The sequence below is a fragment of the Mirounga angustirostris genome, unplaced genomic scaffold (genome assembly GCF_029215605.1).
Source record: "Mirounga angustirostris isolate CCGP_5_RB_7025 unplaced genomic scaffold, mMirAng1.0.hap1 SCAF_5, whole genome shotgun sequence".
NCBI classification, from domain to species: domain Eukaryota; kingdom Metazoa; phylum Chordata; class Mammalia; order Carnivora; family Phocidae; genus Mirounga; species Mirounga angustirostris.
The window spans coordinates 164418997-164487900 of NW_026991713.1; the positions used below are offsets into that span (position 1 = coordinate 164418997).

General features: G+C 37.6%; 1 protein-coding gene and 1 pseudogene across 1 annotated transcript; one reads left to right on the forward strand and one right to left on the reverse strand.

Annotated features, from left to right (window-relative positions):
• Positions 1-626: 626 nt before the first annotated feature.
• SEPTIN14 (septin 14) lies at positions 627-40507 on the reverse strand. The gene is made up of 8 exons (XM_064590380.1): positions 40402-40507; positions 39832-40027; positions 29013-29199; positions 25959-26120; positions 10405-10501; positions 8903-9071; positions 5809-5941; positions 627-806 (listed from the first exon to the last, which is right to left on the reverse strand). The coding sequence occupies exons 1-8, from the start codon at positions 40490-40492 to the stop codon at positions 627-629; spliced, it is 1215 nt and encodes a 404-aa protein (XP_064446450.1). The 5' UTR covers positions 40493-40507.
• Positions 31033-34221, forward strand: LOC123842793 (sec1 family domain-containing protein 1-like; annotated as a pseudogene).
• Positions 40508-68904: the final 28397 nt, after the last annotated feature.

The following is a 68904-nucleotide window of genomic DNA, read 5'->3' on the forward strand; positions in this document are numbered from 1 at the left end:
AATTCACTTCTATGTACCTCACACCTGCCTCCAACTATGGAGACCCTTCTTCCAATCCTCAGATCGATTTCCTGGGTGTTCCAAGTGACCTGACCTCAATACAGCTGTGTTTGGGGGACAAGGAAAGCCCAGAATCCCACTACTTCTTCACCATCTTAACTCCTCTCTCCTAAGATTAGCTTTTTATACCATATTTTATGCCTATGGCTCATGAATGAATCCCCTAGTTCTTTTTGTTTTTTTTTTTTTAAATAAATCCCCTACTTATATTTAGATATATTTAAAAATGTACACTGGAAGTGCATCCGGAGTTATGGTAAAAATAAAATCCCACAGCTAATGAACACTATTTACACTGTGCTATATATTCCTTTGACTTTTTTTTTCATTTTAGCAAATATTTATTGAGTGGAAACTCTGTGCTAGTCTTTATTATAAACACTGAGGATATAGAATCTAACAAGATGGTCAGGGTACCTGCTCTTGAGGAGTTAACATTCTAGTTGGGAAATATATACAATAAGAAAACAAATTTTAAAAATTAGTTCACTTAAGTACTATAAAGATCATCTCACAGGAAGATAGAAATGATAGGGTTCTACCATACACAGAAAGATAAAAGAAGGCTATTTCTTACGCTCTTTCTCCTTCTTTATATTGGTGCACACTTGAGTCTGTAAGGTTTCAGAAACAGCCTTCATTTTATAAAAATCTATTATTTCTTCTTCCAGTTGTCTTCTCTCCTCCTCAAGTTTCATGGTCTCCTCTTGTTGGGCTCTTTTAAGATGCTCAAACTTTTCCTGTAGCTGTGAAACAAATGTGCAGTTATGACTCAAAGTACCCTATGGTGGCACATTCCCAGGGACATGCTTGTCTTTTCTACTGGTTATCAAACATAGCCTACATCAAAGTAGAGCTTGATCTTAATGACAGTTTCAAAATTTCATATTTAAAGTAAAAAATCAGCTATAGAACTTCTTTCTTTTAATTTTAAATGTGTCCCCATTGAACCAAATGTAATAAAACACAAAGTTATGAAAAACACTTAATTGTAGAAATTTTTCCTAATGAGGTATATATTTTTAACTCTACATTTTCCCATAACTCTACATTTTCCCATAAATCTCTGAGTAAAATTTAATATATCCAAGTCCACTAAAATTACATACATTAAAATATGACATGGATTATAAAATATTTCCTGACATTTTAATTCATAAAAGCATTTTGAAAGAAAGTCTGATAATTTCCTTGTTAAGTAATATTAGCATAATTATAGGAAGAAACAAAAATCTCATTCAGTTACTTTTTATTTGCTTCTGAGATCTTATTTTATCTGTGGGACTTAAAATGAGCTTAACTAACCATAAAAAGGAAACAATATCACCTAGAGTTTCCATTAGAGAAAGGCCTGGGTCTTTAGCATGACTTTATTCAACATAAGCATTGCTTGTATGCATCAGAGGACATATGATTTTTAAAGCTATGTCTACTGTGGCATAAAAATACATAGGACCCTTATCTTCAGTTTAACATTTTGAAAAAAAAAAACAACAACTGGGTGCTTAAACTGCCACAATATTAATTAGCTGGCTTATATAGGGCTGTGAAGAACACAAGCACGTTGTCATACTAGTGGTTCTCAACTCTAGATGACCATTAGAATCATTCAGTAAGCTTGCAAGTCTCCCAATGCACAGGTTGCACACAGATCAGTTGCATCTGACTATCTGGAGTGGAAACCTGAGTATCACTGCTTTTAGAAATTCCTAGGTGAAGTTTTTCCCGAAAAAGATGGCGGAGGAGTAGGGGAACCTATTCCAACCGGTCCCAGGAATTAAGCTGGATATCTACCAGACCACTCTGAACACCCATGAAATCAGCCTGAGATGTAAGAAGATATATCAGGATCTCTACAAACAGAATATTGCAAGGAGTTGGTTTCGAGGTATGAAGCAGGGAGCCGTCATTCCGCAGGCACATATCCAAAGATAAACGGAAGGGGTAGGGAGCCGTGAGGATCATACACTGCCGGTGATTGATAACCTCCCAGGCTGGGGACAGGGCACAGACTCGCAGACCAGTAGGAGCACGGAAAAGACTTTAGGGCAGTCCCCTGGACTGAAACCTTGAGCAGCGGGGCCGTGTGTGCAAACGGGGCAGCTGGTGGTTTTAGGAGCACAAAGGGCAGAGACGTGCCCCCATGCCCCGATCTGGAGGCAAGGACTGGGAACCCTGCTGAAGGGCGCACAACCCAGGATGCTGCAGTTTATAGCAGCACAGACAGAAATGGAGATAGTGTGGCCTGGAGAGCTCACTGAAGAACAGACTGTGATCTCTGCTCTGAGGGAGAGGGTTGAAAATGGTCTTTTCTGCTCTGACTCTCAGAAGAGATGCAGAAAGCCACCAAGGAAAGCTGCCAGAGAACAAAAGCCCCCCCAAAACGGTTTTCACTGAGCCCATCCACCCCCACAAGGGGCAGGGCAACTTTACCTAAACAGGGTTGCCTGACTAACAGCACAGCAGGGCCCTCCCCCAGAACATAGGCTGGGAAAACAAGAGGCCAGCAACCCTAAGGTCCCTAGAAAACAGGTACATCTTGCTTTGATGGTGGTCAATAATTTGGACTCTGTATATTCCCTCAACCACCCATCAACAGAATGACTAGGAGGAGGAACCCCCAAAATAGAAAAGACTCAGAGATTATGATTTATGCCACAGATTTACAAGTGGTTACAGATATAACCAAGATGTCAGAGATGGAATTCAGGGTAGCAGTTGTGAACACAATATCTAGAATGGAGAAATTGATTAATGGCAACATAGAGTCTCTAAGGACAGAAATGAAAGCTGAACTGGCAGAACTTAAAAATGCTATCAGTGAGATCCAATCTAATCTAGATATTCTAACAGCTAGGGTAAGTGAGGCAGAAGAACGAATTAGTGACCTGGAAGACCATTTAATAGATAAAAAGGGAAAAGAGGAGGCCAGGGAAAAACAACTCAGAAACCATGAAAATGGAATCAGAGAAATAAGTGACACCAACAAACATTCCAATGTCAGAATTATTGGAATACCTGAGGGGTGGAGAGAGAGAGAGGGGACTAGAAGATATATTTGAGCAAATTGTAGCTGAGAACTTCCCTAATCTGGGGAATGAAACAAACATTCGCATCCTAGAGGCAGAGAGGACCCCACCCAAGATCAAGGAAAACAGGCCAACACCCCGGCATATAACAGTAAAACTCACAAATCTTAGAACCAAGGACCATCTTAAGGGCAGTTAGGGGGAAGAGATTCCTTATGTACAGAGAGAGGAACATCAGGATAACATCAGACCTATCCACAGAGACCTGGCAAGCCAGAAGGGGCTGGCAAGACATATTCAGGGTACTAAAGGAGAAGAACATGAAGCCAAGAATACATTATCTGGCAAGGTTGTCATTTATAATGGATGGAGAGACGCAGAGCTTCCAAGACCGGCAGAAACTGAAAGAATATGTGACCACTAAGCCAGCCCTGCAGAAATATTAAGGGGGGTTCTATAAAAGGAGAAAGACTCCAAGAGTGACACAGAACAGATATTTACAGGGTAAAAACAGGGTCTTCACAGGCAACATGATGACAATAAATTCATATCTTTCAATAATCACTCTCAATGTGAACAGCCTAAAGATACATCCAGACTGAAAGTGAAGGGATGGAGATCCATCTTCCATGCCAACGGACTTCAAAAGAAAGCTGGGGTAGCAATTCTCATATCAGACAAATTAGATTTTAAAGTAAAGACTGTAGTTAGAGACACAGAAGGACCCACTACATCATTCTTTTTTTTTTTTTTTAAGATTTTATTTATTTATTTGAGAGAGAGAGAATGAGAGACAGAGAGCATGAGAGGGAAGAGGGCAGAGGGAGAAGCAGACCCCCTGCTGAGCAGGGAGCCCAATGTGGGACTCGATCCCGGGACTGCAGGATCATGACCTGAGCCGAAGGCAGTCGCTTAACCAACTGAGCCACCCAGGCGCCCGACACTACATCATTCTTAAAGGGTCTATCTGACAAGAGGATCTAACAATTGTAAATATCTACGCCCCCAACATGAGAGCAGCCACCTACATAAGCCACCTGTTAACCAAAATAAAGAGTCATATTGATAACAATACGTTAATTGTAAGAGACCTCAATACTCCACTCTCAGCAATAGACAAATCATCTAAGCAGAAAATCTACAATGAAACAAGAGCTTTGAATGACACACTGGATCAGAAGGACCTCAAAGATATATACAGAACATTCCACCCTAAAACAACTGAATACGCATTCTTCTCAAGTGCACATGGAATTTTCTCCAGAATAGACCACACACTGGGACACAAATCAGGTCTCAACAGATACCAAAAGACTGAGCTTATTCCCTGCATATTTTCAGCCCATAATGTTTTAAAGCTGGAACTCAATCACAAGAAAAAATTTGGCAGAAATTCAAACACTTGGAAGCTAAAGAGCACTCTGCTCAAGAATGTTTGGGTCAACCAAGAAATCAAAGAAGAACTTAAACAATTCATGGACGGACACATGAAAAAGTGCTCAACATCGCTCCACATCAGGGAAATCCAAATCAAAACCTCAATGAGGGCGCCTGGGTGGCTCAGTTGGTTAAGCGACTGCCTTCGGCTCAGGTCATGATCCTGGAGTCCCTGGATCGAGTCCCACATCAGGCTCCCTGCTCGGCAGGGAGTCTGCTTCTCCCTCTGACCCTCCCCCATCTCATGTGCTCTCTCTGTCAAATAAATAAATAAAATCTTTAAAAAAAAACAAAAAAAAAACCTCAATGAGATACCACCTCACACCAGTCAGAATGGCTAAAATTAACAAGTCAGGAAACGACAGATATTAGCAGGGATGCGGAGAAAGGGAAACCCTCCTACACTGTTGGTGGGAATGCAAGCTGGTGCAGCCACTCTGGAAAACAGTATGGAGCTTCCTCAAAAAGTTGAAAATAGAGCTAGCATACAACCCAGCAATTGTACTACTGGGTATTTACCCCAAAGATACAAATGTAGGGATCTGAAGGGGTACATGTCCACAATAGTCAAACTGTGGAAAGAGCCAAGATGTCCATCAACAGATGAATGGATAAAGAAGATGTGATATATATATATATATATATATATATATATATATACACACAATGGAATATTATGCAGCCAACAAAGGAATGAAATCTTGCCATTTGCAAGGATGTGGATGGAACTGGAGGGTATTATGCTGAGTGAAATAAGTCAGTCAGAGAAGACATGTATTATATGACCTCACTGATAGGAGGAATTCTTAATCTCAGGAAACAAACTGAGGGTTGCTGGAGTGGTGGGGGGTGGGAGGGATGAGGTGGCTGGGTGATAGACACTGCGGAGGGTATGTGCTATGGTGAGCACTGTGAATTGTGTAAGACTGTTGAATCACAGACCTGTACCTCTGAAATAAATAATACATTATATGTTAAAAAGAAATAGAAGAAGATAGCAGGAAAGGAAGAATGAAGGGGGGGAAATCGGAAGGGGAGAAGAACCATGAGAAACTATGGACGCTGAGAAACAAACTGAGGGTTCTAGAGGGGATGGGGTGGGGGGTTGGGTTAGCCTGGTGATGGGTATTAAAGAGGGCACATACTGAATGGAGCACTGGGTGTTGAACACTACATCAAAAACCAATGATGTATGGTCATTAACATAACATAATAAAAAAACCCTTAAAATTAATAATACTCCTAAAAGTGAATACAAATTATACCAGACTACTATACTTGCCTCTTTTTCAGATTCTTTAAATGTTGTTTCTTTCTCTTTTACTCGCTGCATAAACTTTTGTTTCAGTTCTTCTTCTTCCCTCTGACATTGATCATAGAACTTTTGTCTTTTGGTTTCATAGATCTCTTGAAAACTATAAAAAAATATTTTAATACTCTCATATTAAAATGGTAATATAAATAAACCTGTAAAAATATATATTGTATGATAAGTCCCATGTAAGGGCATTTACCAACATTTTCCTCATGTATAGAAATAGAAATTTTTATATCATGAGATGTAAAAAAAGTAAGGTGTAGTATTGAAGAATATATAGACAGTATGCCTAAAAAGTACTAGAATTTTGAAACAATTATATTACTGATTTCTTGTTACCACCACTTTTCAATATATCACACTTCTTCACATCTTTTGATAATAAAATTTGGGGAAACCTCCACTTTATAAGGTTCTTATTTAAAATAAAGCCACGCAGGGATGCCTGGGTGGGTCAGTTGGTTAAGTGTCTGCCTTTGGCTCAGGTCATGATCCTAGAGCTCTGGGATTGAGTCCCACATCAGGCTCCTTGCTCAACAGGAAGCCTGCTTCTCCCTCGGCCTGCCACTCCCCCCTGCTTGTGCTCTCTCTCTCTCTCTGATAAATAAATAAATAAAATCTTTTAAAAATAAAAATAAAATAAAATAAAGCCAGGCATCCTAATAATAATAATAATAATAATAATAATAATAGTATAATACTGGCACAAAAATGGAACATAGTAGAGAGCCCAAAAACAAACCCAGGTTTATATGGTCAATTAATCTATGACAAAGGAGGCAAGAATATACAATGGGGGAAAGACAGTCTCTTCAATAATTGGTACTGGAAAACTGAACAGCTATATGCAAAAGTATGAAACTGGACCAGTTTCTTATACCATACATAAAAAGAACCTCAAAATTAATTAAATACCAAAATGTGAAACCTGAAACCATAAAACTCCCTGAAGAAAACATAAGCAGCAATCTCCTGGACATTGGTCAACATTTTCTACCAACATTTTTCTAGCTATGTCTCCTAAGGCAAAAGAAACGAAAGCAAACATAAATTATTATGACTACACCAAAATAAAAGCCTTTTGTACAGTGGAGGAAACCATCAACAAAATGGAAAGGTAACCTACTGAATGGGAAAAAAAAACATTTGCAGGGAAGCCTGGGTGGCTCAGATGGTTAAGCATCTGCCTTCGGCTCAAGTCATGATCCCAGGGTCCTGCGATCGAGCCCCACATCAGGCTCTCTGCTCAGCTGGGAGCCTACTTCTCCCTCTCCCTCTGCCTCTCCCCCTGCTTGTGATCGCTCTCTCTCTGTCAAATAAATAAATAAAATCTTTAAAGAAAAACATTTGCAAATGTTCTTTATGTATTTTGGTTATTAACCTTTTATCAGATATAAGAACTTATATGACTCAACACTAAAAAAAAAAACTGATAAAAAATGGGCAGAGAACATGAATAGAGATTTTTCCAATGAAAATATACAGATGGCCAAAAAACACATGAAAAAATGCTCAACATTACTATCATCAGGGAAATGCAAATCAAACCACAATGAGATATCATCTTACATCTGTCAGAATTGCTAGAATCAAAAAGACAAAAATAAAAAAATGTTGATGAGGATGTGGCAAAGAGGAACCTTCATGCACTGTTGGCTGGAATGTAAATTGGTGCAGCCACTGTAGAAAAAAGTATGGAGGTTCCTTAAAAAATTAAAAATAGAAATATCATAGGTTCTAGTAATTCCACTACTGTTTATTTACCCAAAGAAAATGAAAACACTAATTTGAAAAAAATATATGAATCTTTATGTTTATTTCAGCATTATTTACCATAGCCAAGATATGGAGGCAACCTAATTTTCCATCAATAGATGAATGGATAAATAAGATGTGGTGTGTGTGTGCGTGTGTGAAAAGAATCTCGCTATTTGTGACATGAATGGACCTAGACAGTACTATGCTAAGGGAAATGTTAGACATAGAAAGAAAAATACCATATAATTTCATTTATATGTGGAATCTAAAAAACAAAGCAAATGAATAAACAAACAAACAAGAAAAGGAGAAACAAGAATAAATACAGAGAACAAACTGGTGATTGCCAAAGGGAAAGGTAATGGGAGATTGGCAAAATGGGCAAAAGGGAGCAGGAAGTACAGGCTTCTGGTTATGGTATAAATAAGTCATGGGGATGAAAGGTACAGCGTAGGAAATATAGTCAGTGGTATTATAATAGTGTTCTATGGTGACAAATGGTAGCTACACTTGTAGTGAGCATAGCATAATGTATAAAGTTATCAAATAATTATGTGTACATCTGAGAGTAATGTAATATTGGGTATCAACTATACTTCATTTTTTTAAATTGACTTTGAGAGTAAAAAAAAAAATCTGGTTTCCACAACATTTTTATTAAAAAGCCCATCTCTTCTCCCAAAATAAAACTATAAAAATTAAGTCAGGCATCTTTCAAAATTTAATTCAGTTAAGATAGCCAGTTCAATTTTGGTTGTCTTCAACCTAAAAAATCAATATACCTGGATCATACTACACTATCATCCTTTGCAGTACAAATCCTATTCCTCTTAAATATATCTAAATACACCTGCTCTCTAACTATTTTCACTTGACTTCCACAATGTTACTGTTGCTTTTCCTCTTTCCTTCATCCAACATTCAATGTCCTTTGCCATCCTTCTCAATATCCTTTGCCAGCCTTTATCAGTCTTTGCCAATATTTGAAAATCTCCTCCATGAACATCTATTTCATATAAAATACAAAAATAAAAACAAAATAATATTTTTCTTTTGGATACACATTTCAGCATATACACATATTGAATACTCATATTTGAGTATATAAATGGGCCTTTGAATTACATTGCTGCTAATAACTCTATCCATCTAAGTCTGATGATTAAAAAACATCCAATTCTGGGATGACCCAGAATGTGAAATGTACAGTTATTCTCATTCCCAAATGATTGAATCTCATGGTTGTAAGGGATTTCTAAATCACCCATTAGCTTGTTCTGACAAGATCTCCTCCACTCACCTAAGTGGCTTGTTGTCTGGGCTGACATCAGTAAAGTCCATTTTCTTCAGTTTGCAGCACCTATAACGTTCATAGTGCTGAACGTGGGTTTGTTCTTTCAGGTCTTCTGTATTTATACAAAGAAGCATATCCCGGAGCTTGACAAAATCACAGTGATTTTCATTTTCCACTAGGCAGAAAAATAAGAAAGCAACGACACTCATTATCCATCCTTGGCACACAATAAGTATTCCTGAGTGAATGTATGCATGAAAAACACATTTAAAATAACAGCTAAGAGGTTGTCATAATTGATAGATCTAATTCTTTGTAATTGTAACTATGATTATATGGTACATATCTATTATAGACAGAGTTTATTTTTGGATCAGGAAATTTGCTTTAATTTATTGGCCAAAATATAAATAGGAAATGGTGAATTAACATGTTATATTAGTGTATGGCATAGTTTTTTGTTAATAATTGTTAGTATTTTACAAACTGCTCCCAAGGTATTTCACAGAGCACTAACAAAGAATGTAATATAATTTCACTAAAATAAATAATTTCATTAATCCTGCTACCATGAAGGCATTAAAATTATGCATGTTTTAGTTCTCAAATACTATTTATACCCAATATTTATGAAACCAAATTAGTTAATATTTAAAATCAATCAATAAATTTACATGGCTCTCTCCTGTGTTTGTCATATCCAGACTACTGAGAACTATATATATTTTATTGTGCATGATATTGTAACCAAATTTAGTATTCATTAAAATATATTATTTTGTGTTTCATAAATTTAATTTTTAATATATCAATTAATAAAACAACATTTTGGAAACTAGCACAAGTGGAAATAATCCAATCCCCAGTAATTTGTATTACAACTATATAAACCAGAGAATACATGATTGCCTGTTAGAGTATTTCAACTCATCACAATGTTAGATAACTAATATAGCATTGGTGGTATAGTGGTGAGCATAGCTGCCTTCCAATGTTAGATAACTAATATAAATATTTAAGCATAATTTTTCTAAAGGTAAATTACATTTCTTTAAATATAGTTAACCATTTTTTTGTCTAGTGAGCACTTAAAAATGCCTTATAAATTAAGTAGTAATTAATTTATGTAACAGGTTTTAACACTAGTATTTATGCTTTAATGTTGCTCAAAGTTCTTTTGTTCAAAGCACTTTCCAACATTCTGAATGTAATTATTTATGCATATAGAGATACTATGCATATGTCAGATTGGGGTAAATGAGGAGGTTCTACCAAACCTCTGTGAATTTTTGTCTAAAGCACCACCTAGCAAACTCTTAGGAGAATGAATTATAGTCAAAGTAAGAATTCGCTTAAATGGAAAATAATTTGTGCTCTTCATTAGTAACCCTTAATTTACTGTTTAGCAACAATTACCAACATTGACTCAAGTTAAAATATTTTAAGACTATAAGAATACACACACACACACTTTCCAAAGCAAGCCTGCTCACTTTCATCACATTTACCTTGTAAAACTCCCCAAGGGTACTGACGGCCTCTGACCATTCTTTTTCCAACTTTCACTTCATCCATACTCCCTACTACAGCAAAAGGTAATTGTCCCTAAAAGTAAGAACAACTTTAATTATGTTCCCTTATAACAACATGGCCTACTCTGTTCTTTCTTTCTTTCTTTTTTTTTTTTTAGGGAGAAAAACAAATTAGATTTTAATTTTTTTTTTATTATGTTACTTATTTCTGTTATGGGAATCGATAGAGAGAAGAATATCATAATAAGTTTATTCAAACAAGGCATCTACCCTGTCTCAGATTTTAAGACTTAGTAGTAAATATGTTCAAATTAATTTTTGCAAGCATTATCATCAGGCCATGCACACAACTGAAAACTATTTACTGAGTAGAGCCTAAAGCAAGGGGTTCTGCTGTGGGGAATACAAATAAAAAATATTTTTACTAGATACAAATTTTTTCACATTATCTTTACCCTGAAATACAAACATGTTGAGGAAATATGTAAACCACTTTTAACTCCAGTATACAAGTTAAAATGGAAAATACTAAGAAAAAATTATAGGGGCGCCTGGGTGGCTCAGTCGTTAAGCTTCTTCCTTCCGCTCAGGTCATGATCCCATGGTCCTGGGATTGAGTCCCACATGGGGCTCCCTGCTCCGTGGGAAGCCTGTTTCTCTCTCTCCCACTCTCCCTGCTTGTGTTCCCTCTCTCACTGTGTCTCTCTCTGCCAAATAAATAAAAAAAAAAAAGAAAAAAACTATAGTAATTAGTTAATGGGTATACAATTAGAGTATACTAATAAATATACTCTATACATCTCAATGAATTCTAAATAAAATTAAAGGGTCACTCTGGGAGGTGAGAGTCAGAGGGATCTGAAAATTAATGTGTAACCCAAGGGAGATTGGGGAAGATGATAAGAAGAATAATCATAGGTAAAATAAGGTTTTGAGCAGGATGTAAAGACAGCAGAAATATGCAAGATAAATTCATGATCTGTCAGAAGTTACATAGACTGAATAGAAGGGTTGATATACAAGAAATGTCAATGATAAAAATTATTAAGCATCATTTTAAATATTTAATAATTAACAGTATTTAATTTATTAATTTTGGTTAAAAAATATTCCCTATGAATCCCTAGAGGTAAAATTAGAGAGGTCAAAATCTTTAAGACAAAATCTAAAGAAAATATAACACAGAAGAATAAATAAAAATCTTACATTACTCAGCTTTTCAATTCAGAAAACTAGTTTGTGAAATCTTAAAATAAATGGTGTATGAAAAATAACAAAAGAAAATGGAAGAAACAGAATTAGTACTTATTTGTTATATCTAGACACCGTGTATCAGGGACTTTGCAAGAAGTTTTACAAGAAGCCTCAATAGTCGAATCAGTGATCCCATAGTATATATAAGTTAACAGGCTCAGGGAAGATAGGAATTGTATAAGATCCTGTGGATTTTTTGAATAGTTTTACTCTTTTTTAAAGTTTTTATTTAAGTTTCAGTTAGTTAACATATAGTGTAATATTAATTTCAGGTGTACAATGTAGTGATTCAACACCTCCATACAACACTTGGTGCTCATCACAATGCACTCCCTAATCCCCATCACCTATTTAACCCATCCTCCAACCCATCTCCCCTCTGATAACCATCAGTTTGTTATCAAATAGTTAAGAGTCTGTTTCTTGGCTTCTCTCTCTCTCTCTTTCTTTTTCCTTTACTCATTTGTCTTGTTTCTTAAATTCCACATATGAGTGAAATCATATGGTATATGTCTTTTTCTGGCTAACTTACTTCCCTTGGCATTATACTCTCTAGCTCTATCCATGTCATGGCAAATAGCAAGATTTCATTCTTCTTATGGCTGAATAACATTCCATTGTATATATGAACCACATCTTCTTTATCCATTCATCTATTGATGGACAAGTGGGCTGCTTCCATAATTTGGCTATTGTAAATAACGCTGCTATAAACATACAGGTGCATGTATCCCTTTGAATTAGGGTGTGTTTTTTTTTTTTTTAATGTTGGGGGTAAATACCAAATAGTGCAACTACTGGATCATAGGATAGCTCTATTTTTAACTTTCTGAGGAATTTACATACTGTTTTCCCTATTTTGCTTCTTATATTCCAGTTTTCTTTTTGTTTCCTTTACATCTTTTATTAAAGATTTTATTTAATTATTTGACAGAGAGAGACACAAGCAGGGAGAGTGGGAGAGGGAGAAGCAGGCTTCCTGTGGAGCAGGGAGCTCGATGTGGAGCTTGGTCGCAGGATCCTGGGATCATGACCTGAGCCGAAGGCAGATACTTAACAGCTGAGCCACCCAGGCACCCCTCCATTTACAACTTAAATGTTTTTTCATACCTTCACTTTTAATCTGTGTGTGTCTTTAGGTCTGAAGTGAATCTCTTATAGACAATACATGGGTCTTGCTTTTTTTTTTTTTTTTGCCATTTTAACCATTTTATTATTTTTTAAATTTAATTTAATTTTATTATGTTATGTTAGTCACCATACAATACATCATTAGTTTTTGATGTAGTGATCCACGATTCATTGTTTTCGTATAACACCCAGTGCTCCATGCAGTACATGCCCTCCTTAATACCCATCACCTGACTAACCCATCCCCCCAACCCCTCCCCTCTAAAACCCTCAGTTTGTTTCTCGTGTCCATGGTCTCTCATGGTTCCTCTCTCCCTCCGATTCCCCCTCTTCATTTTTCCCTTCCTTCTCCTAATGTCCTCCATGCTATTCCTTATGTTCCACATATAAGTGAAACCATATGATAATTGACTTTCTTAGCTTGACTTATTTCACTTAGCATAATCTCCTCCAGTCCCCTCCATGTTGATGTAAAATTTGGGTATTCCTCCTTTCTGATGGCTGAGTAATATTCCATTGTATATATGGACCACAGCTTCTTTATCCATTCATCTGGTCTTGCTTTTTTATACGTCCAGTAATTCTGTCTTTGGATTATTTAAAACATTTACCTTTAGAGTGATTAATGATAATAAGTACTTATTACCAGTTATTGTTTTACAGTTGTTTTTATAGTTCTCTCATCCTTCCTCCTTCTGTTGCATTCTTCCCTTATGGTTTAATGTTTTTCTCTAGTGTTATTCTTCTATTTCTTTTTCTTTTTACTATCTATTTTAGATTTTTTATTTTTTTTACCATTAGTTTTATATATAATATCTTATGTGTATAGTAGCTTATATTAAGTTGATGGTCATTTAAGTTTGAACCCATCTTAAAAGAACCAAATTTCTATTCCCCCTCACCACGTTTTAAATATATGGTGTCATACTTTACATCCTTTTATCTTATGAATTCTTGACTCATATTTGTGGATAGGATGATATGGGTTTTTTTGGTTTGTTCTGTTTTGTTTAAATTCAAGTTAGTTAACATATAATGTATTATTAGTTTCAGGGAGAGAATTCGGTGATTCATCAGTTGCATGTAACACTCAGTGCTCATTATATCAAGTGCCCTCCCTAATGCCCATCACCAAATTGCCCCATCACCCAAATTAACCCATCCCCCAACCCATCTCCCATCTGATAACCATCAGTTTGTTATCAAATAGTTAAGAGTCTGTTTCTTGGGGCGCCTGGGTGGCTCAGTTGTTAAGCGTCTGCCTTCGGCTCAGGTCATGATCCCAGAGTCCTGGGATCGAGCCGCGCATGGGGCTCCCTGCTCAGCGGGAAGCCTGCTTCTCCCTCTCCCACTCCCCCTGCTTGTGTTCCCTCTCTCACTGTGTCTCTATCTGTCAAATAAATAAATTTAAAAAAAAAAAGAGTCTGTTTCTTGGCTCCAGCAACCCTCAGTTCATTCCATATAGTTGAGTCACATCTGTTGTTTCCTGACTTGTTAATTTTATCCATTCTGACCAGTGTGAGGTGGTATCTCATTGTGGTTTTGATTTGTATTTCCCTGATGCCGAGTGATGTTCAGCATTTTTTCATGTGCCTGTTGGACATTTGTATATCTTCTCTGGAGAAATGTCTGTTCATGTCTTCTGCCCATTTCATGACTGGATTATTTGGTTTTTGGCTGTTGCATTTGATAAGTTCTTTATAGATTTTTGATACTAGCCCTTTATCTGATATGTCATTTGCAAATATCTTCTCCCATTCCATAGGTTGCCTTTTAGTTTTGTTGTTTCCTTTGCTGTACAGAAGCTTTTTATCCTGATGAAGTCCCAAAAGTTCATTTTTGCTTTTGTTTCCTTTGCCTTTGGAGGCATGTCTAGGAAGAAGTTCCTGGGGACAAGGTGAAAGAGGTTGCTACTTGTGTTCTCCTCTAGGATTTTGATGGATTCCTGTGTCACATTTAGGTCTTTCACCCATTTTGAATTTTTTTTTAAAGATTTTATTTTATTTATTTGACAGAGAGAGACACAGTGAGAGAGGGAACACAAGCAGGGGTAGTGAGAGAGGGAGAAGCAGGCTTCCCGCCGAGCAGGGAGCCCGATGTGGGGCTCGATCCCAGGACCCCGGGATCATGACCTGAGCTGAAGGCAGATGCTTAATGACTGAGCCACCCAGGTGCCCCTCCATTTTGAATTTTTAAAAAGATTTTACTTACTTATTTGACATAAAGAGAGAGAGACAGAGCACAAGCAAGGGGAGTAGGAGAGGGAGAGGCAGACTCCCCGCCGAGTCAGGAGCTTGATGCAGGGCTCAATCCCAAGACTCTGGGATCACGACCTGAGCCAAAGGCAGATGCTCAACAGACTGAGCCATACAGGCACTCCTGAATTTATTTTTGTGTATGGTGTAAGTAGTCCAGTTTCATTCTCCTGCATGTAGCTGTCCAACTTTCCCAACACCATTTGTTGAAAGATTGTCTTTTTTCTATTAGATATTCTTTCCTGCTTTGTCAAAGGTTAGTTGGCCATAGAGTTGAGAGTACTTTTCTGGGTTCTCTATTCTGTTCCATTGATCTATGTGTTTGTTTATGTGCCAGCACCATCATGTCTTGATGATTACAGTTTTGTAATATAGCTTGAAGTCTGGAAATGCGATGCCTCCAGCTTTGCATTTCTTTTCAACATTATTTTGACTATTTGGGGTCTTTTGTGGTTCCATACAAATTTTAGAATAGTTTGTTCTAAGCATGCTATCACTTTTAAATACAGAAGATAGAATTGAAATTTAAGTCTAACTACAGGGTTTACCTTTCAAATATGATTTGAGGAGGAGTTAAGATGACAGAGGAATAGGGGGATCCTAAGCTTGCCTCATCCCTTGGACACAGCTAGATAATTATCAAAACAGTCTGAACACCCAAGAAATCAGAGGCCTGAAAGAACAAAACTGCAAGTCTACAAGTAGAAAAGCAAGCACCTCTGGAAGGTAGGAGGTGTGGAGTGGATTTAGGGGAAATAAGAACTTTGAGGACTGTGGAGGGGAGGGAGCCCTGCTTACAGAGACTCCACATGGTAGTATAAGCAACAGAGCATTACCCCGCTGTGTCCACCCTGAGAGATTATAATCTCTTTCCCCACCTCCCCCTCTTTTTTTTCTCTCTCTTCTTTTTTCTTTCATCTTATTGATTTGGATCATCTTGGCTTTAGTGGTGTATCTGTGGTAGCGTTCGACCACTTCAGATTTTTTCTACGGAGCATTTTGCTTGGGGCGTGGTTGATATTTTGGACTGTGTCCATTCCCTCAATGATCCCTCAACATAATGAGGAGGAGGAGGAACTCCCAACAAAGAAAAGAACCAGAGACAATGTCCTCTGCCACAGAACTAATGGATATAGATATAAGCACAATGGCAGAGACAGACTTCAGGATAGCAATCATGAAGTCAATAGCTAGGCTGAAGAAAAGCATTAGTGACAATATAGAATCTCTAAGGGCAGAAATGAGATCTAATCAGGCCGAAATTAAAAATGTTATGAACGAGATGCAGTCTAAACTGGATACTCTAACAGCCAGGGTGAGGCAGAAGAACAGATTAGAGATCTAGAAGATAAGCTGATAGAAAGGAAAGAAGCTGAGGAAGATAGGGATAGGCACTAGTAGCCTATGGAAATAGACTTAGAGAGATCAATGACACAATGAACATTCCAATGTCAGAATTATTAGTATCCCTAAGAGGGTGGAGAGAGAGAGGGCCAGAGGTGTAACTGAGCAAATCATAGCTGAGAACTTCCCTAATCTGGAAACAAGCATTTGTGTCTAAGAGGCAGAGAGGACCCCTCCAAAACCAATAAAAATATATCATATATATTATGTATATATATGATATATGACATATAATAGTGAAGCTTATAAATCTTAGAGCCAAGGAAGCCTATCCTGAGAGCAGCTAGGGGGAAGAGATTTCTTGCGTAGAGAGGGAGGAACATCAGAATAACATCAGACCTATCCACAGAGACCTGGCAAGCCAGAAATGGCTAGCAAGACATATTCAGATGCTAAATGAGAAGAACATGCAGCCAAGAATACTTTATCCAGCAAGGCTGTCATTCAGAATGGACAGAGAGACAAAGAGCTTCCAGGACCAGCAGAAACTGAAAGAATATGTGACCACCAAGCCAGCCCTGCAAGAAACATTAAGGGGGGTTCTATAAAAGAAGAAAGATCCCAAGGGTAATATGCACCAAAAATTAACACAGACAATCTATAGAAACAGGGACTTTACAGGCAATACCATGGCACTAAATTCATATCTTTCAAAAGTTACTCTCAAAGTGAACAGCCTAAATGCACCCATGAAATGGCACAGGGTTTCAGATTGGAGAAAAAAGCAGGACCCATCCATATGCTGTCTACAAGAGACTCATTTTGAACCTAAAGACACATCCAGACCGAAAGTGAGGGGATGGAGAACCATTTATCATGGTAATGGCATTCAAAAAAGCTGGGGTAGCAATTCTCATAACAGACTAATTAGATTTTAAACCAAAACTGTAGTAAGAGATGTAGGGGGACACTATATCATACTTAAAGGGCCTATCCAACAAGAAAGTCTAACAATTGTAAATATCTATGCCCCCAATGGGAGCAGCAACTACATAAGCCAACTAATAACAAAAATAAAGAATCATATTGATAATAATACATTAATAGTAAGAGACATCATCATAGATATATACAGAACATTCCACCCTAAAACAACAGAATACTCATTCTTCTCTAATGCACATGGAACTTTCTCCAGAATAGATCATATACCGGCTCACAAATCAGTACCAAAAGATGGGGGTTATTCCCTGCATATTTTCAGACCAAAGTGCTTTGAAACTGGAACTCAACCACAAGGAAAAATTTGGAAGGAATGCAAACGCTTGGAGGTTAAAAAGCATCCTGCTAAAGAATGGATGGGTCAACCAGGAAATTAAAGAGGAACTTAAACAATTCATGCAAACCAATGAAAATGAAAACACATTGGCTCAGAACCTAGGGTATACTGCAAAGGCAGTCCTTAGAGGGAAGTACATAGCCATCCATGCCTCTCTCAAAAAAGTAGAAATATCCCAAATGCACAAGCTAATCTTACAACTAAAGGATCTGGAGAAAGAACAGCAAATAAAGCCTAAACCAAGCAGGAAAAGAGAAATAATAAAGATTAGAGCAGAAATCAATGAAATAGAAACTAGAAGAACAGTAGAAGTGATCAATGAAACTAGAAATTCGTTTGTTGAAAGAATGAATAAGATCAATAAACATCTGTCCAGACTTACCCAAAAGAAAAGAGAATGGACCCAGATTAATAAAATCGTGAATGAAAGGGGAGAAATTACAACCAGTACCAAGGAAATAGAGACAATTATTAGAACTTATTACCATCAGGTATATGCCAAAAGCTATGCAATCTGGAAAAAATGGATGCTTTCCTGGAAACTTATAAACTACCAAGACTGAAACAGGAAGAGGTAGAACATCTGAACAGACAAGCAACCAGCAAGGAAATTGAAGCAGAAATCAGAAATCTCCCAAAAAACAAGAGTCCAGGGCCAGATGGCTTCCCAGGGGAATTCATTTAAAGAATGAAACATTTAAAGAAGAAATCATACCTATTCTACTGAAGCTGTTCCAAAAAATAGAAATGGAAGGAAAACTTCCAAACTAGTTCTATGAGGCCAGCATTAACTTGATTCCCAAACAAGACAAAGATCCCATCAAAAAGGAGAATTACAACCAATATCTCTGATGAGCATGGAGCCAAAATACTCACCAAGACACTAGCCAATAGGATCCAACAGTATATTGAAAGGATTATTCAGCATGACCAAGTGGGATTTATTCCTGGGATGCAAGAGTGGTTCAACATTCAGAAATCAATCAATGTGATAGAGCACATTAATAAAAGAAAAGACAAGAACCATACAATCCTCTCAATTGATGCAGAAAAAGCATTTGACAAAATACAGCATCCTTTATTGATGAAAACTCTTCAAAGTATAGGGATAGAGGGAACATACCTTAATATCATAAATCCATCTATGAAAAGCCCACAGTGAATATCATTCTCAATAGGGAAAAAATGAGAGCTTTTCTCTTAAGGTCAGGAACATGACAGGGATGCCCACTCTCACCTCTATTATTCAACATAGTACTAGAAGTCCTAGCAACAGCAATAAAACAACAAAAATAAATAAAAGGCATTCAAATTGGCAAAGAAGAAGTCAAACTCTCTCTTTTCACAGATGACATGATACTTTATGTGAAAAACCCAAAAGACTCCACCCCCAAATTACTAGAACTCGTACAGCAATTCAGCAACATGGCAGGATACAAAATCAATGCACAGAAATTAGTTGCATTTCTATGCACTAATAATGAGACTGAAGAAACAGAAATTTTAAAAAATCGACCCCATTTACAATAGCACCAAAAACCATAAGATACCTAGGAATAAACCTAACCAAAGAGGTAAAGGATCTATATTCTAGAAATCACAGAACACTTATGAAAGAAACTGAGGAAGACACAAAGAGATGGAAAAACATTCCATGCTCATGGATTGGAAGAATAAACATTGTGAAAATACCTATGCTGCCAGAGTAATCTACACTTTCAGTGCCATCCCCATCAAAATACCATTGGCATTTTTCACGGAGTTGGAACAAACAATCCTATAATTTGTATGGAATCAGAAAAACCCCGAATTGCCAGGGGATTGTTGAAAAAGAAAACCAAAGCTGGGGGTATCACAATGCTTGACTTAAAGCTATATTACAAAGCTGAGATCAAGGCAGCATGGTATTGGCACAAAAACAGACACATAGATCAATGGAACAGAGTAGAGTCTCCAGAAATGGACCCTCAACTCTGTGGTCAACTAATCTTCAACAAATCAGGAATGAAAATCCAATGGAAAAAAAGTTCCTTCAACAAATGGTGTTGGGAAAGTTGGACAGCCACATGCAGAAGAATGAAACTAGACCATTCTCTTACACCATACACAAAGATAAATTAAAAATGGCTGAAAGACCTCAAAGTGAGACAGGAATCCATCAAAATCCTAGTGGAGAACATAGGCAGCAACCCCTTTAACATTGACCACAGCAACTTCTTTCAAAACATGTCTCTAAAGGCAAGGGAAACAAAAGCAAAAATGAACTATTGGGATTTCATCAAGATAAAAGGCCTTTGCACAGCAAAGGAAACAGTCAACAAAACTAAGAGGCAACCCACAGAATGGGAGAAGATATTTGCAAATGACATATCAGATAAAGGGCTGGTATCCAAGATCTATAAAGAACTTCTCAAACTCAACACCCAAAAAGCAAATAATCCAGTCAAAAAATGGGCAGAAGACATGAACAGACACTTCTCCAAAGAAGACATACAAATGGCTAACAGACACATGAAAAAATGTTCAACAACACTAGCCATCAGGGAAATACAAACCAAAACCACAATGAGATACCACCTTACACCAGTTAGAATCACAAAAATTAACAAGACAGCAAACAAGTGTTGGCCAGGATATGGAGAAAGGGGAACCCTCTCGCACTGTTGGTGTAAGCTGGTACAGCTACTCTGGAAAACAGTATGGAGGTGACTCTAGACATTAAAAATAGAGCTACCCTACTACTCAGCAATTGCACGACTAGTTATTTACCCCAAAAATACAGATGTAGTGAAAAGAAGGGCACATGCTCCCCAATGTTCATAGCAGCAATGTCTACAATGGCCAAACTGTGGAAGGAGCCAAGATGCCCTTCAACAGATGAATGGATAAAGAAGATGCAGTTCATATATACAATGGAATATTACTCAGCCATCAGAAAGGATGAATACCTACCATTTGCATCGACATAGATAGAACTGAAGGGTATTATGTTAAGTGAAATAAGTCAAGCAGAGAAAGACAATTATCATATGGTTTCATCATATGTGGAATATAAGGAATAGCATGGAGGACCACAGGGGAAGGGAGGGAATACTGAATGGAAAGAAATCAGAGAGGGAGACAAACCATGAGAGACTCTGGACCCTGGGAACCAAACTGAGGGTTACAGAAGGGAGGGAGGTGGGGGATCAGGTAACTGGGTGATAGATATTAGGCACGTGTGTGATGAGCACTGGGTGTTATACCCAACTCTTGAATCACTGAACACTACATCAATATTTTTGATGTACTATATGTTTGATAATTGAACATAATAAAAAATTTTAAATAATAAAAATAACAATATATTTTTTTCAATAAAAAAAACAAAAAATAAAAAAAAACACTTGGTATTAGGATGTTCCTGCTGATCTTCTGGTGGAGGGTTCTGTTGTGCTGATTCTCAGGTGTCTTTGCCCTGTCCGAATCGCACCACCCTTGCCAGGAGGCCAGGCTCGTTGTGAATGCCTTCAGATTGCTCTACGTGGCTTTTGTTCCCTGAAAGCTTTCTCCACCACTTTAGAGGATGAAAATCAAAATTGCAATCTCCCAATCTCCAGCTGGGGATCTGAAATATTGCACCCCCCACCTCTTCAGTGAGTCTTCACAGAAAAGCAGTCAATCACTCTTGTCTCCCTGGTTTCCATCTACACTCTGTTCACCCAACCTGTGACCAAGTTATTTTTATCTCAGGCTCCTGACCCCATTTTGAGTCTCCAAACTTTACAGACTCCTGTGGCATGCACTTTCACCACTCCCCCTGGGGGATAGAGAGGAGTCTTGCCACGGTTCTGCCTCTTGTTGGGCCCCTGCTTGGAGAGTGGTTGCCTGACCGGCCAAGGTTCATGGTTTATGGCAACACAGCTGAAAGCCCATTCCTGGGCTCTGTTTGTAGTCGGCTTCCCTACTCCAATGTTTGGGAACTCTGCAGCACTCAGGCACCCCCATTCTTTTTGTGACCCCAGGAATCCTGAGACCACACTGTTCCACCTAGGATTCTGCCCACTTTGCCACCTGAGTGCCTCAGACAGGAACATCCCTCACTGGAGCAGACCTCTAAAAGTTTTGATTTTGCACTCTACTGCTATATCACTTTCCAGTAGCCGGCTTATGGAGGTTCCCTCCCTCTGCCCCCATGGTTTATCTTGATATTCAGCCTGGGATTCCTTGCAAAAAGTAGTTGGTTCTCTATTTGTAGAATTGCAGCAATTCTTTTCTTAGATCTCCAGTTGAGTTCACAGATGTTCAGAAAGATTTGATAGCTATGTAGATGAATTCCAGAGGCCAGACAAAATTAGGGCCCCCTACTCCTCTGCCATCTTCCTCTTAAATCTGTTACATTTGTATACACCATTAATGAAGCAGCAGATAAAGAAACCAAGGAATCAATCCCATTTGCAATTGCACCAAAAATGGTAAGATACCGAGGAATATATCTAACTAAAGAAGTAAAAAATCTATACTCTGAAAACAATAGGACACTTATGAAAGAAGTGAAAGAGGACACAAATAAATGGAAAAACATTCTGTGCTCATGGTTTTGTAGAACAAACATTGCTAAAATTTCGATACTACCCAAAGCAATCTACACATTTAATGCAATCTCTATCAAAATACTACCAGCGTTTTTCACAGAACTAGAACAACCAATCCTATAATTTGTACGGAACAAGAAAAGACCCCAAATAGCCAAACAATTGTGAAAAAGAAAAACAAAACTGAAGGCATCACGATTCTGGATTTTAAGCTACATTACAAAGCTGTAGCCATCAAGACAGTAAGGTACTGGGGTGCCTGGGTTGCTCAGTCAGTTAAGCATCTGCCTTCAGCTTAGGTCATGATGCCAGGGTCCTGGGTTCAAGCCTTGCATTGGGCTCCATGCTCAGTGGGGAGCCTGTTTCACCCTCTCTCTCTGCAGCTCCCCTTGCTGGTGTTCTCGCTCTGTCAAATAAATAAGTACAATCTTCAAAAAAAAGACAATATGGTACTGAAACAAAAACAGACATATAGATCAATGGAACAGAACAGAGAACCCAGAAATGGACCCTCAAATCTATGGTCAACTAATCTTCAATAAAGCAGGAAAGAATATCCAAAGGGAAAAAGACAGTCTCTTCAACAATGGTGCCAGGAAAACTGGGAAGCAACATGCAAAAGGATGAAACCAGACCACTTTCTTACACCATAAAACAAAAATAAATTAAAAATGGATGAAAGACTTAAATGTGAGACAGGAATCCATCAAAATCCTAGAGGAGAACACAGGCAGAAACCTCTTTGACCTCAGCCTTGCAACTTCTTATTAGATACATCGCCTGAGGCAAGGGAAACAAAAGCAGAAGTGAATTATTGAGACTTTATCAAGATAAAAAGCTTCTGCACAGCAAAGGAAACCATCAACAAAACTAAAAGGCAAACAACGGAATGGGAGAAGATATTTGCAAATGACATATCTGATAAAGGGTTAGTATCCAAAACCTATAAAGTACTTATTAAATTCAACAACCAAAAAACAAATAATCCAGTTAAGAACTGGACAGAAGACAAAAATAGACACTTTTCCAAAGAACATACAAATGACTAACAGGCACATGAAAAGATGCTCAATGTAAGTTATCATCAGGGAAATGCAAATCAAAACCATGATGATATACCACCTCACACCTGCCAGAATGGCTAAAATTAACAACACAAGAAACAAGAGGTGTTGACAAGATGTGGAGAAAGGGGAACCTTCTTGCACCATTGATAGAAATGCGAACTGGTGCAGTCATTCTGGAGAACTGTATGGAGGTTCCCTCAAAAAGTTAAAAATAGAACTGCCCTAAGATCCAGTAATTACACTACTAGGTATGTACCCAAAGGATACAGAAATACTGATTTGAAGGGGTACATACACCCCAATGTTTTGTAGCAGCATTATCAACAATAGCCAAACTATGAAGAGAGCCCAAATGTCCATTGAATGTCCACTGAATGATGAATGGATAGAGAAGGTGTGATATATATATATAATGGAATGTTACTCAGCCATCAAAAAATGAAATCTTAACATTTGCAATGACGTGGAAAGAAATAGAGGGTATTATGCTAAGCAAAATAAGTCAGCCAGAGAAAGACAAATAGCATATGATTTCACTCATGTAGAATTCAAGAAACAAAACAGATAAACAGAGGGGAAGGGAAGGAAAAATAAAATAAGACAAAATCAGAGATGGAAACAAACCATGAGACTCTTAACTATAGGAAACAAACAGGGTTGCTGGAGGGGAGGTGGGTGGAGGGATGGGGTAACTGGGGGATGGGCATTAAAAAGGGCACATGATGTAATGAGCATTGGGTGTTACATGCAACTGAACTCACTAAACTCTACCTCTGAAACTAATAATACATTATATGTTATTTAATTGATTTTAAATTTTAAAAAAAGAAAAAAGAAAAATTTCAAATCTGCAACCTAACCATTAATTTTAAGACATTAAAAAAAAAGAAGAAAGATCTAAACCTAAAGCAGGCAGAAGGAAGGAAATAATACTGGGTAAAGTGTGAATTAATGAAATAAGGAACAGTAAAATATAGAAAAATCAAAGATATTAAAAGTGGGTTCTTTGAATAGATCAACAAAATTGACCAACCTTTAGCCAGATCAACCAAGATAAAAAGAAGAGACTCAAGTTACTAGAATCAGAAATGAGACACATTACCACCAACATTGCAGAAATAAAAATAATCATAAATGAATACTATGAACAACAGCACACCAACAAATCAGAAAACTAAATAAAATGGGTATTTACTCATTTCTCCACTGATGGTATACAAACTTAAAAAACACATATAAAGATGCTCAACTTCAGTAATCATTAGGAAAATTCAAATCAAAAGTACAGTGAGATACCAGCTCACATCCATTAAGACTAGCTATTATTTAAGGAAAAAAAAAAAAAGCAGCAGCATTGGCTAGGATGTAGATAAACTGTAGTTGATAATGAAACAGTGTGACAGTTCTCCAAAAAATTAAACAGAATTCCATAAAATCTAACAATTCCACTTCTTGGAAGGTACTCAAAGTAATTAAAAGCAGGACTCAAAGAGATATCTGTACAGACATTAAAGGACAAATATTGTATAATTCTGTTTTCAGGAACTACCTCGAATAGTCAAATTTATAGACAGAAAGTACAATGGTGGTTTCCATGGGCTGAGGGGAGGGGTGATGTAGAGTTACTGTTTCTCAGATAAAGGCTTTTAGTTTTGCAAGGTGGGAAAACAGTTCTGTGGATAGATGGTGATGATGGGAGCACAAAAATGTGAATGATGAATACCACTCCACTGTACACTGTAGAATATTTAAGATGGTAAATTTCATGTTATGTGTATTTTCCATAATTTTTTAAACTCTTAGAAGAAAACATAAATATTTATTACTTTGGATTTGACAAAATATTCTTAGATATGACACCAAAAATATAAACAACAACAACAAATAGATAAATTGGACTTCATCAAAATTAAATCTTCTGTGTTTCAAATGATAGCAAAAAGAAAGGAAATGACCAACAGCTTGGGAGAAAATATTTCCAAGTTATATGTCTCATTGGGAACTTATATCCAGAATACATAAAGAATTTACAATTCAATGATAAAAAGACAAAAGCTCACTTAAAATGGATCTTTTTTTCCATTTTCCAGATCCTTATAAAATGGATATAAGCAAACATTTCTCCTGGGAAGATATGCTAATAGCCAATAAGTACATAAAGAGACTAAATATCATTAATTCTATTCATATGATATGTCCAGAACAGAGAAATCATCTACAGAGAGGGAAGTTGATTAGTGGTTGCCTCTGGTTGGTGAGGAGATCTGACAGGGAGGAGAGGAGAGGAAAGGAGAGGAGAGGAGAGGAAAGGAGAGGAGAGGTGAGGAGAGGAGAGGGCAGGGGAGGGGAGGGGAGAAGAAGAGAGAAAGAAAGAAAGGTGGGTGGGAAGGAGGGAGGGAAGGGGTGAAGGGGAGGGGAGGGGAGGAGAGAAAAGAGATTTCCCACAATAGATTTTAAAGTCTCTTTGTCAGATACAAGTTACAATTTATTACTAATATTGTTACTTACAAATTGTATTTTTATTCCCACACAAAATAGAATTGATATTCAATAGTTAAAAGCTTACATTCATTGAGGAGTTCATCTTAGCAATAGTTTCATCATCTGTTGGAAACTGATATATCTGGATGCCATTACTAACCAATTCACTCATTATTTTACACTTGAATTTCTGTAAATCATTTTTAGAAATTGTATCTGCTTTGGCAATCAATGGTACAATGTTCACCTGTAAATAAAGAAGCAAACAAAATCTCACCATTGAGGATTTGTTGTTAATCCTGGAATTTTTATGTCAAAACCTCACAAGCTCTGACAATAAATTTTTACAACTAGATAATCACTGGCTACTACCATACCTTCTTCACAAAATGGCTTTCCAAAATAATCATTACTTTTGAAGATTAATCTTTTATCAGAAATCAGGTTTAGAAGTTTCAAATTTCTTTTCTCAAACTTTCTTACACTTTCAACACATTTGGAGTTAGTAAAATGTAAGTAGTAGAATAAGATAGTCAAATTAATTCATTATCAATTTAATTTCTTAAACTGAGTACTAAAAGTCAGAAGAGTCTTTCGTCAATATTGTACACTAAATTAATTTTGTCCTTCTACATATCATTCATTTTCATCACCTTCTCCATAAATCCATCTTTGTAGATATATTTGCTTGTGTTTTCCAAAGGTCACCTAAAATCATAGACCCTTTTTTGTACCATACTCTGAAGACTGAGTCTATGTGTATGTGTGTATAATACCTTGCTCACAAATATCTTCATTTGTAATTTGTAAAAAGGTACTATTTCCGTATTGCATATTTGAGGTTGAAATTTTATTCATAAACTTTTCTTCCTAGTTCTACAATATGATCACTCCTGTCTCCATGCATTTACATTTTAATAATTAAACTTTGTAGAAATTAAAAATGTGCAAAATTATAAAATATTTTATTACTGTTAAAGTACCTTATTAAATCATAGCTACATAATGTCAAGTTCTGTGATATAGTAAGAGTGCATAAAAGTCAGTTCTAGGTATATTGTTTTTGTTTTAGATTTTTCAAAGTACATTTAAAAAAATCCTTGTACAAATCTAGGGCCTCAATATAACACTGATGTTCAAATTTTTATCTAATTTTAGAATCTTAAATAATACCTTCCACAGTAAAAAGCACACAACTACTAAGGTAGGTTCAAGTCTAACATAAATATCTTGGATTGTATTGCTGAGAAAGCTATCTTCTAATGATAGTAAAACCTTAACACATAACAAAAGGAAATTTTCCATGTTAATAATTCTTTAGGTGTTCAGATTTGAGGAATGAAAGTCACTTATTGCAGAAGGGAACTAGGCAACCTAGAGGAGAAGACAACAGACATACACACACCACTGCTCACCCCTTTATGTAATGTTCCTGTAAAAAAAAATAGTAATTTTCTATATCTGGAAATTGTTTAATGATAAGAGCTACCCATAAAATTAAAAATAAAACTGTGTGTCCCTGGCAATTAAATATAGTAATACTCAAGAAATTGAGGCAGCTCTTGATTTTAACTAGAAATCTAACTTCTTTCAACAACTTGGTGACATATAAGATTAGGTACAATTTTTTTTTCCAGTTTGAACAATACATAGCAAAGGTCGGGCCTTCTTTGATAAAAACAAACCAAATTTTAGAACTTTTTCTCTCTTCAACTTAAGAAAGTGTAGAAAAGAACACATGACATAAAAGTTTCTTTCACATGTATATTTACCCTCCATTGGAAAAAATATATACATACATATTACATTCTGAATACTCTGTGATAGGACCACTAGCCAGGATCATGAAAACTTCATGATAGTCAGATTAATTCATTATCAATTTAATTTCTTGAACTGAGTACTAAAAGTCAGAAGAGACTTTCATCAATACTGTACACTAAATTAATTTAGTCGTACCACACAATCAGTGGTAACAGGTAATGTTAATGGGATTGTTTTATACTACTGTAGAATGAATTCAATTTTAAAAATACAGCCAAATTACCACAACTCTGTGACTTTAATCACAAAAAACCCATAAATTTTTATTTTAATATTTTTTAACCTTTATCTTATTTTCCTAATACATACCTAATTAAATTTTTCTGGAAAGCAAACTAAGGTTGAAATTTATCAAATGCTATTATGTGCTGAATGTATCATCCCTCCCCAGTGCATATGTTGAGACCCTAACCCCCAGTATCTCAGAACAAGACTCTTTAAAGAGGCGATTAAGTGAAAATAAAGTCATTAGAATAGGCCCTAATCCAATGAGACTGGTGTGCTTATAAGAAGAGGAAACACAGACATATAGAAACATCAGATATGGGGCGCCTGGGTGGCTCAGTTGGTAAAGCGGCTGCCTTTGGCTCGGGTCATGATCCTGGAGTCCTGGGATCGAGTCCCGCGTCAGGCTCCCTGCTCGGCAGGGAGTCTGCTTCTCCCTCTGACCCTCCTCCCTCTCATGCTCTCTGTCTCTCATTCTCTCTCTCGCAAATAAATAAAATCTTAAAAAAAAAAAAAAGAAACATCAGATATGTGCAGAGGAAAGACCATGTGAGGACATGGTGAGAAGGCAGCCATCTATCACTCAAAAAAAGAGGTTTTAGAAGAAAAAAAACCTTGGTGGCATCTTCATCTTGGACTTCTACTTCCCATAACTGTGAGAAAATTAATTTCTGTTGTTTGAACTACTAAGTTTGTGGTATGTTGCAGTTGCAATGTCATCCCTTGGAAACTAAGAGCAGTGCTTTAAAGATTAACAGAAAAAATTATGTTTGGGGGTGCCTGGATGGCTCAGTTGGCTAAGTGTCTGCCTTCAGCTCAGGTCGTGATCCCAGGGTCCTGGGATCAAGCCCTGAGTTGGGCTTCCCGTTCAGAGGGAAGCCTGCATCTCCCTCTCTCCTGCCTGCTGCTCCCCCTGCTTGCACTATCTCCCTCTCTCTGTCAAATAAATAAATAAAATCTTCTTAAAAAAGAAAAATTATATTTTAACATATTAAAATTAACAAGTTCTTGTATGCAAATACCTTCAAATTATATATTATCACAAAATAATTATCAAATCTTGATAGACTGATGGATTTATCTAACACACCTTACTGTCAATGTTCTTCATAGTTAATAGATCAAGGGCCTTCAGAGAATGTCCTGTAGGTGAAATGAAGTAAAGGCACACATGTATACGGGAATCATGGTAGTCAATGAAGGAACGTTTAATTTTCAATTCTTCTTGAAAATAGGCCTCAAATTGAGCATCTACATAGTCAACTACAGGCTGATAGCTGAAAAAAAAAAAAAGATTATTTCAACAGATTAGCATGACGGATTAATAACACCTATAGTCTGTCTTTTCACCATTTAATAAATAGTTAATATGGGGGAGCTTGGGATGATGGTGGAGTAGAAAGACACTGGGCTCACCACATCCCATGTTTACAAATAAATATCATCCACATCCAAGTCAATAAATCAGAGATCCAAAGACTGGCAAAACAAATTTCACAACTAAATATAGAGAAGAAGTTGCATCTAGGGCACGTAGGTGGCTCAGTAGGTTAAGCATCTGCCTTCAGCTTGGGTCATGATCCCAGGGTCCTGGGATCAAGCTCCGCATTGGGCTCCCTGCTCAGCAGGAAGACTGCTTGTCCCTCTCTCTCCCCCTCTGCCCCTCCCTCTGCTTGTGCTCTCTCTCTTAAATGAATAAATAAAATCTTAAAAAAAAAAAAAAGAAGAAGAAGAAGAAGCTGCATCTGAACGTTTAGGAAGGTCAGAAAGGTAGAGGAAGACTGGGAGGGAGCTGCATGTGCAGAGAGGGGAGAGAAATAGGTCCTTGCACCACGGAGCTCGCAGAGGGAAGACAAATCCCCATATCTTTTGGTTTTAAAAACCAGAGGAGCTGAATTCCATGAGTTTGTATAACCACTGGGATTTGGAACCTGGAGCTTTAAATGCCAGCTGACTCAGCACTGGGCAAGCCCAGAGGGCTGGTAATAGCTGTAACAGCTGTGTCACTACCCTTAAGAGACAGCAGCCTGTGCATTGAGGTAATATAAAAAAAAAGGCAGTCTACAAAATGCTGAGGGCAAACAGGAGACACATCTGTTTTTACTGATTTCAGAGCATGTTGGAGATTTCCCTGAAAATGAGGGAGCTGGCAGGTGCCACTTTCCATCATAAACACAGGGCCATCTGCAGGACCCTGGGCTGCACAGACACTAGCTAACTAACTTATTAGCAATGTGCCATGCCCACAAGTTCTCCTGAGGACTCCCACACTCCAATGCTGCTAGCCTCAGCCCTGGGCTCAGGGAAAATTTCATTAAGTTGCATACGGGCCCTGCCCAGCTGCTGGGTTCCCAGTCACCATTGCACACCTGACTCAGCTATGCCCACCTATCACCACACACAGTGCCCAGCAACCCACAGCCTCTCACACTGAAGTCCAGCCCCCAGCTGCCCCTGCACTTCAAGGGATCCAGCATAAGACTATTGCATAAAGAAAATTTTGCTAAAGCTGCTGCCCCCTCCCCAAGTTCTTCAGCAGGTGTAACCCCTAAGAGCTGCCTTGCCTAGGTCTCACTAACATCACAGAGAACAAGCACAGCCCACAATAGGCAGAGAGTCAGTGCAGGAGACTGAACTGAAAGGAAAAGTGACTCAGACACAAAAGCAGGATGTAAGCAACACACATAGGATACTCTACTGAAGTGTCAGTTTCCAGTACACAGGGGACACTGCACAGGGCCTTTTCATAAAGTCACTACTTTCAAGAAGAGAAGACATAGCTGACATTCTTAACACACACAAACAGACACCAAGAGGTAGGCAAAATGAGGAGACAGAGGAACTTACGCAAATTGAAAGAATAGGACAAGGCCACAGCCCATTCAAAGCAAAACAAATAAACATGCCTGATAGAGAATTTAAAGCAATGATTATGAGGATTCACTGGAATTGAGAAAAGAGTGCAAGACGTGAGTAAGAACCTTAACAAAGAGATAAGGAACAAACAACAGAGCCAAAGGGCACAATAAACTAAAAGAGAAACATGCTTGATGGAATGAACGGAAGAAAGGAAGAAGCAGAGGAATGAATTAGTGACCCAAAAGACAGTAATGGAAGAAAGTAACCAAGCTGAACAAAAGAGAAAAAAAAAAGAATTATGCAAAAGGAAAATAGACTTATGGAACTCAGTGACTCCATCAAACATAGTATCATCCATAGTATAGAACTCCCAGAAGAAAAAGAGAGAAAGGGGGCAGAAAATTTATTTCAAGAAATAATACCTGAAAACTTCCCTAACCTGGGGGAAAAAACAGACATATTCAGATCCAGGAGGCATGGAAAACTGCCATCAAAATCAACAAAAGTGGGGGGGAGGACAAAGATGGCAGAGGAGTAGGAGACCTAAATTACCTCTGGTCCCAGGAATTCAGCTAGATAGGGATCAAACCACACTGAACACCTACGAACTCAAGAGGAGATCGAAGAAAAGAATAGCAGCAACTCTCTAATCAGAAAAGCAACCACTTTCTGGGAGGTAGGACGTGCGGAGAAGTGAATCCGAGGCGATATTCAGGAGGATAGACGGCAGGGGAGGGGCCTCCATCAGCCGCTTCTGGCAAGTGACAGAGCAGTGGAGCACAAATTTGGAACTTTTAGAAGCTGAGGGACGTCCCTCCAGTGGCTAAGCAGGGGGTGGAACCCTCGCGGGGCCAGTGTGGTCTCAGGACCCTTGGGGTCACAGGAAGACCGGGGGTGCCTGAGTGCAGCAGAGCTCCCGGGTATCGGAGTGGGGAAGCCGGCTGCAGAGACGGAGCCCAGGCGCGGGCACTCAGCTCAGGGTTGCCTTAAACCGTGATCCACAGCACAGTCGGGCCCACTGCTCCTCCAGCAGGGACCCAACAAGCGGCAGATCCGGGGAGACTCTCCTTCCTCCCCCGGGAGGAGCAGTGCGGGAGTGCACCGCAGGTATCTGCTGGGTTTGGAGACTCCACATGGGGTCTGGTGCCAGAGATAGAAACGCTCGGTCACAGGCCGGGTGAACACGGAGTGTGACCAGAGACCAGGGAGATGGGAGTGACTGCTTTTCTCTGGGGGGCACTGAGGAGCAGGGCCCCGAGTTCTCGGCTCCTCTGGGGCGGAGATAGGGAGGCCACCATTTTCACTCTCTGCCTCCAAAGCTGTACAGAAAGATTGCAGGGAACAAAAGCTCCCAAGAGCAAAGCCCAGCAGATTACTTAGCCCTACCGGGCCAGAGTGGGGCAATTCCGCCTCCCGCAAAGACATTTGGGAACCACGGCAACAGGCCCCTCCCCCAGAAGATCAGCAAGAACAGCTAGCCAAGACCAAGTTTACCAATCAATGAGAACGGCAGAACTCCAGCGCTAGGGTAATACTGCACATAGAATTCATGGCTTTTCCCCCATGATTCTTTAGTCTTTCAAAGTTAATTTTTTTTTAACTTTCTTTATCCTTTTTTTTTTTTGAATTTTTCTTTTTCCCTTTTTCAACCAAAATCTTACCAATCCCTTTTTTAAAAAATCTTTTATTTTTCATTTTTAGAATCATATTCTATCCCTTCATAGTAGTTAACCTTATTTTTGGTTTATATATATAAGTTGTTCTCTCTTTAAAATTATGGGATACAGTTTCTTCTAACAGACCAAAATATACCCTAAATCTTTAGTGTATGGCTTTGTTCTAGTCTCCTGCCTGATCACATTCTCTCCCTTTTTTTTTTTAAATCCTCTTCTTTCTTTTTTCAACCAACTTCTTATCTTATCAATTCCTTTTATAAAATCTTCTATAATTTTCATCTTTCCAATCATAGTCTATCCCTTCATCGTATTTACCCTTATTTTTGTACATATATAAGTTTTTTTTTCTTTAAAGTTTTGGGAGACACTTTTTTCTAACAGAACAAAATATGCCCAAAATCTAATGTGTGGCACTGATCTATGCACCAGCCTGATAATATTTGATCATATTCTGTTTTTATTTTTTGTTTGTTTGTTAGTGGTTTTTTTTTTTAATCTTTTTCTTTTTCTTTTTTTTTTCTTTCTCTTTTCTTTCTTTCCCTTTCTTTTTCCCCGGTTTCAGGTCTCTTCTGATTTGTTTAGTGTATATTTTTCTGGGGTCGTTGTTACCCTGTTAGCATTTTATTCTCTCATTCATCTATTCTCCTCTGGACAAAATCACAAGGCGGAAAAAACATCTCAAAAAAAAGAACAAGAGGCAGTACCGACTGCCAGGGACCTAATCAATACAGACATTAGTAATGTCAGAACTAGAGTTCAGAATGATGATTTTAAAGATACTAGCTGGGCTTGAAAAAAGCATGGAAGATATTAGAGAAACCCTTTCTAGAGAAATAAAAGGACTAAAATCTAATCAAGTTGAAATTAAAAAGGCTATTAATGAGGTCCAATAAAAAATGGAGGCTCTAATATAAAGGCAAGAAAACTAGATGTATATTTTGAATATGAAGAAAAAATAATGAGCAAAACTACTCTGGATAAATCTCTTCTAGATATAATATCAGACCCTGATGCAGGAACTCCAGAAGATAAAATGAAGCTGTTTCTTATTTATTATATAAATGCACAGCAAGCACCCCCTGAGGCTGATTTGGAGCAATACAAAAAAGCTTTAATTGATGCAGGATGCAACCTTAATCCCTTACAATATATCAAACAGTGGAAGGCTTTCGCCAAGATGGCTTCAGCTCCTGCCAGCTATGGTAACACTACCACTAAACCAATGGGTCTCTTATCACGAGTCATGAATACAGGATCACAGTTTGTTATGGAAGGAGTGAAGAACCTGATATTGAAATAGCAAAATCTACCTGTTACTCGTATTTTAGACAATCTCATGGAGATGAAGTCAAACCCTGAAACTGATGATTATAGATACTTTGATCCCAAAATGCTGTGGGGCAATGACAGCTCAGTTCCAAGGAACAAAATCCATTCCAGGAGGCAATTGTTTTTGTGGTAGGAGGAGGCAACTACATTGAATACCAAAATCTTGTTGACTATATAAAGGGGAAACAAAGCAAACACATTTTATATGGCTGCAGTGAACTTTTTAATGCTACACAGTTCATAAAACAGCTGTCACAACTTGGACAGAAATAACACAGAAGAACCTTAATATGAGTCTACTCAGATAAATGTAAAAAGACAAGTCAAAAGAGCCATATGTTTTCTTCTTCATATCAGTGTCCTAACAGTGAAACTTAGAGTTAATTTTTAAGGAAATTCTATACTTAATATAATGTGTACTAATTAAAAGAATAAAGTATTTCAGAAATAAATTTTTAAAATTGTAAAAAAAAAAAATGGAGGCTCTAACTGCTAGGATAATGAGGCAGAAGAGAGAATTAGTGATATAGAAGACCAAATGATGGAAAATAAGCTGAGAAAAAGAGAGATAAACAACTACTGGATCACGAGGGCAGAATTTGAGAGGTAAGTGATACCATAAGATGAAAAAATATTAGAATAATTGGGATCCCAGAAGAAGAAGAAACAGAGAGAGGGACAGAAGGTATATTGGAGCAAATTATAGCAGAGAACTTCCCTAATTTGGGGAAGGAAACAGGCATCAAAATCCAGGAAGCACAGAGAACCCCCTCAAAATCAATAAAAATGGGTCAACACCCTGACATCTAATAGTAAAACTTACAAGTCTCAGAGACAAAGAGAAAATCCTGAAAGCAGCTCGGGAGAAGAGATCTGTAACCTACAATGGTAGAAACATTAGATTGGCAACAAACCTATCCACAGAGACCTGGCAGGCCAGAAAGGACTGGCATGATATATTCAGGACACTAAACGAGAAAAATATGCAGCCAAGAATACTATATCCAGCTAGGCTGTCATTGAAAATAGCAGGAGAGATAAAAAGCTTCCAGGACAAACAAAAACTAAAAGAATTTGCAAACGCCAAACCAGCCCTACAAGAAATATTGAAAGGGGTCCTCTAAGCAAAGAGAGAGCCCAAAAGTAACATAGACCAGAAAGGAACATGGGCAATATACAGTAACACTCACCTTACAGACAGTACAATGGCACTAAATTCCTATCTTTCAATAGTTACCCTGAATATACATGGGCTAAATGCCCCAATCAAAAGACACAGGCTATCAGATTGGATTAAAAAACAAGACCCATAGATATGCTGTCTGCAAGAGACTCATTTTAGACTCAAAGACACCCCCACATTGAAAGTGAAGGGGTGGAAAACCATTTACCATGCTAATGGACACCAAAAAGAAAGCTGGGGTGGCAATCCTTATATCAGACAAATTAGATTTTAAACCAAAGACTATAATAAGAGATGAGGAAGGACACTATATCCTACTTAAAGGGTCTATCCAAAAAGAAGATCTAACAATTGTAAATATCTATGCCCCTAACATGGCAACAGCCAATTATATAAACCAATTAATAACAAAAGCAAAAAAACACATCGACAACAATACAATAATAGTGGAGGACTTTAACACCCCCCTCACTGAAATGGACAGATCATCTAAGCAAAATATCAACAAGGAAGTAAAGACTTCAAATGACACACTGGACCAAATGGACTTGACAGATATATTCAGAACTTTCCATCCCAAAGCAACAGAATACACATTCTTCTCTAGTGCCCATGGAACATTCGCCAGAATAGATCACATCCTAGGTCACAAATCAGGTCTCAACCGGTACCAAAAGATTGGGATCATTCCCTGCGTATTTTCAGACCACAATGCTTTGAAACTAGAACTCAATCACAAAAGGAAAGTCGGAAAGAACTCAAATATATGGAGGCTAAAGAGCGTCCTACTAAAGAATGAATGGGTGAACCAGAAAATTAAAGAAGAATTTAAAAAATTCATGGAAACCAATGAAAATGAAAACACAACTGTTCAAAATCTTTGGGATACAGCAAAGGCAGTCCTAAGAGGAAAGTATATAGCAATACAAGCCTTTCTCAAAAACAAGAAAGGTCTCAAATACACAACCTAACCCTACACCTGGGCTTTCAATGAAATAGAAACAAAAAGAACAGTAGAACAGATCAACGAAATGATAAAATCCTGGCTAGACTTATCAAAAAGAAAAGAGAAATGACCGAAATAAATAAAATCATGAATGAAAGAGGAGAGATCACAACCAACACCAAAGAAATACAAACAATTATAAGAACATATTATGAGCAACTATATGAAACAAACTGAGGGTTTTAGAGGGGAGGAAGTGGGGGGATGGGTTAGCCCAGATTTTGAACAGTTGTGTTTTCTTTTCATTGGTTTCCATGAATTTTGTAAATTCTTCTTTAATTTCCTGGTTGACCCATTCATTCTTTAGTAGGACGCTCTTTAGCCTCCATGTATTTGAGTTCTTTCCGACTTTCCTTTTGTGAGTGAGTTCTAGTTTCAAAGCATTGTGGTCTGAAAATACGCAGGGAATGATCCCAATCTTTTGGTACCGGTTGAGACCTGATCTGTGACCTAGGATGTGATCTATTCTGGAGAATGTTGCATGGGCACTGGGTGTTATACAAAAACAATGAATCGTGGATCACCACATCAAAAACTAATGATGTATTGTATGGTGACTAACATAACATATTAAAATAAAATTTAAAAAAAATTAAAAAAAACTTAAAAGCACACACAAATTTTTGAATTAAATTAACTGTCTTTTGTGGGCCCAGGTCATTGGGCCACAAAACAATTACAATAGTAACGTCAAAAATCCCTGATCATAAATCACCATAACAAATACAATAATGAAAATTTTTGAAATATTGCCAAAATTACCAAATGTGACACAGTCACAAAATCACCAAATGCTGTCGGAAAAACCATATAGACTTGCTTCACAGAGATTTGCCAAAAACCTTCAATTTTTCAAACAAACAAACAAAAACATATCTGACAAGAACACTTAAGTGAAGAGTAATAAAATGAGGTATTCTTGTACAAATAATGAGGTTAAATAAGTAATCAAAAATCTACCAACATATGGATTGTAGAAATGTTCCTCTCATGGATATGTGTAAATACAATAGGATGTCATTGTAAAATGACTCATTGCCATAGAACTTGATAAATGTTCTAAATCACATCCTTCCCCCTAAAACAGAATGCAGGCTAACGGACATTTCAGGTCCTATTTGTTTATGAGGTGGTTGTTAGTTCTCACCCCTGTTCCCAGAGTTAATCCAAGTAGGTTCATTTACATATTCTAAAGGAAGAAGTGCATTAGCACAGTGTGTGTGCATACAAATTCCATTATGTTTGTACAGTAAAATCCAATGAATCATTGATTCTCTTGAGAAAAAAAAGAGTATATTATGTCTGATGAGCACATTTGGTGACTTCAGAGTATTCTGTTTAGAATCTGTCTCTGATTTCAAGGAAAGGACTGTTTGAAAGTGATCAGAGGAGGAGCACCTGGGTGGCTCAGTCGTTAAACATCTGCCTTCAGCTCAGGTCATGATCCCAGGGTTCTGGGATCGAGGCCCGCATCGGGCTCCCTTCTCATCGGGAAGCCTGCTTCTCCCTCTCCCACTCCCCCTGTTTGTGTTCCTGCTCTAGCTATCTCTTTCTCTGTCGAATAAATAAATAAAATCTTAAAAAAAAAAAAATCTACCAACATAGAGAAACTCAGGACCATATGGCTTCAGTATTGAATTCTAAGAAACATTAAAGGAAGAATTAACACCAATACTTAAACTCTTCCAGAAAATTAAAGGGAAAACTTCTAAACTCATTTGAATGCTCAGAATTATCCCGATACAAATAATAACAATAATAATAATAATAATAAAGAAAAGAAATGACAGGCAATATCCCTAATGAACACAGATCAACAAAATACGTAACAAAGTGAATTAAATAGCAAATTAAAAGGATCATACACGATGACAAAGAAGGATTTATCTTCAGAATGCAAGTATTATTCAACATAAGGAAATTGATTTACAAACCCCACATTGATTGAAAAATAAAAATCATATGAGCATTTCAATAGTTGCAGAAAACGTAATTTGACAAAATTCAACATCCTTTCATGATTTAAAAAAAATAACTCATGAAACTAGGTATAAAAGGAATTTATGTCAGCACAATAAAGGCCATATATTAAAAGCATCTAAATTGTTGACTTTACTATAAGCTGATTAACTGAACATAATAAAAAAAATTACATTCAAATGCAAGCAGCTTACACCCTAAAAAAATAAAAATAAAAAATAAGTTGTTGAATTTATAGGCATTGACTTATTTGTTGTATTCTTATTTTTTAATTTTTATAAAATCAGTAATAATGTCTGCTTTTTTATTCCTGATATTGGTGATACTTGATTTCTCATTTCTTTTGCTTGCTCAGTCTGGTTAAAGGTTTTCAATTTTATTGACTTTTGTAAATAACCAGCAAAATTAATTTGCTGATTTAATTGATTTTCTGTCCTTTTTTCTGTTTTCATCCATTTCTACTGTAGTATAATTTTTCCTTTCTTTTTCTTGCTTTAGAGTAAATTCGTTTTTATTTGTCTAGTTTCTTAACATGGAAATTTACAATACTTGGGATTGTACTTTTTTTCTTCTTTCCCCCTTTTTTCCCTAACATATGTACTTTATGCTATAAATTTCCCTCTAAGCAATACTTTTGCAGCATCCCATAGGGTTTTTTTAATTGTGGTAAGAACACTTAACAGGAGATCTACTCTCATAACAAATTTTTGAATGTACAATCAAGTACTGTTAAATATACTGTTAAATCTTCTTTCATACAGAAGACCTGAAGAACTTGTTCATCTTGCATAATTAAAATGTTATATCCATTGAACAGTAACTCTTAATTCTTCCTTCTCCCCAGCCACTGGCAAACATTTTACATTCTTCTGAGTTTGATGAGAGGCGGTGATCAAGGAAGGTAATGCCTGAGGCCCATGGGCATCAGTCATAATTTGAATAGAAATATATTTACATAGGATGTTTCTTTCCGAATTATCTATTAATCTGTTCATAAAGGTTTTATGCATTTTTAATTATACACAATATAGTTTAAATAAGTTTGTTCTGTATGATTTCAAACATATTTTAATTACTACAAAAGTTCAGTAGTGGAATGACAACATAAGGTCTGAGAGGACACTTATTAAACTTATAATAGTGGCTATTTTTGGAAAAAGAAAAGGCTCAAAATACTTATGTTTGGCTAAGTGGGTTTTTATATCATCTGGTACATTTAAATTTTTACAGAAATAAATTTATTTATTACTTGAATAAGTGATAGAAAACAAGTAATCCAGCAAGTAAATAAAGATCTTATTTATTTATTTATTTATTTATTTATTTATTTGAGATAGAGTGAAAGAGAGGAGAGAGCACGAGTGGGAGGAGGGAGGGGCGGAGGGAGAGGGAGAAGCAGGCTCTCTACTGAGCAGGGAGCCCAACTCAAGGCTTGATCCCAGGACTCTGGGATCATGACTTGAGCTGAAGGCAGTCGCTTAACCGACTGAGCCACCCAGGCGCCCCAAGCAACAAGTAAATAAGTGGGAAAATCTATTTTAAAAATTATTTAAGAATTCAATCTTATCTTATAAAGTAGGAACAGTGGATTCAATGGTGAGACCCAAAAAGATATGTCTGCATTCTAATCCATAAAACCAGTAAATTTAATCTTACTGACAATAAAGAGTGTTTATATAAATAAGATCATCCTGGATTATCTAGGTACATCTTATATCAAACAACAAATGTCCTTAAAAGAGACACAAGGAGAGCAGAAAAGGCTATGTGAAGATAGAGGCAGATGGGAGAGATATAGCCAGAGGAAATATCAACAAAGAAACTAAATTCCTTGAAATAAGAAAATCTTTTATAAATAAAATACGAAAACACTAACCTGGCTTCTTTGTTTATTTGATCACCATATCCCACTGTCTTCACAACAGTTAATTTCAATTGAACATTTCTTTCTTGAAGTTCATATGTCTGAATTTTAAGTCCAACATTTGAGTAAAAATGTGAGGATTTTTTGTCTTTCAAATTAGCATTGAATAATGTGTCAATGAGTGTTGATTTTCCAATCCCAGTTTCCCCTGTAATAAACATAGATACATTATCTAGGGGCATGAGATGGCTGGGAATAAGTAACACACTTAACCCCTAAGTGTTATAAAGGAACTCAAATACATCAATGACTATAATATCCATTAAAGTATACATGCTTCTCTTGACTCTCTCAGTCATTAATATAATATAGAAAATATAAACACAAAGATAATCAGATTTTGAAGAGCACTGAAACCTTTAAAGAACAAAAGTCTAAGTGGTAGGACTAACATGATGGAAACAAATACAGATCAACAGCCATGGTCTTGAACTAACAACACCAGTGTTATACTACTTAAGATAAGTTGAATGAGCATTTCAAAAATTAATTAATAATTGAGATGAGAAATCAGGCACTTACCCACACAGAGAATATTAAAAGAGAATCCTTGTTGGATAGATCGGTGCACCAACTGATGAGGCAAACATTCAAAACCAAAATGACCAAGCATTTTTAAACAACGGACACTATCTCCTTTGGGCTTAAAAAAATAAAAATAAAATATTTAATTAGAATTAGTAATATCATTTAAAAATATAATTTTATATATGTTAAAGAAACTAGAATTGTCATTTGAATATTGTAACTCAGACAACATTCAAATGAAGTAAATTTGTGAGCAAATAAGTCTTTGTACAAACACATAGATTTTTATTTCAATTAAAACAATAGTAAATCTGGAGGAGGAAGTGGAAGATGGTGGTGGAATAGGAGGACCCTAGGCTCATCCTGTATCACCAACACAAATAGATAACTATAAAATCATCCTAAATACCCCAGAAATCAATCTGAAGAAGGACAGAACAAACTCCAAAACTAGTAGTGTGAGTGGGGCAGGACGTGTGCCACCCACCCAAATGGAGACCCACAAGAAATTTTTATTGATGTTTTAAGAAGCTATGGCTCCTTTAAAAAAAAGGGGGGGGGGCACCTGGGTGGCTCAGTTGGTTAAGCGACTGCCTTCGGCTCAGGTCATGATCCTGGAGTCCTGGGATCGAGTCCCGCATCGGGCTCCCTGCTCGGCAGGGAGTCTGCTTCTCCCTCTGACCCTCCTCCCTCTCATGCTGTCTCTCATTCTCTCTCTCTCAAATAAATAAATAAAATCTTTAAAAAAAAAAAAAAAAGAAGCTATGGCTCAGCAAGATGGCGGAGGAGTAGGAGACCTGGATTTCGTCTGGTCCCAGGAATTCAGCTGGATAGAGATCAAACCATTCTGAACACCTACGAACTCAACAGGAGATAGAAGAAAAGAATAGCAACAACCCTCTGAACAGAAAAGTGACCACTTTCTGGAAGGTAGGACGTGCGGAGAAGTGAATCCGAGGTGATATTTGGGAGGATAGACGGCGGGGGAGGGGCTTCCGTCGGCCGCTTCTGGCAAGTGATAGAGCCGCGGAGCACAAAATCGGAACTTTTAGAAGTCGGCTCCACTGAGGGACGTTGCTCCAGTGGCTAAGCAGGGGGTGGAACCCTCGTGGGCACAGTGTGGTCTCAGGACCCTCGGGGTCACAGGAAGACTGGGGGTGCCTGAGTGCAGCAGAGCTCCCAGGTATTGGAGCAGGGAAGCCGGCTGCAGAGACGGAGCCAAGGAGCAGGCTCTCAGCTCAGGGTGGCCATAAACCATGATCCGCAGCACAGTCGGGCCCCTGCTCCTCCAGCAGGGACCCAACAAGTGGCAGATCCAGGGAGACTCACCTTCCTTCCCCGGGAGGAGCCGCGCGGGAGCGCACCGCAGGGATCTGCTGGGTTTGGAGACTCCACACGGGGTCGGGTGCCAAAGATAGAAACGCGCAGTCACAGGCCGGGTGAGCACGGAGTGAGGCCGGAGACTGGGGAGCCGGGAGTGACTGGCGGCTTTTCTCTGGGGGCTCACTGAGGAGAGGGGCCCCGAGTTCTTGGCTCCTCCGGGGCGGAGCTAGGGAGGCCGCCATTTTCACTCTCCGCCTCCAAAGCTGTACGGAAAGCTCGCAGGGAACAAAAGCTCCCGAGAGCAAACCATAGCAGATGACTTAGCCTGGACCGGGCAAGGACAGGGCAATTCCGCCTCCGGCAAAGACATTTGGGAACCACGGCAACAGGCCCCTCCCCCAGAAGGTCAGCAAGAACAGGCAGCCAAGACCAAGTTTACCAATCAATGAGAATGGCAGAACTCCAGCGCTAAAGGAATACAGCACATAGAATTCATGGCTTTTTCCCCATTATTCTTTAGTCTTTCAAAGTTAATTTTTTAACTGTTTTTTTTTCTTTTTCCCTTTTCAACCAACATCTTATCAACCCTTTTTTTTAAAATCTTTTTTATTTTTCATTTTTAGAGTCATATTCTATCCCTTCATAGTAGTTACCCTTATTTTTGGTATATATATATATATAAGTTGTTCTCTCTTTAAAATTTTGAGATACACTTTCTTCTAACAGATCAAAATATACCCTAAATCTCTAGTGTATTGCTTTGTTCTAGTCTCCTGCCTGATCACATTCTCTCCCCCTTTTTTTTTTAATCCTCTTCTTTCATTTTTCAACCAACTTCTTATCTTATCAATTCCTTTTATATAATCTTTTATACTTTTCATCTTTACAGTCATATTTCATTCCTTCATCGTATTAACCCTTATTTTTGTACATATATAAGTTTATCTTTCTTTAAAATTTTGGGAGACACTTTCTTCTAACAGACCAAAAAACGCCAAAAATCTAGTGTGTGGCACTGATCTATGCACCAGCCTGATAATATTTTATCATATTCTGTGTTTTGTTTTGTTTTGTTTTGTTTTTGTTTGTTTTTATCTTTTATTTATTTATTTTTCTTTCACTCCCTTTCTTTTCCCCCAGTTTCAGGTCTCTTCTGATTTGTTTAGTGTATATTTTTCTGGGGTCGTTGTTACCCTGTTAGCATTTTATTCTCTCATTCATCTATTCTCCTCTGGACAAAATGACAAGATGGAAAAAAATCACCTCGATAAAAAGAACAAGAGGCAGTACCGACTGCCAGGGACCTAATCAATACAGACATTAGTACGATGTCAGAACTAGAGTTCAGAATGATGATTTTAAAGATACTAGCTGGCCTTGAAAAAAGCATGGAAGATATTAGAGAAACGCTTTCTGGAGAAATAAAAGAACTAAAATCTAACCAAGCTGAAATCAAAAAGGCTATTAATGAGGTGTAATAAAAAATGGAGGCTCTAACTGCTAGGATAAATGAGGCAGAAGAGAGAATTAGTGATAAAGAAGACCAAATGATGGAAAATAAAGAAGCTGAGAAAAGGAGAGATAAACAACTACTGGATCACGAGGGCAGAATTCGAGAGATAAGTGACACCATAAGATGAAACAACATTAGAATAATTAGAATCCCAGAAGAAGAAGAAAGAGAGAGAGGGGCAGAAGGTATATTGAAGAAAATTATAGCAGAGAACTTCCCTAATTTGGGGAAGGAAACAGGCATCAAAATCCAGGAGGCACAGAGAACCCCCTCAAAATCAATAAAAATAGGTCAACACCCCAACATCTAATAGTAAAACTTACAAGTCTCAGAGACAAGAGAAAATCCTGAAAGCAGCTCGGGAGAAGAGATCTGTAACCTACAATGGTAGAAACATTAAATTGGCAACAGACCTATCCACAGAGACCTGGCAGACCAGAAAGGACTGGCATGATATATTCAGGACACTAAACGAGAAAAATATGCAGCCAAGAATACTATATCCAGCTAGGCTGTCATGGAAAATAGAAGGAGAGATAAAAAACTTCCAGGACAAACAAAAACTAAAGGAATTTGCAAACACAAAACCAGCCCTACAAGAAATATTGAAAGGGGTCCTCTAAGCAAAGAGAGAGCCCAAAAGTAACATAGACCAGAAAGGAACATGGGCAATATACAGTAACAGTCACCTTACAGGCAATACAATGGCACTAAATTCCTATCTTTCAATAGTTACCCTGAATGTAAATGGGCTACATGCCCCAAGCAAAAGACACAGGCTATCAGACTGGATTAAAAAAAATCAGACCTATAGATATGCTGTCTGCAAGAGACTCATTTTAGACCCAAAGACACCCCCAGATTGAAAGTGAGGGGGTAGAAAACCATTTACCATGCTAATGGACACCAAAAAGAAAGATGGGGTGGCAATCCTTATATCAGACAAAATAGATTTTAAACCAAAGATTATAATAAGAGATGAGAAAGGACACTATATCGTACTTAAAGGGTCTATCCAACAAGGAGATCGAACAATTGTAAATATCTATGCCCCTAACATGACAGCAGCCATTATATAAGCCAATTAATAACAAAAGCAAAGAAACACACAACAACAATACAATAATAGTGGAGGATTTTAACACCCCCCTCACTGAAATGGACAGATCATCTAAGCAAAAGATCAACAAGGAAATAAAGACTTTAAATGACACACTGGACCAAACGGACTTGACAGATACATTCAGAACATTCCATCCCAAAGCAACAGAATACACATTCTTCCCTAGTGCCCATGCAACCTTATCCAGAATAGATCACATCCTAGGTCACAAATCAGGTCTCAACCAGTACCAAAGGATTGGGATCATTCCCTGCGTATTTTCAGACCCCAATGCTTTGAAACTAGAACTCAATCACAAGAGGAATGTAGGAAAGAACTCAAATACATGGAGGCTAAAGAGCGTCCTACTAAAGAATGAATGGGTCAACCAGGAAATTAAAGAAAAATTTAAAAAATTCATGGAAACCAATGAAAATGAAAACACAACTGTTCAAAATCTTTGGGATACAGCAAAGGCAGTCCTAAGAGGAAAGTATATAGCAATACGAGCCTTTCTCAAGAAACAAGAAAGGTCCCAAATACACAACCTAACCCTACACCTAAAGGAGCTGGAGAGAGAACAGCAAATAAAGCCTAAACCCAGCAGGAGAAGAGAAATAATAAAGATCAGAGCAGAAATCAATGAAATAGAAACCAAAAGAACAGTAGAACAGATTAACAAAACTAGGAGCTTGTTCTTTGAAAGAATTAACAAGATTGATAAACCCCTGGCCAGACTTATCAAAAAGAAAAGAGAAATGACCCAAAGAAATCAAATCATGAATGAAAGAGGGGAGATCACAACCAACACCAAAGAAATACAAACAATTACAAGAACATATTATGAGCAACTCTATGCCAGCAAATTAGATAATCTGGAAGAAATGGATGCATTCCTAGAGATGTAACAACTACCAAAACTGAACCAGGACGAAATAGAAAACCTGAACAGACCTATAACCACTAAGGAAATTGAAGCAGTCATCAAAAATCTCCCAACAAACAAAATCCCAGGGCCAGATGGCTTCCCAGGGGAATTCTACCAAACATTTCAAGAAGAATTAATACCTATTCTTCTGAAACTCTTCCAAAAAATAGAAATGGAAAGAAAACTTCCAAACTCATTTTATGAGGCCACCATTACCTTGATCCCCAAACCAGACAAAGACCCCATCAAAAAGGAGAATTACAGACTAATATCCTTGATGAACATGGATGCAAAAATTCTCACCAAAATTCTAGCCAATAAGATCCAACAGTACATTAAAAGGATTATTCACCACGACCAAGTGGGAGTTTTCTCTGGGCTGCAAGATTGTTTCAACATCCTCAAATTAATCAATGTGATACAATGCATTAATAAAAGAAAGAATAAGAAACATACGATCCCCTAAATAGATGCAGAAAAAGCATTTGACAAAGTACAGCATCCTTTCTTGATCAAAACTCTTCAGGGTATAGGGATAGAGGTCGCATACCTCTATATCATGAAAGCCATCTATGAAAAACCCACAGCAAATATCATTCTGAATGGGGAAAAACTGAGAGCTTTCCCCCTAAGGTCAGGAACACGGCAGGGATGTCCACTATCACCACTGCTATTCAACATAGTATTAGAAGTCCTAGCAACAGCAATCAGACAACAGAAAGAAATAAAAGGCATCCGAATCTGCAAAGAGGAAGTCAAACTCTCACTCTTTGCAGATGATATGATACTTTATGTGGAAAACCCAAAAGAGTCCACCCTAAAACTGCTAGAACTCATACAGGAATTCAGTCAAGTGGCAGGATATAAAACCAATGCGCAGAAATCAGTGGCATTCCTATACACCAACTACAAGACTGAAGAAAGAGAAATTAAGGAGTCGATCCCATTTACAATTGTACCCAAAACAATAAGATACCTAGGAATAAATCTAACCAAAAAGACAAAGAATCTGTACTCAGAAAACTGTAAAATACTCATGAAAGAAATTGAGGAAGACACAAAGAAATGGAAAAATATTCCATGCTCATGGATTGGAAGAACAAATATTGTGAAGATGTCAAAGCTACCTAGAATAATCTACACATTCAATGCAATCCCAATCAAAATATCATCAACTTTTTTCAAAGAAATGGAACAAATAATCCTAAAATTTGTATGGAACCAGAAAAGACCCTCAATAGCCAGAGGAAGGTTGAAAAAGAACAGCAAAGCTGATGGCATCACAATTCTAGACTTCAAGCTCTATTACAAAGCTGTCATCATCAAGACAGTATGGTACTAGCACAAAAACAGACACATAGATCAATAGAACAGAATAGAGAGCCCAAAATGAACCCTCAACTCTATGGTCAACTAATCTTCAACAAATCAGGAAAGAATGTCCAGTGGAAAAAAGACAGTCTCTTCAACAAATGGTGTTGGCAAAATTGGACAGCCACATGCAGAAGAATGAAACTGGACCATTTCCTTACACCACACACAAAATAGACTCAAAATGGTTGAAAGACCTAAATGTGAGACAGGAGTGCATCAACATCCTAAAGGAGAACACAGGCAGCAACCTCTTCGACCTCAGCTGCAGCAGCTTCTTCCTAGAAACATCTCCAAAGGCAAGAGAAGTAAGGGCAAAAATGAACTATTGGGATTTCATCAAGAGAAAAAGCTTTCGCACAGCAAAAGAAACAGTCAACAAAACCAAAAGACAACTGACAGAATGGGAGAAGATATTTGCAAATGACATATCAGATAAAGGGTTAGTATCCAAAATCTATAAAGAACTTCTTAAACTCAACACCCAAAGAACAAATGATCCAATCAAGAAATGGGCAGAAGACATGAACAGACATTTTTCCAAAGAAGACATACAAATGGCCAACAGACACATGAAAAAGCACTCAACATCGCTTGGCATCAGGGGAATCCAAATCAAAACCTCAATGAGATACCACCTCACACCAGTCAGAATGGCTAAAATTAACCAGTCAGGAAATGACAGATGTTGGCGGGGATGAGGAGAAAGGGGAACCCTCCTACACTGTTGGTGGGAATGCAAGCTGGTGCAGCCACTCTGGAAAACAGTATGGAGGTTCCTCAAAAAGTTGAAAATAGAGCTACCATATGATCCAGCAATTGCACTACTGGGTATTTACCCCAAAGATACAAATGTAGGGATCTGAAGGGGTACGTGCACCCTGATGTTTATAGCAGCAATGTCCACAATAGCCAAACTATGGAAAGAGCCAAGATGTCCATCGACAGATGAATGGATAAAGAAGAAGTGGTATATATATACAATGGAATATTATGCAGCCATCAAAAGGAATGAAATCTTGCCATTTGCAACGACATGGATGGAACTGGAGAGTGTTATGCTGAGCGAAATAAGTCAATCAGAGAAAGACATGTATCATATGATCTCACTGATATGAGGAATTCTTAATCTCGGGAAGCAAACTGAGGGTTGCTGGAGTGGGGGTGGGGTGGAGGGATGGGGTGGCTGGGTGATAGACACTGGGGAGGGTATGTGCTATGGTGAGCGCTGTGAATTGTGCAAGATTGTTGAATCACAGATCTGTACCTCTGAAACAAATAATACATTATATGTTAAAAAATAAAAAAAGAAGAAGATAGCAGGAGGGGAAGAATGAAGGGGGGGAATCGGAGGGAGAGATGAACCATGAGAGACGATGGACTCTGAAACACAAACTGAGGGTTCTAGAGGGGAGGGGGGTGGGGGGATGGGTTAGCCTGGTGATGGATATTAAATAGGGCATGTTCTGCATGGAGCACTGGGTGTTATATGCAAACAATGAATCATGGAACCCTACATCAAAAACTAATGATGTAATGTATGGTGATTAACATAACATAATAATTTTTAAAAAAATAAAAAGAGCTTCCAGGACTGGCAGACTGAAAGAATATGAGACCACCAATTCAGTCCTGCAAGAAATATTAAGGGGGATTCTATAAAAGAAGATATACCCCAAGAATAATGTAGACAATCTATAGAAACAGGCACTTTACAGGCAATATGATGGCACTAAATTCATATCTTTCAAAAGTTACTCTCAGAGTGAATGGCCTAAATGCGCCCATGAAATGGCACAGGGTTTCAGATCGTATAAAAAGACAGGATCCATCCATATGCTGTTCACAAGAGGCTTTTTTTGGACCTAAAGACACCTCCAGATTGAACGTGAGGGGATGGAGAAGCATTTATCATGCCAATAAACCTCAAAAGAAAGCTGGGGTGGCAATTCTCATATCAGACAAAATAGTTTTTAAACCAAATACTGTAGTAAGAGATGTAGAGGAACTCTATATCATACTTAAAGGGGCTATCCAACAAGAAAATCTAACAATTGTAAATATCTATGCCCCCAACATGGGAGCAGCCAACTACATAAGCTACCTATTTACCAAAATAAAGAATCATATTGATAATAATACATTAATAGTAGGAGACCTCAACACTCCACTCACAGCAATGGACAGATCATCTAAGCAGAGATCAACAAAGAAGCAAGAGCTTTGAATGACACATTGTACCAGATGGACTTCATAGGTATATACAGAACATTTCACCCTAAAACAAAAGAAAACTCATTCTTCTTGAGTGTACATGGAACTTTCTCCAGAATAGACCACATACTGGGTCAGGTCTCAACTGATACCAAAAGACTGAGATTATTCCCTGCATATTTTCAGACCACCATGCATTGAAACTAGAACTCAACCACAGGGAAAAATTTGGAAGGAATGCAAATACCTGGAGGTTAAAAAGCATCCTGTTAAAGAATGGATGGGTCAACCATGAAATTAAAGAAGAACTTAAACAATTCATGGAAACTAATGAGAATGAAAACATATCAGTCCAAAACCTATGGGATACTGCAAAAGTGATCCTAAGGGGGAAATACATAGCCATCAAAGCCTCTCTCAAAAAAGTAGAAAAATCCCAAATACATAAGCTTACCTAAGAATCCTAAAGAATCTGGAGAAAGAACAGCAAATAAAACCTAAACCAAGCAGGAGAAGAGAAATAATAAAGATTAGAGCAGAAATCAATGAAATAAAAACTAGAACAGTAGAAGATATCAATGAAACTAGAAGTTGGTTCTTTGAAAGAATTAATAAGATAGATAAACCACTGGCCAGATTTATCCAAAAGAAAAGAAAAAGGACCCAAATTAATAAAATTATGAATGAAAGGGGAGAGATCATGACTAACACCAAGGAAATAGAATTATTAGAAATTATTACCAGCAACAATATGCCTACAAATTAAGCAACCTAGAAGAAATGGATACATTCCTGGAAACTTATAAACTACCAAGACTGAAACAGGAAGAAATAGACAATCTGAATAGACCATTAACCAGTAATGAAATTGAAGCAGTAATCAAAAATCTCCCAAAAAAACAAGAGTCCAGGTCCAGGTGGCTGCCCAGGGAAATTCTACCAAGCATTTAAAGAAGAAATCATACCTATTCTACTGAAGCTGTTTCAAAATAGAAACAAAAGGAAAACTTCCAAACTCGTTCTATGAAGCCACAATTACCTTGACCCCAAAACCAGGCAAAGACCCCATCCAAAAGGAGAATTACAGACCAATATCCCTGATGAACATGAATGCCAAAATACTCAACAAGATCCTAGCCAATAGGATCCAACAGTACATTAAAAGGATTATCCATCATGACCAGGTGGGATTCATTCCTGGGATGCAACTGTGGTTCAACATTCTCAAATCAATCAACATCATAGAGCACATTAATAAAGAAAAGACAAGAACCATACGATCCTCTCAATTGATGCAGAAAAAGCACTTAACAAAATGCAGCATTCTTTCCTGATTAAAACTTTTCAGAGTGTAGGAATAGAGGGAACATAACTCATTATCATAAAAGCCACCTATGAAAAACCCACAGCAAATATTCTCAATGGGAAAAACAAAGCTTTTTCCTTAAGGTGAGGGACTTGACAGGGATGCCCACTCTCACCACTTTTGTTCAACATAGTACTAGAAGTCCTAGCAACAGCAATCAGACAACAAAAAGAAATAAAAGTTATTCAAATTGGCCAAGAAGTCAAACTCTCTCTCTTCCCAGATGACACAATACTTTATGTGAAAATTCCAAAAGACTCCACCCCCAAATTACTAGAACTCATACAGCAATTCAGCAATGTGGCAGGATAAAAAAATCAATGCACAGAAGTCAGTTGCATTTCTATACACAAACAATCAGACTGAAGAAACAGAAATTTTAAAAATCGAACCCATTTACAATAGCACCAAAAACCATAAGATGCCTAGGAATAAACCTAACCAAAGAGGTAAAGGATCTATACTCTAGAAACCACAGAGCACTTATGAAAGAAATTGAGGAAGACACAAAAAGAGGGAAAAACATTCCATACTCATAGATAGGAAGATAAAACCTCCTTAAAATGTCTATGCTGCCCAGAGCTATGTACACTTTCAATGCCATCCCTATCAAAATACCTTTGGCATTTTCCACAGAGTTGGAACAAACAATCCTAATGAAACCAGAAAAGACCCTGAATTGCCAGGGGATTGTTGAAAAAGAAAACCAAAGCGGGAGGAATCACAATGCCTGACTTCAAGCTATATTACGAAGCTGTGCTCACCAAGACAGCATGGTATTGGCACAAAAACAGACATATAGATCAATGGAACAGAATAGAGAGCCCAGAAATGGACCCTCAACTCTATGGTCAACTAATCTTTGACAAATCAGAAAAGAACATGCAATGGAAAAAAGACAGTCTCTTCAACAAATGGTGTTGGGAAAATTGGACAGCCACATGCAGAAGACTGAAACTGGACCATTCTCTTACACCATACACAAAGATAAACTCAAAATGGATGAAAGACCTAAATGTGAGACAGGAATCCATCAAAACCCCAGAGGAGAACATAGGCAATAACCTCTTCAACATAGGCTACAGCAACCTTTTTCAAGACATTTCTCTAAAGGCAAGGGAAACAAAAGCAAAAATGAATTATTGGGATTTCATCAAGATAAAAAGCCTTTGCACAGCAAAGGAAACAGTCAACAAAACTAAGAAGCAACCCACAGAATGGGAGAAGATATTTGCAAATGACATATCAGATGAAGGGCAGGCATCCAAGATCTATAAAGAACTTCTCAAACTCAACACCCAAAAAACAAATAATCCAGTCAAGAAATGGGCAAAAGACATGAACAGACACTTCTCCCAAGAAGACATACAAATGGCTAACAGACACATGAAAAAATGTTCAATATCACTAGCCATCGGGGAATAAAATCAAAAAGACAATGAGATACGACCTTACACCAGTTAAAATCGCAAAAATTAACAAAACAGGAAACAACAAGTGTTGGTGAGGATGTGGAGAAAGGGGAACCCTCTTACACTGTTGGTGGGAATGCAAGCTGGTACAGCTACTCTGGAAAACATTATGGAGGTTCCTCAAGACGTTAAAAATAGAGCTACCCTACTACCCAGCAATTGCACTACTAGATATTTACCCCAAAGATACAGAGGTAATGAAAACAAGGGGCATATGCACCCGAATGTTCATAGCAGCAATGTCCACAATAACCAAACTGTGGAAAGAGCCGAGATGCCCTTCAACAGATGAATGAATAAATAGATGTGGTTCATATGTACAATGGAGTATTACTCAACTATCAGAAAGGATGAATACCCACCATTTACATTGACATGGATGGAACTGGAGGGGATTATGCTAAGTGAAATAAGTCAAGCAGAGAAAGGCAATTATCATATGATTTCACTCATATGTGGAACATAAGGAATAGCATGGAGGACCACAATGGAAGGGAGGGAAAACTGAATGGGAAGAAATCAGAGAGGGAGACAAAAGTGAGAGACTCTAGACTCTGGGAACCAAACTTAGGGCTACAGAAGGGAGCGGGAGCAGGGTGGGGTAACTGGATGATAGGTAAGGAAGGCACATGTGGTGATGAGCACGGGGAGTTATATGTAACTAATGAATCATTGAACACTACACGTGCCCCACTACAGAAAACATTACATCAAAAACTAATGATGCTGGCTAATTGAACATAGTAATAAAAAAAATAATAAATTTTTAAAAACTGCTTTGCACAGCAAAAGAAACAGTCAACAAAACCAAAAGACAACCGACAGAATGGGAGAAGATATTTGCAAATGACATATCATAAACAGCTAGTATCCAAGATCTATAAAGAACTTATCAAACTCAACACCCAAAGAACAAATAATCCAATCAAGAAATGGGCAGAAGACATGAACAGACATTTTTCCAAAGAAGATATCCAATTGTACAACAGACATGAAAAAGTGCTGAACATCACTCGGCATCAGGGAAATACAAATCAAGACCACAATGAGAGACAATCTGTGGTTGTCTCACACCAGTCAGAATAGCTAAAATTAACAAGTCAGGAAATGACAGATGTTGGCAAGGATGCGGAGAAAGGCGAACCCTCCTACACTGTTGGTGGGAATGCAAGCTGGTGCAGCCACTCTGGAAAACAGTATGGAGGTTCCTCAAAAAGTTGAAAATAGAGCTACCCTACGACCCAGCAATTTCACTACTGGGTATTTACCCCAAAGATACAAATGTAGTGATCTGAAGGAGCACCTGCACCCCAATGTTTAGAGCAGCAATGTCCACGATAGCCAAACTATGGAGCCCAGATGTCCATTGACAGATGAATGGAGAAAGAAGATGTGATACACACACACACACACACACACACACACCAGAATATTACACAGCCATTAAAAATGAAATCTTGCCATTTGCAATGATGTGGATGGAACTAGAGGGTATTATTCTAAGCGAAATAAGTCAATCAGAGAAAAACAATTATCATATGATCTCACTGATGTGCAGAATTTAAGCAACAAGGCAGAGAATCATAGGGGAAGGGAAGAAATGAAACAAGATGAAACCAGAGAGGGAGACAAACCAGAAGAGACTCTTAATCTTAGGAAACAAACTGAGGGTTGCTGGAGGGTAAGGGAGTGGGGGGAATGGGGTAGCTGGGTGATGGACACTGGGAAGGTATGTGTTGTGGTGACTGCCGTGTGTTGTGTAAGACTGATGAATCACAGACCTGTACCCCTGAAACAAAAAATACATTATAAGTTAATTTAAAAAATTTTTTGTAAAGATCATAGAGGAGAACACAGTCAGTAACCTCTTTAACATTAGCTATAGCAACTTCTTTCTAGATATGAGGCAAGAGAAACAAAAGCAAAAATAAACTACTGGGACTTCATCAAAATAAAAAGCTTCTTCACAGAGAAGGAAACAATCAACAAAATGAAAAGGCAACCTATGAAATAAGAGAAGATATTTGCAAATGACATATCTGATGAAGGGTTAGTATCCAAAATATATAAGGAACTTATAAAACTCATGCCTGGAATACAAATAATCCAGTTAAAATTAGGCAGAAGACATGAATAGACATTTTTTTCCAAAGAAGACATCCAGAAGACCAACAGGCACATGAAAAGATATTCAACAGCACTCATCATCAAGGAATTACAAATCAAAACTACAATGAGATATCACCTCACACCTGGCAGAATGGCTAAAATTAACAATATAGGAAACAACAGGTTTTGGTGAGGATGCAGAGAAAGGGGAACCCTCTTACACTGTTAGTGTGAATATAAACTGGTGAAGCCACTCTGGTAAACAGTATGGAGGTTCTCAGAAAGTTAAAAATAGAACTATCCTACAATCCAGCAATTGCACTACTAGGTAGTTACACAAAGAATACCAAAATACTGATCTGAAGGGATACATGTACCCCAATGTTTATAGCAACACTATCAACAATAGCCAAATTATGGAAGGAGACCAAATGTCCATCAACTGGTGAATGGATAAAGATGTGGTATATATATACAATGGAATATTACTCAGCCATTAAAAATAATGAAATCATGCCATTTGCAATGACATGGAAAGAGTTAAAAGTATTATGTTAAGCGAAATAAGTCAGTTCAGAGAAAGACAAATACCATATTTCACTCATATGTGGAATATAAGAAACAAAACAAATGATCATAAGGGGAAAAAAGAGAGGCAAGCCAAGAAAAGGACTCTTAACTATAGAGAAGAAACTGATGATTACCAGAGAGTATTTGGGTGGGAGGATGTGGTAAATATGTGATAGGGATTAAGGAGGGCACTTGTTTTAATGAGCACCAAGTGTTGTATGTAAGTGTTGAATCACTAAATTCTACACATGAAACTAATATTACACTGTATGTTAACTAACTGGAATTTAAATAATAATTTGGGGGAGAAAAGAAGTGGTATATTTATATGCAATGGAATATTACTTGACCATGAAAAAGAATGAGGCGTTGTCATTTGTAACAACATGGATGGACTTGGATGGTATAAAGCTAAGTGAAATGAGTCACTAAGAGAAAAACATGTACCATATCATTTTATTTATATCTGGAATTTAAGAAACAAAGCACACAAAGAAAAAAGAACAAACAAAAAATAGACTCTTAAATACAGTGAAGAAACTGGTGGTTCTCAGAAAAAAGGTGGGTGGGGGGTGGGGAAATAGATAAAAGGGACTAAGAGTACATTTATCATTATGAGTACTGAGTAATGTATTGAATTTTTGAATCATATTGTATACCTGAAACTAATATAACACTGCGTCTTAATTACACTTCAATAAAAACAATTAAGTGAGGTTACTTAAGCTTTAAATCCAATACAGGAGAGAGATTAAAAAAAAAAAAAAACTAGGCATCCTCACATTATGATGGTTACAGTGTAAATTGGCATAATATCTTTATAGAGTGATTTGGTCATTACTATCAAATTTTAAATTGTGTATATTTTCTGACCCAACAATTCCATTTCTAGCAGAGTATTCAAACATATACATGAAAAAGAATGTAGAAGTATACTAAATGCAGCATTATATGGAATTGGGAAGAAGAAAGAAGGAGAAGGAGGAGGTGGGGGAAGAAAGGAAAAAAGAAAAAAAAAAAGCAGAAGTTACCTTATCGCTACCTAGAGGGGACCGGTTATTGAAGAAAAGTACATTCATAATAGCTCTGTACTAGAAAGTACAGAGCTATTAAAAAGAATAAGGTTGATCTATGTGCTGATATGAAAAGTTGTCCAAAGATTAGTTATTGCTGGTAAAACAACAACAACACCTAGATTGAGAGAAGTGTTTTCTCTTTCCTATTGTTTGAGCATGATAATTTTAATATTTAAATGAGAGAATAAACTAGTTGCCAACTGTAAAAGGGTTCCAAAAAAAGATGCTGTAAGATTACTTGCTAAAAGTGTAGCAAGGGGCGCCTGGGTGTCTCAGTCATTAAGCGTCTGCCTTCGGCTCAGGTCATGATCCCAGGGCCCTGGGACCAAGCCCCACATTGGGCTCCATGCTCAGCGGGAAGTCTGCTTCTCCCTCTCCCACTCGTCCTGCTTATGTTCCTTCTCTCACTTTGTCTCTGTCAAATAAATAAATAAAATCTTTTTTAAAAAGATGTGTAGCAAGCATTTATATATCAGATTAAAGCCTGACTATTGGCCTTTCCGATCCCTTTTAATTCTAAAATTGTATTATTTTAATATCATGTAAACAAAGGAGTGTTCACCATGATTTAATGCAAAGGGGGGACCAAAGATAATATCGAATGAACATAAGTCAGTGGTTTAGTTTCTGAAACAAAACCTTGACAGTAGTTTAAAAAGCAGTGAAGAGGGCGCCTGGGTGGCTCAGTTGGTTAAGCGACTGCCTTTGGCTCAGGTCATGATCCCAGAGTCCTGGGATGGAGTCCCACATCAGGCTCCCAGCTCAGTGGGGAGCCTGCTTCTCCCTCTGACCCTCTCCCCTCTCATGCTGTTTCTCTCTCTCTCATAAATAAATAAATAAAATCTTTAAAAAAAATAAAAAATAAAAAAAAATAAAAAGCAGTGAAGATGAAAGGTGGATCAAGTATGATTTTAAAAGTGTGACTGATACAAAAATAAAATTGAATAAGTCATTCACTCCAAAGGAGTACCAGTGAGAAGGAAAAGAAAAAAAATATTGCAGTTTGGATATAGAAAAACCTGCATGTTTGGAGGAAGAGAAAACACCAAGAAGAGAGCCGTTAGTTATTAAGACAATAAGAGGTGTGTGGGGGGGGAAACAGAATGGGAAGAAATCAGAGAGGAAGACAAACCATATGAGATTCCTGACTCCCGGAAACAAACTGAGGGTTGCGGAAAGGGAGGTGGGCGGGGGGATGGGGTAACTGAGTGATGGACATTAAGGAGAGCATGTGATATGATGAGCACTGGGTGTTATCCTGAAATAATGAATCATTGAACATTATACCAAAAACCAATAATGTACTATACCTTGGCTAATTGAATTTAAATTTTTTAAAAGGTTTTATTTATTTAGTTGCCAGAGAGCCCACAAGCAGGGGGAGCGGCAGGCAGAGGGAGAAGCAGGCTCCCCGCTGAGCAGGGAGCCAGATGCGGGACTGGATTCCAGGACTCTGGGATCATGACCTGAGCCGAAGGCAGACACTTAACAGACTGAGCCACCCAGGAATCCCGAATTTAAATTTCAAAAAGACATAAATGAACGCTATTTAACATAGATCAATATTCATGTATATATTTGAAATTCTGCTCAAAAAGAATTCAAAACTGAGTTTTCACCCATTCAGGCATACTACTGTTTTTGTTAAATTTTTATGTGAATTATTATATATTGTCCCTAGTACAGATGCTCATCTTAAAATGAAACTTGGTTCAATCTCCCACTGAGCAAAGAAATAAACAAGTAGTCACCCAACCATTTCCTAAAATAACTTCATTTAAAAGTTATTATCAGTACATAAAGTTCCACAAATACATGCATCAAAATAATGCTATTCTTCTCACCTAATGGGAAATCCTGGAGTTTTATTTTTTTTTATTATTTTTTTAAAGATTTTTTTTTTTTTTTTTTGACAGAGACACAGCGAGAGAGGAAACACAAGCAGCATGAGTGGGAGAGGAAGAAGCAGGCTTCCCGTGGAGCAGGGAGCCTGATGCGGGGCTCAATCCCAGGACCCCGGGATCATGACCTGAGCCGAAGGCAGATGCTTAACAACTGAGCCACCCAGGCGCCCTAGAGTTTTAATTTGTTATTCTTTGGTGTTAAATAGGAATACTCTTTTGCACTACTAAAAGGTCTGCAAACTCAAGAAACAGGGAATTGTTATTTAAACCATTATTAGTATTTAACTCCAATCAATATAAAAGTTAATTAACGTGCAAACATAACAAACATAAGCCTTTACTGAGTCAATATTTTAAAATTACCCAATCTCATTAAAGTACAAAATGGAAAGTTCTATTTGAAAGATATACTCAACTATATCTTCATCATGGTGTATTTGTGTGGGCATACACATTGGTTTTTCTGCCATGCCAGGCTAAAAAAGCTGAAAATGAAGAAATAAAAATCTTTTAAAAATTACTTTAGAAGGCTATCTTCCTATAATATAATTTAGATCAATAAGGGAGTCTAATAGGACATTATCCCAGATTTTGGCTTTCAGTCCACACAACTGACCTGTTTTAAATTGTGGTTGTTTTGCTAGAGAGGTTCCTATATAATAAATAATATGTAATATTTAACTTTTAATGTACAGAGATACATTTAAGCAGAAACATGCAAAATCATCCAAAGAAAGGTAAACTCTTGAAATCAAGACAACAGAGAGCATTCTTCTTTAAAATACTATGTGGGTGTGAAATAGGTTAAGTTTGCTTTTAAAAAGTGCTTAAAAGAACCAGGAAAGCGCATAATTACTTAACTTTCTAGAGTAGCTTACCAGGGAAGACTAGGGTGTTACAGTGTACTTATTCAAGGAGGATTGGGAAAGAGCTTATAAAATCTAAACAAGTCCCTCAGACATTGAACCAAATTAATAATAATTGTCATTTATGATGCTCTTATTATGCACCTAGCATTGTGCTGAGAGCTTCTGTGCTTCAGCTCCTTTAATCCTCATAGTAGATAGATATATTCATATTTTTTTTGCCATATGCCAAGTGAGAAAATTCAGATTCAGAAAAATTCAAGTAACTTACTTGCCCAAGATTTCAATTATGCAGCAGACACAGGTCTGAACTGATCCAAAGCTGGTGTTCTTTCTACTGTCCCCAGTTATGAACCAAATATTCACTGTGTTTGCAACACTGTGGAACAAGGGAGGCGAGGTACAAAAGAGCATGTTGTGCTGATTTCTAAGCAGAACTGCCTGAGAAGGACATGTTACCCTACTTTTGAGTACAGCACAAAGATATGAGACTATGAGGCATGATTTAAAAGGAAATATTATATACAAGTATAGCAAAAAGAAAGCAAACAGAATCAAAGAATGGCTCTGTATCATGGTTTCTTCACTTGATACATCCTGAGGATTATTCCTCTTTTTTGTGTATATTGACCTCATTTTTTCCTTTCTAGCAAATAGTGTCCTCTAATACAGATAGTGTTCTGTTTTATGGTATGGTTTACTCTAGTCTAGTATATATGAAGGTTCTATACTATTTAGCAGAACTTAGTGATGGGTATTTCCAGCCTTTAATTGCAATTAACAATAAACATCTAAACCACTAAAAAAGAATTGTTTCTTAAGTTTTTCTACCTATCCTCTCAGAATTTGAAATGTTACTATAATTCAAGAGTTTCAAGTTTTAGTTAAACAGATGAAAAAGTTCTGGAGATCTATATACCATGGTGACTATAGTTAATAATATTGTATTGCATACTTGAAATTTGCTAAAAGAGTAGATCTTGTGTTCTTCCCCCACACCCCCCCACACACAATGGTAACTATGTGAGGTAATGGTAGATTTATTAGGATAATTATTTCACAATGTATATGTATATCAAAACATTACATTGTGTACCTTAAATACAAATAGTTTTATTTGTCAGTCACATCTTAAGAAAGCTGTAAAAAAGAGAAAAATATTTTCAGAAAAAAAGTATCTCTAACTGCTGACTTTTGGCAAGCCTGTACGAGATGGCCTGAAAACTGGAGATACAAGTTATCTTGTATTTTAAAACCTAATTAAATGTGCCTTAAACAAACTGGAGTTTACTTATGTCACATAAGTCGTGAGCAAAATTCTCAAAGTATGTTCCCTAGGACTCTGGAGACCACTGACACTCTTTCAGGGAATCCATAAGGTCAATTTTTTTTCTAATATGAAGGTGTTTGTTTTTTCCAATGTGTTGACTTTTGCACTGATGATTCAAAAGCAATGGTAGGTAAAACTGCTGCTACTTTAATAAAGGCAGTGGCACCAAATTGTATTATTAGCCCTCGTGTTAGTCACTTCACACATTCATGCAAAAAGAAAAGAAGGTGAGTACCTTTAAATATTTATACTATGCAAGTGTGATGGATGTCTTAGGTAAAACAAGTTATGGTTCTGAGAAATAATAACTCCTTTTGTCAAGGAACACCAATTTCCATTGAAAAAACAACTGACAACATTAGTTTTCAGGCTTTATTATTTCTAGGACAGTTTCTTGAAAATGAATAAAATGTGCTTTGTAACATGAAGGAAAATAACTGGAAATATATGTTGCAAATGGTAAAATTTGAGTCTTAAAGTTTTTAGAGAACTCATATCCACCATCATGATCCTGACAGATTCCTAATGCTTACAAATTATCCCTAAAAGATTAGTGGTAATATTAACACATGTAAAATTTTGATATTGTATAATGAAGTACGTCAGCATTAAATACACTAGGTTTCCCAACTACTGACATTCGAGGCTGTATACTTATTTGTTATGAAGGGACTGTAAGATGTTTAGTGCCATCTCTTATTGTTCAACATAGTACTAGAAGTCCTAGCAACAGCAATCAAACAACAAAAAGAAATAAAAGGTATTCAAATTGGCAAAGAAGAAGTCAAACTCGCTCTCTTCAAAGATGACATGATACTTTATGTGGAAAATCCAAAAGACTCCACCCCCAAATTACTAGAACTCATACAGCAATTCAGCAATGTGGCAGGATACAAAATCAAAGCACACAAATCTGTTGCTTTCTTATACACTAATAATGCAACTATAGAAAGAGAAATTAGAGAATTGATTCCATTTACAATAGCACCAAAAACCATAAGATACCTTGGAATAAACCTAACCAAAGAGGTAAAGGATCTATACTCTAGGAACTACAGAACACTCATGAAAGAAATTGAAGACACAAAAAGATGGAAAAACATTCCATGCTCATGGATTGGAAGAATAAACATTGTTAAAATGTCTATGCTACCCAGAGCAATCTATACCTTCAATGCCATCCTGATCAAAATTCCAATGACATTTTTCAAAGTGCTGGAACAAACAATCCTAAAATTTGTATGGAATCAGAAAAGACCCTGAATCACCACGGAAATGTTGAAAAAGAAAAAGAAAGCTGGGGGCATCACGTTGCCTGATTTCAAGCTATATTACAAAGCAGTGATCATCAAGACAGCATGGTACTGGCACAAAAACAGACATATAGACCAATGGAACAGAATAGAGAGCCCAGATATGGACCCTCAACGCTATGGTCAAATAATCTTCGACAAAGCAGGAAAAAATATGCAATGGAAAAAGACCATCTTCAATATATGTGCTGCCAAAGCGAGCACAAGACCATCTTCAATAAATGGTGCTGGGAAAATTGGACAGCTATATACAGAAGAATGAAACTCGAACATTCTCTTACACCATACACAAAGATAAACTCAAAATGGATGAAAGACCTCAATGTGAGACAGGAATCCATCAAAATCCTAGAGGAGAACATAGGCAGTAACCTCTTTGACATCAGCCACAGCAACTTCTTTCAAGACATGTCCCCAAAGACTAGTGAAACAAAAGCAAAAATGAACTTTTGGGACTTCATCAAGATAAAAAGCTTCTGCACAACAAAGGAAACAGTCAACAAAACAAGCAGGCAACCCACAGAATGGGATAAGATATTTGCAAATGACACTACCGATAAAGGGCTGGTATCCAAGATCAACACCCAACACCCAAAAAATAGATAATCAAGTCAAAAAATGGGCAGAAGACATGAACAGACACTTCTCCAAAGAAGACATACATATGGCTAACAGACACATGAAAAAATGTTCATCATCATTAGCCATCAGGGAAATTCAAATTAAAACCACATTGACATACCACCTTACACCAGTTAGAATGGCAAAATGGACAAGGCAAGAAACAACAAATGTTGGAGATGTTATGGAGAAAGGGGAACCCTCTTACACTGTTGGTGGGAATGCAAGTTGGCACAGCCACTGTGGAAAACAGTGTGGAGGTTCCACAAAAAATTAAAAATAGAGCTACCCTATGACCCAGCAATTGTACTACTGGTATTTACCCCAAAGACACAGACATAGTGAAAAGAAGGGCCATATGCACCACAATGTTCATAGCAACAATGTCTGCAATAGCCAAACTGTGGAAAGAGCTGAGATGCCCTTCAACAGATGAATGGATAAAGAAGATGTGGTCCACATATACAATGGAATATTACTCAGCCATCAGAAAGGATGAATACCCAACTTTTACATCAACATGGAGGAGACTGGAGGAGATTATGCTAAGTGCAATAAGTCAAGCAGAGAAAGTCAATTATCATATGGCTTCACTTATTTGTGGAACATAAGGAATAGCATGGAGGACATTAGGAGAAGGAAGGGAAAAATGAAGGGGGGGAAATCAGAGGGAGAGACGAACCATGAGACTATGGACTTTGAGAAACAAACTGAGGGTTTTAGAGGGGAGGGGGATGGGGGGCTGAGTTAACCCAGTGATGGGTATTAAGGAGGGCATGTACTGCATGGAGCACTGGGTGTTATAGGAAAACAATGAATTGTGGATCACTACATCAAAAACTAATGAGGTATTGTATGGTGACTAACATAACATAACAAAGTAAAATAAAATTTAAAAAAAAGATGTTTAGTGGAATCTCTGGCCTCTACTTAGTAGATGACAGTAGCAAGACTTGAGTGTGACAACCCAACATATTTCCAGATATTGCCAAATATTTCCAAAAGGGTAAAATCACCCTCAGCCAAGAAACACTGGGTTGAAAAACGTGAACAGATATTTTCCAAATGACCAATGCATTATATTACAAAGTTATATGTGAGTTCAAGATGTATTTGGAGAGTGAGATAGAACAACAGATTTTAATGTAATAAAACAAAAAGTTCTTTAATGTGGTTTCAGATTCTACATTGCAACTTATCTTGTCACATTTAGTGGCATATCAAAAAAAAAACATTAACAATTATGTGAGAAAACTACTTAAGGATTCCTTTTCTCCAACTACATATCTATATGAAACCAGATTTTCTTCAGAAACATCAACCAAGATAACATATTTCAAATGATTGAATGTAGAAGCAGATACGGTAATTGAGTTATCTTTTAATTTTTTGCTTTTTTATGTTAAGTTAGAATATAGTCACCTTATTATGTAAAATTTACCATATAAGTTCAGTGGTATTAAATAAATTCACATTGTTGTGTAGTCATCACCACCTTTCATCTCCAGAACCCTTCCTATTCTCAAACTGACTATACGCATTAAAGAGCAACTGGCCATCCCCTTCACCCCACCCCAGCCCCTGGCAATCTTTGTACTTACTGTGAATGTCATAATTTGGATACTCTAGGTATCCCATGTAAGTGGAATCATATATTTGTTCTTTTGTGAATGAATTATTTCACTTAGCATAATATCTTCAAGGTTCATCCATGTTGTAGCATGTGTCAAAAAAATAGGTCAACACCCCAACATCTAATAGTTTCTTCCTTTTTTAAGTTGTTCATTTAAATTCAGTTTAGTTGAGGCAGAAAGCTCAGCAAGATGGCAGAGGAGTAGGAGACCTAAATTTCATCTGGTCCTAGGAATTCAGCTAGATAGGTATCAAACCATTCTGACCACCTATGAACTCAACAGGAGATCAAAGAAAAGAATAGCAGCAACTCTCTGAACAGAAAAACAATCACTCTCTGGAAGGTAGGATGTGCGGAGAAGTGAATCCGAGGCATATTTGGGAAGATAGACAGTGGGGGGAGGGAGCCTCTGTCAGCCAGCTACCGGCAAGTGATAGAGCAGCAGAGCACAAAATTGGAACTTTAAGAAGTCTGCTCCACTGAGGGATGTCGCTCCAGTGGCCAAGTGGGGGGTAGAACCCTCGTGGGACAGTGTGTTCTCAGGACCCTGGGGGTCACAGGAAGACCGGGGGGTGCCTGAGTGCAGCAGAGTTCCCAGGTATCGGAGCAGGGAAGCTGGCTGCAAAGGCGGAGCTGAGGAGTGGGCTCTCAGCTCAGGGTTGCTGTAAACCATTACCCCCCCTCTCCCCGCACAGTTGGGCCACTGCTCTTCCAGCATGGACCCAACAAGCAACAGATCTGGGGAGACTCACCTTCCTCCCCCGGGAGGAGTGGCATGGGAGCACACTGCAGGGATCTGCTGGGTTTGGAGACTCCACACGGGGTCGGGTGCCAGAGACAGAAATGCTCGGTCACAGGCCAGATGAGCATGGAGTGCGGCAGGAGACTAGGGAGACAGGAGTGATTGACTTTTTCCCTGGGGCTCCCTGAGGAGTGGGGCCCTGAGTTCTTGACTCCTCTGGGACGGAGATTGGGAGGCTGCCATTTTCATTCTCGTCTTCCAAAGCTGTACGGAGAGCCTTCAGGGAACAAAAGCTCCCGAGAGCAAACCCAAGCAGATTACTTAGCCTGGCCCCTGGCAAGGGTGGGGCAATTCTGTCTCCAGCAAAGACATTTGAGAATGACTGAATTGGCCCCTCCCCGAGAAGATCAGCAAGAACAGCCAGTAAAGACCAACTTTGCCAATCAATGTGAATGACAAAAATCCAGCGCTAGGGGAATACAGCACATAGAATTCATGGCTTTTTCCCCATGATTCTTTAGTCTTTCAAAGTTAATTTTTTAATTTTACTTTTTCTTTTTCTATTTCTTTTTAAAAATTTTTCTTCTTTCCTTTTTCAACCAACATCTTACCTTATCAGTTCCTTTTTAAAAATCTTTTTTAATTAGCATCTTTACAGTCACATCCTATCCCTTCATTGTATTTAAACTTATTTTGTGTGTATATATGTAAGTTTTTCTTTCTTTAAAATTTTGGGAGGCAGTTTCTTCTAACAGTCCAAAATACACCCAAAATCTAGTGTGTTTCACTGATCTATTCACCAGCCTGATCATATTCTTTTTTTTTTCTTCCTTTCTCTTTCTTTTCCCCCTGGATTCGGGTCCCTTTTGATTAGTGTATTTTTTTCTGGGGTTGTTGTTACCCTTTTAGCATTTTGTTCTCTCATTCATCTATTCTCTGGACAAAATGACAAGATGGAAAAACTCACCTCAAAAAAAAAAAAGACCAAGAGGCAGTACCAACTGCCAGGGACCTAATCAACATGTACACTAGTAAGATGTCAGAACTAGAGTTCAGAATGACGATTAAAAAGATACTAGCTGGGCTTGGAAAAGATACTAGAGAACCCCTTTCTCGAGAAATAAAATCTAACCAAGTCAAAATCAAAAAGGCTATTAATGAGGTGCAATAAAAATGGAGGCTCTAACTGCTAGGATAAGTGAGGCAGAAGAGAGAATTAGTGACATAGAAGACCAAATGATGGAAAATAAAGAAGATGAGAAAAAGAGAAATAAGCAACGACTGGATTACAAGGGGAGAATTCAAGAGATAAGGGAAACCATAAGATGAAACAATAGTAGAATAATTTGGATCCCAGAGGAGGAAGAAAGAGAGAGTGGGGCAGAAGGTATACTGGAGCAAATTATAGGAGAGAACTTCCATAATTTGGGGAAGGAAACAGTCATCAAAATCCAGGAGGCACAGAGAACCCCCCTCAAAGTCAATAAAAATAGGTCAACACCCCAACATCTAATAGTAAAACTTACAAGTCTCAGAGACAAAGAGAGAATCCTGAAAGCAGCTTGGGAAAGAGGTCTGTAACCTACAATAGTAAAAACATTAGATTGGCAGCAGAGCTATCCACGGAGACCTGGCAGGCCAGAAAGGACTGGCATGATATATTCAGGACACTAAATGAGAAAAATATGCAGCCAGGATACTATATCCAGCTAGGCTGTCATTGAAAATAGAAGGAGAGATTAAAAAGCTTCCAGGACAAACAAAAACTAAAAGAATTTGCAAACACAAAACCAGCCCAACAAGAAATATTGAAAGGGGTCCTCTAAGCAAAGAGAGAGCCTAAAAATAACATAGACCAGAAAGGAACATGGGCAATATACAGTAACAGCCACCTTACAGGCAATACAATGGCACGAAATTCCTATCTTTCAATAGTTACCCTGAATGTAAATGGGCTAAATGCTCCAATCCAAAGACACAGGCTATCAGATTGAACAAAAAAACAAGACCTATAGATATGCTGTTTGCAAGAGACTCATTTTAGACCCAAAGACACCCTCAGATTGGAAGTGAGGGGGTGGAAAACCATTTACCATGCTAATGCACAACAAAAGAAAGCTGGGGTGGCAATCCTTATATCAGACAAATTAGATTTTAAACCAAAGATTATAATAAGAGATGAGGAAGGACACTATATCCCACTTAAAGGGTCTATCCAACAAGAATATCCAACAATTGTAAATATCTATGCTCCTAACATGGCCAATTACATAAGCCAATTACATAAGCCAATTAATAACAAAATCAAAGAAACACATCAATAATAACACAATAATAGTAGGGGATTTTAACACCTCCCTCACTGAAATGGACAGATCATCTAAGCAAAAGATCAACAAGGAAATAAGGGCTTTAAATGACACACTGGATCAGATGGACTTCACAGACATATTCAGAACATTCCATCCCAAAGCAACAAAATACATATTCTTCTCTAGTGCACATGGGACGTTCTCCAGAATAGATCACATCCTGGGTCATAAATCAGGTCTCAACCAGTACCAGAAGACTGGGGTCATTCCCTGCATATTTTCAGACCACAATGCCTTGAAACTAGAATTCAGTCACAAGAGGAAAGTTGGAAAGAACTCAAATACATGGAGGCCAAAGAGCATCCTACTAAAGAATGAATGAGTCAACAAGGAAAGAAGAATTTTTAAAAATTCATGGAGTCAAATGAAAATGAAAACACAACTGTTCAAAACCTTTGGGATACAGCAAAGCGGCCCTAAGAGGAAAGTATATAGCAATACAAGCCTTTCTCAAGAAACAAGGAAGGTCTGAAAAACACAACCTAACCCTACACCTAAAGGAGCTGGAGAAAGAGCAGTAAATAAAGCCTAAACCCTGCAGGAGAAGAGAAATAATAAAGATCAGAGCAGAAATCAATGAAATAGAAACCAAAAGAACAGTAGAACAGATAACACTAAGAGCTTGTTCTTTGAAAGAATTAATAAGATTGATAAACCCCTCGCCAGACTTAGCAAAAAGAAGAGAGTAAGGACTGAAGTAAATAAAATCACGAATGAAAGAGGAGAGATCACAACCAACACCAAAGAAATACAAACAATTTTAAGAACGTATTATGAGCAACTATATGCCAGCAAATTAGACAATCTGGAAGAAATGGATGCTTTCCTAGAGACATCTAAACTACCCAAACTGTACCGGGAAGAAATAGAAAACCTGAACAGACCTATAACTACTAAGGAAATTGAAGCAGTAATCAAAAATGTCCTAAAAAACAAGAGCCCAGGGCCAGACGGCTTCCCAGGGGAATTTTACCAAATATTTCAAGAAGAATTAATACCTATTCTTCTGAAACTGTTCCAAAAAATAGAAATGGAAGGAAAACTTCCAAATTCATTTTATGAGGACAGCATTACCTTGATCCCATAACCAGACAAAGACCCTATCAAAAAAGGAGAATTATAGACCAATATCCCTGATGAACATGGATGCAAAAATTCTCACCGAAATACTAGCCAATAGGATCTAACAGTACATTAAAAGGGTTATTCACCACCATCAAGTGGGACTTATTCCTGGGCTGCAAGGTTGGTTCAAAATCTGCATTCAATTAATGTGATACAATACATTAATAAAAGAAAGAACAAGAACCGTATGATCCTCTCAATAGATGCAGAAAAAGCATTTGACAAAGTACAACATCCTGTCTTGGTTAAAACTCTTCACAGTGTAGGGGTAGAGAGTACATACCTCAATATCATAAGTGCCATTTATGAAAAACCCACAGCGAATATCATTCTCAATGGGGAAAAACCGAGAGCCTTTCCCCTAAGGTCAGGAACATGGCAGGGATGTCCACTATCACCACTGCTATTCAACATAGTACTAGAAGTCCCAGCCTCAGCAATCAGACAACAAAAAGAAATATAAGGCATCCTAATTGGCAAAGAAGAAGTCAAACTCTCACTCTTTGCAGATGATATGATACTTTATGTGGAAAACCCAAAAGACTCCACCCCAAAACTGCTAGAACTCATACAGGAATTCAGTCAAGTGGCAGGATATAAAATCAATCCACAGAAATCAGTGGCATTTCTATACACTAACAACAAGACAGAAGAGTGAGAAATTAAGGAGTCGATCCCATTTACAGTTGTACCCTAGGAATAAATCTAACCAAAGAGGCTAAGGATCTGTACTCAGAAAACTATAGAATACTCATGAAAGAAATTGAGGAAGACACAAAGAAATGGAAAAACATTCCAAGCTCATGGATCAGAAGAATAAACATTATTAAAATGTCTATGCTACCTAGAGCAATCTACACATTTAATGCAATCCCTATCAAATACCATCACCTTTTTTCAAAGAAATGGAACAAATAATCCTAAAATTTGTATGGAAACAGAAAAGACCCTGAATAGCCAGGGGATTGTTGAAAAAGAAAAGCAAAGCTGGTGGCATCACAATTCCAGACTTCAAGCTCTATTACAAAGCTTTAATCATCAAGACAGTATAGTACTGGTACAAAAACAGACACATAGATCAATGGAACAGAATAGAGAGCCCAGAAATGGACCCTCAACTCTATGGGTCAAGTAATCTTCAACAAAGCAGGAAAGAATGTTTAATGGAAAAAAGACAGTCTCTTCAACAAATGATGCTGGGAAAATTGGACAGCCACATGCAGAAGAATGAAACTAGACCATTTCCTTACACCACACACAAAAATAAACTCAAAATGGTTGAAAGACCTAAATGTGAGACAGGAATCCATCAAAATCCTTGAGGAGAACACAGGCAGCAACCTCTTCGACCTCAGCCACAGCAACTTCTTCCTAGAAACATCGCCAAATGGAAGGGAAGCAAGGGTAAAAATGAACTATTGGGACTTCATCAAGATAAGAAGCTTTTGCACAGCAAAGGAAACAGCCAACAAAACCAAAAGACAACTGACAGAATGGGAGAAAATATTTGCAAATTCAAATCAAAACCACATTGAAATACCACCTTA

Coding starts and splice junctions, on each gene's coding strand:
- SEPTIN14 (XM_064590380.1), bottom strand. CDS start 40,492: ATGCTTGGTCATTTTGGTTTTGAATGTTTGCCTCATCAGTTGGTGCAC. Junction 40,028..40,401: donor TTTTAATATTCTCTGTGTGG/GTAAGTGCCTGA, acceptor TGTTTATTACAG/GGGAAACTGGGATTGGAAAA. Junction 5,942..8,902: donor CCAGACAACAAGCCACTTAG/GTGAGTGGAGGA, acceptor ATTTTTTTATAG/TTTTCAAGAGATCTATGAAA.